This window comes from Centruroides sculpturatus, unplaced genomic scaffold (assembly GCF_000671375.1).
Source record: "Centruroides sculpturatus isolate CEXI.00-Female unplaced genomic scaffold, Cexi_2.0 scaffold8, whole genome shotgun sequence".
NCBI classification, from domain to species: domain Eukaryota; kingdom Metazoa; phylum Arthropoda; class Arachnida; order Scorpiones; family Buthidae; genus Centruroides; species Centruroides sculpturatus.
The window spans coordinates 703,447-775,535 of NW_019384535.1; the positions used below are offsets into that span (position 1 = coordinate 703,447).

At 33.6% G+C, this 72,089-nt stretch overlaps 3 protein-coding genes across 8 annotated transcripts; 1 reads left to right on the top strand and 2 right to left on the bottom strand.

Moving 5' to 3' along the window:
• Window positions 1-6,663: 6,663 nt before the first annotated feature.
• Window positions 6,664-7,625, bottom strand: LOC111623166 (alcohol dehydrogenase class-3 chain L-like). Its single transcript, XM_023365637.1, has 5 exons — window positions 7,561-7,625; window positions 7,354-7,480; window positions 7,065-7,281; window positions 6,875-7,005; window positions 6,664-6,801 (listed from the first exon to the last, which is right to left on the bottom strand). Exons 2-5 carry the CDS (start codon window positions 7,411-7,413, stop codon window positions 6,664-6,666), a joined length of 546 nt encoding a protein of 181 aa, XP_023221405.1. The 5' UTR covers window positions 7,414-7,480; window positions 7,561-7,625.
• A 19,866-nt stretch (window positions 7,626-27,491) lies between these two features.
• On the top strand, window positions 27,492-42,735 carry LOC111623194 (patched domain-containing protein 3-like). 4 transcript variants are annotated; one of them, XM_023365685.1, is made up of 5 exons: window positions 27,492-27,570; window positions 39,343-40,339; window positions 40,776-41,105; window positions 41,194-41,361; window positions 41,434-42,735. In XM_023365685.1, exons 2-5 carry the CDS (start codon window positions 39,349-39,351, stop codon window positions 42,588-42,590), a joined length of 2,646 nt encoding a protein of 881 aa, XP_023221453.1. In that variant the 5' UTR covers window positions 27,492-27,570; window positions 39,343-39,348; the 3' UTR covers window positions 42,591-42,735. The 4 variants fall into 4 exon arrangements, with proteins under 4 accessions (XP_023221453.1, XP_023221450.1, XP_023221451.1 ...); XM_023365682.1 differs by having other exon boundaries at window positions 41,194-42,735; XM_023365683.1 differs by lacking the exon at window positions 27,492-27,570 and adding an exon at window positions 33,409-36,013 and having other exon boundaries at window positions 41,194-42,735.
• Window positions 42,736-54,323: 11,588 nt separating this feature from the next.
• On the bottom strand, window positions 54,324-66,906 carry LOC111623195 (patched domain-containing protein 3-like). Of its 3 annotated transcripts, none has more exons than XM_023365688.1 (5): window positions 60,997-61,196; window positions 57,885-57,928; window positions 56,805-57,804; window positions 56,400-56,729; window positions 54,324-56,331 (listed from the first exon to the last, which is right to left on the bottom strand). In XM_023365688.1, exons 3-5 carry the CDS (start codon window positions 57,799-57,801, stop codon window positions 54,941-54,943), a joined length of 2,718 nt encoding a protein of 905 aa, XP_023221456.1. In that variant the 5' UTR covers window positions 57,802-57,804; window positions 57,885-57,928; window positions 60,997-61,196; the 3' UTR covers window positions 54,324-54,940. The 3 variants fall into 3 exon arrangements, with proteins under 3 accessions (XP_023221456.1, XP_023221455.1, XP_023221454.1); XM_023365687.1 differs by lacking the exon at window positions 60,997-61,196 and adding an exon at window positions 66,667-66,906 and having other exon boundaries at window positions 54,325-56,331; XM_023365686.1 differs by lacking the exon at window positions 60,997-61,196 and adding an exon at window positions 58,911-59,595 and having other exon boundaries at window positions 54,325-56,331.
• Window positions 66,907-72,089: the final 5,183 nt, after the last annotated feature.

Consider the following 72,089-nt stretch of genomic DNA (forward strand, 5'->3'; position numbering starts at 1 on the left):
CCATTCTCTTCCACACCCCTCCCTTCCCTCTTCCCTTCCACTCCTTCTCAGGCTTATGTCTTTCGGTGCGGCCTGGCTCTCTCAACTAACTACTTATAATGACTATAATTGCCGAGTTTCTTTAATGATTCCCGTAATAATAGATTGACGCCTATAACACCTCGGACATCCGACTGTCATCTTTCAATGGTAAGTTGTCTATGCGTAAATATTTTGCCCGAACATTCTCTTGATTATAGGATGGATGCGATCTTTTTGTTAATAAGGTGGTGCAATGGCCAGTTTTCTTTGCATGTTTTAACTTGGAAAAATATGCGAGGACAAGTTACGCCTGTACAGTACGTATGCTAGAAAGTATAAAGTGTTGAACACAGTCTAAGTTAGCAATGTAAACCTGAGGTTTCAGAGAAATTTTCTTGGTGGGATACTTCAGAATAGTAGTAGAGCCTGCAGTTTCCAAGAATTGAGAATTTTTTCTTGCAACTGTGGATTATGAAGTATGACAAAAAGATTACATTTGTCGGACGCTAACAAACGAAGGTTGTGATCTTGTAAAAAAATGTTAACAGTTCGTAAAAAATATGTAGGAAAGCACTGTGAACTATGTAAATTTTTGGAAATGTGCTTCTAAAACCTTTTGTTAGCCTGTTGATTGAAATCTTCCCTTGCCATCTTTTTTGAAAATATTCTCTGGGTTGACACGTAGGAACTTGGCATTTAATTGTACACTATAACCTCTTTTTCAATACAAACCTAAGTTGTCATAAGCGATATGCTCTATGAGAATACTTGTAACAAGCAAGCTTAAATAGAGAGGTTGCGGCCGAAGTTTTCATCTCTAAAACGTGAACGTCGAACATTGAGCGCCGCCATCTTGTAAGCCTAGAAGTTCGACAATGGCGTTTGAAACGTCATTAGAATCATGGTCGACGTTCCAAACGTCATTGTCTTGTAGTTCCGATACTAAAAGAAAACACGCAACAAAGACTTTATTTCCTAAGATATACGGCAGAATACGTGCGAATATCCACAATTATTGGTGAATACTACGAAAGTTTAAAAAATTTCGACTTCTGACATCCATTACGTCTTCTTGGTAAATGTCAACGATTGCTGTTTATTGTGGACATTCGCAGCATTACGAACTTTCACAGCATATCGTTGTACTGTACATTTAATAGTTCAATAAAGGACTAAAAGGTTTGTTGCTTGTCCTTCCATTAATTGCTGTGTAGCCATTACTGTTATTTCTAAAATTATATACTGTACTATAACATATACGACTTAATTTCCCAAGGATATCTACATTCAGAATCACTTCAAAACCAAAATATCGGATAGATGGCAACGTGGTTAGTTCAGTCTATGCCGTATGAACCTAAATTAGTATCTGTTCCATGTATATACATGACACCATTTACATTCTTCAGCTAGGCTGGTCTACTTATCACGAAGAAGACCCTCCATAATGAGCACTCTTCTCACCGATCATACAATGTGATGTGACTGGCATTGCCAAATAAGCTGAGGGATCCAGGCAACTTATACCCACCGTGAAGAATAGTCGAGAAAAACTCCACGACCCTGTGGCCATGTGACGTTTTTCCTGATGACTCTTCACAAATTCAACACCTAAATGGGGACCAGTTTCTGTAGACAGTCCTTCAGGGAGACATCCCCTTGGCATATCGTTGTCATATTCCAAGAAACCATAAAACCGAATCCATAAAGAGCAAATTTGTATTGATGATTGTATAGGCATGGGCATGTCTAGCCATGACAGAAATCTTGGTCTTCTTAGCTGTCTGAACTTCTTTCTCGTTATTGTTTCTGTCGTTTATTAGTCCAAGAATATTATAGTATTTAAAAATGGTATTTAATGTAGAGGTCTCAAAAGAACTTAAAATGGTTCCGATAACCAAAAAGATCCTCTCAATTCCCGCGGGGCATAATGATAAGTGAAAAAAATCATGTGACATTAATTATTGACATAGTATCCGTAAACAACTTCTGTTGTGTAACGATATGCATGTTAGAATAATAATGATTTTGTGGTTGAAAAAATAATGATAAAATCAAAATCATTAGTATTCTAATATGCAGAGGGAGAGAATACATGCTTAAATTTATTCAAAACTTGTGTAACAGGTAATAATTTTCCCTTGAACCAACCTACATAGTCAGACCGCATAAAAGCTGGATAAAACCTTTATTAAAATAGTTATAAAAGATTATAAATTATATAATTTTTAGAGCCAACTTCTCCCAGCTCTGTATATATTAAACAAAATATATAACTTAATCCCACTGTCGTACTCATTATTGACAGTTCAAAACAATTAATGTATTGACATACGTTTAAACACCACTTTAAAGGTTACATTCGTGTTTCTTTCTTTAAAATACTTCGGCATATCAGTGGCGTGCCGTGACATTTGATGATAGGGAAGCTGCGTTTCTATAAGAAGCCGACATCCAGGGGCAGTCAGTCAATTGCGCGTCAGTAATGGTCTAGGCAGTGTTTTTCAACCTGTGGGTCGCAAAGCCTTACACGGGGGGGTCGTGGTTAAAAGAAAAAGACAAGTGTTTGTAGGCCCTACACTACAATAAAGAAAAAAACCTACAATTTCAGTGAGAAGGCTATACCTGTTTATCTTACAGTATAATTGGTTTTTCGATCGATATTTAGGTCTCAACAGAAAGAAAATTAAATATGTAGTTTTTAAAATCACTGATATAGTTTTAATATGGCCCTGGGGGTCGCCAAAAGTTTTTAACTTGCAAAACGGTCGCGTATTCAAGAAGGTTGAAAAACATTGGTCTAGGGTCAATTCGTATCGTTTATTCGATAAGCCAGTAAAAAGTGTAGACTTCTCTAAATGCATTTTTAATATCACAATTATATTCCGAATCGCTAGCCACGATATAAGGGCTAAAATTAAAAATAAAATAATAAAAATTTACTCGGTGAAATAAAATATGTGATGGATGTACCGGTACATCCCCAGGGTGCCGATACCGGTCAATGTCAAATACCTGTTTTGTCGCATCACTAGTATATCTCAAAGGACGTGACAGGGCTGTTGTAGATTTTAAACGTTTCTCACCATAGCTTTAAAAAATCTAAATATGTTAAACTTAATTGTCATTTGTTTTCTAACTAATTCGTTTTAGGACCAGGTGTCCTGAGAAATTTCCAAAATTTACAACTTTTCGGTCTCACTCGTTGAACTGGAAAAATTTCTGTCTTTATTACATTAATAATACGAAGAAATCAGTCTCCACTGTATTCGGCTAGAGATGGTTCGGTTAAGCTTTTGTTTAACTTGTAAGTAAAATTTCGGCTCATCAGGATTTTGTTTATGTCCCCAATTTCCTAACCGCTTAATTATTTAACTATTTTAAAAATAGAAATAAGTCGAAACCGGTTACTTTGTACTCGAATATTTGTATTCTCGGTAAAAAAGTGGAAAGACAAATTTTAATGACAAACGGATACATAAATCGTAAATTTAAGGAAAATAAATTCTAGAGCTTTTTCTATACCTCGTGCATCTCTCTCATTCATTAAATTTAGTTGTAAATGATGCTACCAAAGTAACGGTTAATTTTTTAACATTGTACAAGTATTGTACATGTTTTTTTCTACATCTCCTTAAAGATGGGGCATACGAAATCGTAATATCATTGGTTTAACATTGAAATCCGTAAGTAATATAAGATTGAAGAACGGAATAAAAATATCAAATATTTTAATGGGTGTTTTTAAAACTCCTGTCAACTATACAGAACTATCATAAAAACATACCAGTAAATTCTTATCGTTTGGGTTAAGTTATAAATCTACTCGTGATTCACGTAATCGGGCGAGGGCGGCCAAATATCTAGCGGGCAGGCGGCTAACAGCCCAGAACCGGTCCTGGATAGAATTGGATGAGGTATACGTGTAGCATCCACCCGAGGTCCTAGGCTCTCACCAGCTAAACCGGGTGAGGTTGCTGCTCTGTAAAGCGCATGCGCGAATCTGGCTTTTTGGATGCTGACAATACGGCGCTTCCACTCCGCCACTAATATTAGAATATACAATAGCGATCTTATTTTTTTCACGTGTAGTATAGAAATTTGTAATAAGATACCATCATGCGGTTATAATAAAATATTGTGCGATTATTTTCATATAATTAAAATTAATATGTATTTATTTTTTAGAAAATACAAGGGAAGAGGCGCATCCACCGCTTCCAATGACAGCACGCGACTGCAGCATATAATAGAAGTCTTCATACTAAAAATGTGTCCTTAAAACAAAAAGAATTTTATTTCAGTTTTGTTTTCTAGAATACATCTGGGAAACAACCGAAAAGGGAATGTTCTAGGTGCCGAACAAAACACCGTTCGGCATGTAGAACACTACTCTACATTGCACTATTAGGTCAATTTAATATCATGCGTACCGTTTTCATAAGAGACAATTTGATGATGACGTAAAATTGTACACTATTTAGACAAAACTAATGCTCCTTTGTTGCTTCAATACTTCATTGCGTCATAATGCAGCACCGTTACAAAGTACAAAAATTAAATTTCATTAAAAAAATTTACATGGTTTGTGAGCACGTTTACAATGATCACAGTTAACCTTTTACGGATATATTTCCCCGTGAAATTAATTAAAGTCCTTAATTAATTAAATAAACCATCTTTATTCCGAATCTGAAATGACATCTCATACAATATAATCGATATATTCCACATTCATATATACTGGTAATATATCATTATATATCAATAAACCTGCTGTTTCTTTTAAATTAAATGTGCCAAACATAATTTAATCAACCTATCTGAGAAAGGTTTCAAGATCCGATCTGAAATCGAACCCAGATCTTCAGAACCGTAGACTGACGCCTTTATCGTTTCGGCCATCCATTCCATCCAATGATCTCTATCCTTACGTAGTTTCTATTTCTAATAATAATAATGGAAAATTATTTAAAATGATTGTATTTTGCTTTAGCTTGAGTATTTAATATTATGTTTTGTTTTCAAAAACTCATTTTTGTCATTAACAAAGCTCCATGCTGTTTCCTAGGCAAACTTACAATCGAAACGTTGCATCTCCTATACGCCAATTAGACAAGCTTTCTGAAATCACGTGACAACAAGATGGCGGCTTCCATTGCTAACGTTTCCTCCGTAGAAAAATAAAGTATGTACATTTATTTTCAAAAACTTTTTAACTGAAAAACTATAGAAATGTTAGTTTATGATGATCCAGTAGAGAGGAAGGAACATTTAAAACCGAAGAATCACTGCTGAGGACTGTTTTCTTTACCTGAGTTTTCAATAGAACTAATAAGTTGATGATGTAAATAATCTTTATTTTTCCTTGAATAGAAGTATATTTTCTCAAATTAGCTTTATGAGCCACTTGTTTATAATATTTCGTTTAAAAAATGCCACTTTCTATTGTTACTGCTGCAGCAAAACTTCTTAACTTCGCTTGTTTGGCCGAAACAACTTATCTCCAATTACATTAAAAAAAATACAAATTCTACTATAGAAAACATACATAAAAGTGAGTATAATAGTTATCACACAAATAAATTGATGTTTACTGGTGTTGCTTGGATTAATGGATAAAGCAATGCAACACGCCTGTCAAACGGGATTCCTCCTTTGACAGGCGTATGAGCTTTTTTATGGGAAACTGGCCCCTATTTAGGAGCTAGACACTTGAAAAAAACCCGGAAAAAGTTTACATGACCATCCCTTTGATCATTGTTTCGTGATTTAATCCACTCGGCCACTGGTGGATCCTGCTCATTATGGATTCCAACGAAACCATAATGGGAATGGCGGATCCAGAAATTTTTTAGGAGTACAGAAAGGAAACAATATGCCTCAAAAAATTTTTTACTACCCGAGGTAGCCGGCTTTAGTCAAGCGCTGAAGTCAAACTTCTGGGGAATTTTCCTTCGCCCAAAGCACCCCCAGATAATGGGATGAACAGGTGGTGCAGGGGCGGACTGGCCCTACAATTTTTGTGTGGAAAATTTATTACCAGCCAAGCCCACAAATAAAAAAATATATATATATTTTTCTATTTATATTTAAATATATTCTTTTTTTTTAAACTCTTTCCGCCCTGTGGGCACTAAGAGGGCCTCTTTTTCCAAGCCCATTATGGGTTCGGCAAGGCCCACAATGGGGCTGCCGGGTGATGAGGGATGGGGCCGAAATATCCGAACGGACTACCCCCGAAAAAATTCTGGGGATTTTTCGACCCGTTCGGATTCGAACCCGGGTCCTCCAGAGCGGTGGGTTGCCACCTTGACCGCTCGGCCATCCGGACGCTGACCTTTGACCTAGACAATAAGGTCAAAGGTACATCCGGTTGTGAAATATCCTGCTCTTTCCATTTCTGGAGTCAAAAATATGTGTTTCCATTGAAAAAAACAGACTTGACCTACAAATGACCTTGAACGTCAAGGTCAAGGTCACATATGAGGCCACCAATTGATTGGCCCCTCGATACCCTACAACTTTTGTCTAAACCTTTTTCCAAAATAATGAAATCCAATTAAGTTATTTTAATGTCTCAAGATATACACTGTATAAATAAAACTTTAAAAATTTTGAATATAATACCTGGTATATGCATTATTTACCTCCACAATATGTGCCGATTACAGTTCTTCCCATCAGTAATCCCATTGTAGGAAGACTCACTTCTTCCGGAACTAAACCGATGACAATTAGCTTTCCAGTACCCATTCGAGTAGCCATAAGGGCAGATTTCTAAAATGTATGATAAAAATTTTTAAATATATATTTCATTAGAGAAATTTTGAATCAATGAAAATTATCTCACAACAACAGCTTTATTTCCAACAGCTACGAATGCATAATCAAGTCCTCCATTTGTCATCTCCGTAAGTACAAGTTCGATTGGTTTATCAAAATCTTTTGGATTTATACATTTCGTGCATCCAAATTTCTTAGCTGAAATAAATTTTTTTAAAAAATATTTTAATATTCTTCAAGAAAAAAAATTATCTTACCTAGTTGAAATTTATCTGGATTAATATCTACTCCAATAATTTCTTTCGCTTCTTGATACAAGCATCCCATTATAACTGACATTCCGACTCCACCAAGGCCCCAAATTGCACACATAGATCCTTTTTTAACTTTAGCACAATGTACAGCTGATCCAAATCCGGTTGGTACACAACAACCAAATATAGGTATTTTATCTAAGGGTGCCTTAGAATTTATCTATAATTGAAATAAAAATGAATATTTAAACAAATACCTAATTAAGATTTAACTACTAAATCAAGTACTAACCTTCGTCAAATTCATTTCACGGAAAATACCGTATTCCGAAAATGTACCAAGATTTACCATTTGAGATAAAAGAACATCTTTACATTTTATTGATTTTGGGTCATTTGATAAATTTCCTTTTTCATTCCTAAAAAAATTTTTTTTTAATTACTGACAGATATATTGTATATATATTTATTTATTTAATGTAATTTTCACTAAGCATACACAATTTTGGCACAAACATTTGTATCCGGATTTTTACAAAAATTGCATTGTTGACATTGTGGTATGAACAGNATATATATATGAATTTTTAAAATTAAACTTAACCAAACGGTACATTATGTACATATTTAGAAAAAACGGCCCAAATTATATACGGCCCATGTGGAATTTTCCACATTTTCCACATGGCCAGTCCGCCCTTGGTGAAGAACAGGGTCCGAAACAATCGCTTTTAAGTTCAAAAATAAATTACCTTCAGATTTTCTTCGGAAACAACCATTAAATTATATTCAATAAGTTCATCATCAATTAAGGAATTGTTCTGTGGGTGGGTGGAAAAATTATTTACCTAATTACTTCGAAAAAACGTGATAAAAGTCCAGGCCAATTAAATTTCTTACGTCACAGAGGAAAAAAAAAGAAACAAAGTTATATAAAACTAATATCTAGTTATCATCAAGTATGATCTTCGCTCATTTTCTCACAACTGTGGCCTTCGTAAGTGTTTTTTGTCATTTGGCAATATATCAAAACCTCATTTGTAACTTATTTAGGAAACTATTTACAAAATTCCTTGCAATGTGATGAAATACGTTTGATTGATGAAGTTACAATATTTATTAATTAATTAATTTTATTTCCCGAGCAATTACGTGTAAATTCTATGGAATAATTGTAAAGTAGGCCTATGTATAACAGCTGGCAAACGAGCAAACATTGAAAAAATATACATAACTACAAGCTTTTTTTTTTTAAACAATATTCAAACTTTTTGTCAGTTGTAACCTGTTAAACAAGTGTAATTCGCTTTATGATTGTTAACAATATCGTATTTGTACAGTTTGTTTTTCGTACGTGTGGATGTTAGCGTGTGTCTGGGGGGGGCATGATTTTGCTCACCCAATTTGAAGCTTAATAACTTCAAATTGGGTGAGCAAATCGTGTCGCAAGAAGCCCCCATAGAAAGCCTCCGGGAAGCTTTCTATGGGGGCTTCTTGAGGGCCCTTTGCAGATGGCCCACGTGTTTCGTTGCCTTATCCCATCACACCAAACCGAAATCATAAAACAATGAGAATACTGTAATAATATAAGCTTGGTAAAAAAAAGAAATATATATATAATTAAATCTTTTCTCCCTGAGGTCACTAAGAGGGCCCTTTTATCCCCGTATCTATCGTGGATTCGTCTAAACCAGTGTTTCTCAACGGGGGCGATATCGCCCCCCATGTCGGCGTTTTTCCATGTTGAGGGGGCGATTTGTAACAATTTATATTTTTGGGGGCGAAAAACAATTTTCTGGGCGATATAGTAAAACATTATATTAAGATTAATTAGTTATTTTATTCGTTATATCGTACAATAATTAAACAAATAACATTATACTAGTCACTAGTCTATTCAATGCAGTACGAATTTGGCGTTAGCCCTGGCCCTCGGCATCGGAATTTTGAAGTGAAGGGGGCGATAACAGTTTTATTGAAGGGGGCGATACTACGTTGAAGAAGCAACGATTCATTAGAGGTTGAGAAACACTGGTCTAAACCCACAACGATGAGAGACGGGACCAAACATATCCGGGTCCACGAAAAATTTCTTGTGTTACTCTCCCGGATTACGGAAAATACAAGCATAAAAGTAATTGTTCACACATTAAAACAATATTATATAAGCTAGGAGCATTAAAACTAATGCTCCTGGCTTATAAAATATTGTTATATATTACACAGGGAAGCGTTTTTTTTCGCATTAAGTGCCCTCTTTGTTTGCGTAACAAATTATCTTTATTAAATAATTATAATAATATATAGTTATATAATAATTATAATTATTATGTAAATTCTTAGCGCATAAATTACAAAGTTTTGGTTAATTTTATTGCATATTTTTATTAATATGAAAGTGAAAGAAGTATTTTATATAACACAAGGAAAAATTACTTATTAAAATGATTATCTTTCTATCATTTTTTCGAGTTTGCAACATTAAATTGCATCATATATTGAAATAAATTAGTAATTTTTACATAACGAACTTAATTTATTCCAAATTTTAGTTATGCCATACGGTAAACAGGAAAGTAATGCGTTTACTTTTATACACAGTGAAACGATAAAGATGCAATCTCTTTCTAAGAACAATTTCTATTATTCTGTGCGTTAAATTCACAGATTTCGTGGACACAATAGTATATTTGGATACGCTTCGTAATTATGTAAAGAAGTTTTAGAAATTGGTCAGCTTGTATAACAGTTTTATAATTATATTTATATAATATAGCGCGCCTTTTTGTTCTCTATACACTTCTAAACCTTTCCATTGACACTAAATTTTTCATATTTACTTTCTAGGACCTGCAGGAAATGTAGCTTACCATAAAACCTTGACATCACCCAATTCCTTTGATGTCATCCCTTTCACACTACGAACGATAATAATAATAATAATAATAATAAATAGGAACAAACATTCTAACAATTAATTAAATAACCGAATTGAAAGTGAAACAATTTTTACCTTCAATGCGGTAATTTCAACTATCTTATGTACTTTTTTTTAGTGTTCTGGTTTGGTTTAATGGGATGTGACAACTCAAACACGTGGAAAATCTGCCAAGAAGGAAGCCACCCGGAAGGACTTTATACGGGAAACTGGCTCTTTTAATTATTAAAATCGCGAAGAAAATCCGTAAAACACGCGACCAACTCTTTGTCAAGACCTGAACCCGCGACCGATTGCCAAAATTCACTGGTTTTATCACTGGTGGGAACATAAACAATCATACGGAGAAAAGGGCAGTATTTTCGATCAGCAAAAAAACAAATAAATAAATTAATTAAAAATATATCTAAATAAACAATATTTTCTTTTATAATATTATAAATTTGTTATTTATTATTATTATTTTTTTAAATATGTACGGTAATCCGTAAGCCTGTAACAATACGAGTTGAGTTGATCAATCCACTCCAAATCACTCTTAAGGTCCTTCAGATAATAATAAAATTTAGGAATTAAGATCTTTTTTATTTTAAAATAGTTAATTTTATTAAGAAAAAAAAAACATTATAATATTGAAAGTAAATTCGTATAACTCAACACTGCTCGAGAGAAAATGAAGGAGAGTAACGACAATCAAGTTTAATTTAAATGACAATATCTTCATCTGCATCATCACGAAAGAATATTTATTAAGAATATTAGAATCCCGTTATAATTCATGAATACAAAATGGTATGTTTTCATCGTTTAACAGTACAAAAACCTAAAAAAATTATAGTAATTAATGATGTAACAACGTTTATTTAAATGGCTTGTAGCCAATTCGTTTCCTGCAACCGAAAAGCAATAGAATTTCATAATTCGGCAACTGCCTTTTGTTATAAAACTTATCTTTTCGCTATAAATTCGATTGGGGTGAACATACAAAACGATGTAATACAGAAAAAAGACGATTGTATCGATGTGAATATTTCAATGAGGTGAGTTTCCGTTGTACAGAGAGTCCGTTTTACAGAGAGTCCGTAAATGTAGACCCATTTAATCCAAGTATATCGGAGATATAAAAAAAAGCAAGCTTAACCACTTCCACCGATTTAAACAAAATCGGTGGAACAAGTCTATAGAATGTCTTCTGAGAAGAACCATGTTTTCATCGTTGTACTATGGATAACAAATAATTCTAAGAAAATAATATAGAAAACAAAACTTGTCTGATATTTAGGTTATAACGATTGAAATACAACAGGCGAACGATATTATATAAGTAGTGGTTTGCAACTTGAATCTCGTAGCCGATATGCAATTCCAGCAACGTCCTTTCTTCTTACGTAACGGAATTAACATTGAAGTAAGTTTCCACATATAAATTAATAGTCTGGGAGTAATCGTGTGACAATGATAATTCCACTGATTTTAATTGCATTTGCCGTGTGTTTTTTGAACAAGTGAAATATGTAAAATGTTTATTAATTAATTTATAGAAGTGGGAGCCACTACGAGCACCTAAATTCCTACGGGTCGGGAGGAAAATTCATTCACAGTTCACCCTCTCAACGGCTTTGCCTATCCTACAATTGAATTTATAATGAGTCGGTTTTGAATAGGTTTTACTTTAATTATATTGATAAATGGCTTAGAAGATTTCTCAACTGGCCATCTACTGAAGGGATGAAACACTAGTCGTGGGTCGTGGGTTCTTTGCGTTGTTTAATATGAATAATGTAAGCTACTGTGGCATCTTTTATGTAAATATTTCCTCCTCATTAAAGACAAATTATTGTGTTATCGTGAACAATTTAACTTTCTTGCTTGGTGTCATCAGACGAGAGATCATCCATATCGGACAGACCATCCCTGAAAAGTTTCTGGGCTTACTTCCGCTCAGATTCGATCCCGTGTCTTCAGGGCTAACGTCTTAAATTCCTCAGGTGTGAAGGTTAACGCGTACAAAATTGCTGAGTTTCGGTTTGCAACGTAGTGAAGTTATTTAAAACTGTTTTTATAATAATTAGAAGAGAAGTAATTCAATTTAGTCGTTTTATGGTCGTATAGCATTAAATTCTCCATCACATTAATAATATAACTGATTATTTATGGATGAAGAAGATTGGATCTTTGTTTATAATTCCAAATCCATGTTGGTTTCAGGCTGAACTTATTAAAAACTTAAAAAATGAAATGAAGTCCATAATAAAAATTAAAATTCTGTTTCCTTTTAATTCTTTCTGTCTAAAGGTGCACTTAAAGGCCTTTTTTCCACGCTAATCACGTATTCAGTTCCGATCACACGCTACTTGACGTGACAACGGACTCGACCGACATATCCGGATCAAGTCACACACAAAAATTTTCGAGGCCCTGACCGGGTCCGTGAGAAAAGTGGAATGACGCATTCTTTGATCACGTGGCATGTACTCCTTGAAGATCAATTAAAAAAAATCAAGAAAAATATTCGACGGCAACATTTTCCATATTCATAGTAAAATTAAAGCGTTTTTAAACGAGTATTATTTGGATTTTATGATGAATTTTGTGAATATGAAGTTATTGGTAATTAAAGTTAAAGTTTAGTATTTCCACGTGATTTGTTTGTCTGCTAAATTAAATCACTCGAAGTCGGATAAGAGAAAGTAGTTTTACTTGGTTTTTTAGAATTTACACCAAAAATTTTTATGAGTATTATTTACTTTTCAAACTGTCCACCAGTGACTGTACGGATAAAGCCACTGGTGGTTGGTCATGGGTTCGAGTCTCTTCAACGGGCTGGCCACGTGGAGTTTTCCGGATTTTTTCACGTGTCTAACATTCAAATAGTCACTAATTTCTATATAAAGTTCTTCCAGGAGGAGGCATTCTCCGTTTTCGTCCTGCGTTGCTTTCTTCCGTCAATCCGTTTCAATTTTTAAACTAATTGTTGTTATCATAAGATCTAAACAGTTTAAATTCGTAATTAACTCATGAAGTCAAAGTATTCACAGCTATTTTTACTTTACAAGAAAGAAAACTTGAAAAAATATTCACCTCTTAAAAACAAGTCAACCCTGGCATAGTCAATCGTACGGGCCAAGGCTAAATTTAAGCTAGATTTTGGAAAGACAAACGTTTATAATTGCATTAATGGGTGTCATGGATTACGTGATGTCATTCATGCTTCGTGATGATTTTTTTTCCTATCATTTCCTACGCGTGCTCAGCACGAGAGGCGTCGCATGAAGGAGCATAATCGTCGTCAACTTATCGCAAAGCCTTAATTTACATTACAAAAGCATATAAGATTAGCCCCACAAAAAGCCTTCAAGTTATTGCTGGGGAACCGCCAGTCGACACGACTGTAAGATTCTATGCCAGGAAGTGGGGAGGACGTCACAGTTGATATTAGTATACATTTTGAGAGGTATATATATACAGGTGTATACATTTTGAGAGGTAAACACATTTTTCTTTTACCATTAATCGTGAGCATTTCCATTCAAGAAGCAGCCATTAATGTTTTCACAGACGGATTTAGAATAGAGCACAATGCTAGTGTAGCTACATTGTGTTCTATCCGAAGAGCTGTAAATTTGTTTCCAGGTATACCATTACCGGACAGCACTGTCCTCAAACAGAGATACACACTCCGATTGTTCGTGAGATCAACATGGCCCTGTACTGTACATTTCTAGCAATATTTTTTCTTTAAATTCGATTAAGGCTCACGAGAGGAACGTTGAAACAAGCAGGTTTATGAGATTCATAAGAGGACTGCTCTCACCCCAGACTTCTCATTCTCCACTACAAGAAGCCTAGTAAGACGGGTATTATTGTCTTTGTGGAAGTGACTTTTGAACGAGTGGTAAGCAGAGGGAGACTCCACTCATGTCCATTACACACTCTTATGTTAGCTAATATTGTTAATATTAAGATGAGTCAGAGCTGATCGTTAAACGACGGTTGTTTCTTTAAATACCTCCACTATTTCAAACTTTGTGTCATCCACCTGGCAAATATATTCTGTATTGTGAATATATTTGGCAAGTTGTGCTCTGCGATAATGGGAACGTACAACTGCACGTACAGTAAAAGACAGAAGAATATGTACAGTAGATTAGAACTTCGATTATCCGAAATGATTCATTCTGCGGATAATTGGAATTAGTGGATTAACACGTAAAAAATGAAATTATAGGATAGCAATACAGTACAGTATTGTATAAGTACTGTATTTACTCATCAATGTGCGAGCAGGATCTTACTGATCAGCTGGATGTTACAGCAAATAAATCCTTATAATAAGTGACAAATACATTGTAGTGATTGATGAAATAAGCCAACGAAACACAAGGATCATCTGCCAAGATGGCCGATGTATTTTGTTGCCTTATTTCATGATGTATCGTCACGACTTTAAAAAATAACATCGTCAAATCTTAGGAAAATCATTTTATTTTTAAAGATTTTAAATTATTATTATTTTAATTTATAATGATCGAAAAGAGAAATTTTATGCACAGACGCAGGTGATATCCCCGAGACAGGAGCTCGTGTCAAGTCTTTAACTATTACTTTACTCTCCATATCCGTTTTACATAACGCTATTTCGAAGACGTGACAATTATATTAATACATGATATCAAGTATATTTTTCTATAGACTTTATATAATGTTTCGGTAAATATATACGACCTTCCATTTAATTTCTTATAATATCTTTCTGAAGGATAACTTATTCGAATATACATGGAAAGAATTACAAATGTGATTCGTGTTATGCTTGTGACCTACAGTCGCCGAGTGGATAAAATCATTGAAAGTTGATCGCGGATTCGCACCTAATTAACGGGATGACTACGCGGAGTTTTTCGAGTTTTCTTCACGTGTCTAACACCTAAATAGGGGCGAGTTTTCTGTAGAAAGTTCTTCCGGGTGTCATTCCCAATTTGGCAGATTGGACTGGATTGATGGAAAAAGGCAACCAACATGCAAGCCATCTGCTGAGGGGAGAAGCCTCCCAAGAGGACTTTCTATAGAAATACTGGCCCCTAAATAGGCATTAGACACCCAAAGAAAATCCAGAAAACTCCAAGTGATCGGCACATTGGTGAGGTACAAACCCGCGATCATTGTCCAATGATTTTATCAATTTGGCCAGCCCCGTGGACCCCAGATTAGAAGATTGCTGTTATGTTTCGTTACCTTATCTCATCAAATCAAACAAAACGAGCGGTTATTTGTTGTGACATGGTCATAATGCCAGGCTGAAATTTTTAGTAATATTTTAAATTTATTTAACTTAAAATATATGCTCTACACCTCAAATTAGTAGTGGTTTGCCCTGTACATCATACTTTTCCTTTAACAATAGAGTCGTGCTGATCATCTATCTAACTCCTTCGGGGAAAGTTTTGAATTGAAATAACGTGACTTCCGGTTTTCATGGAAAGTTCAAATATAGTTAATCGGGCCTCCTGCCTTTAAGCTTACCACATCTGGTCTCGGCTTTCATTTTTCTAACTCCATTCTTGAGATTAAGGAATGACAGACGTGTTTTTACCTGTCTAACACACAAATATGTCACAATTACACATAAAAAGTCTTCTCGGGAAGGCATTCCCCACCCTTGAAAGATCGCCCACGTGTTGTGTTGCCTTCTTGCATTAAACCAATTTGTGTTAATACAAAATCTAAACACTAACTTCATAATTAACTGATGAAGTCAAAGCATTGAAAGCCATTTTTACTTTGAAAATGGCTTTCAAAGTTGAAAAAAATATAAACTAGTTGACCCTGGCATAGTGAATCGTACAGGCCAAGGCTAAATTTCAGCTATATTTTGGTAAGATAATTGCATTAATGAGTTGCGTAATGTCATTATTGCCTTTTTTATAGACCTTTCCAGAATAAGTAATTATAAAAAGTTTGAGATGACGTCGTGTGAAGTTTTTCCCGTTTTATAATCTCGACTTCTTGCAAAAATTAGTAATTTTAAATAGATTACAACGGTTTAAACGTGTTATTTTCTAATACAGTCGAACCTCCATAAACGGCGGCCATTTTTTTTAGATATGTTCCTTTTTGAAATGCGTACGAAATAACCACCGAACAACGGTCTCTTATTACGTTCTCGTCAGTGGCCGTTGTTCAGAGATTAGGCTATATATGTTACCTGTATATACTGTATAGATTATACATATACAGTATACGCAGCGAACTATTCTCCTTGGCGTAACTTGCGTAAACTAATGAACATCCTCTCACTATATATTCTGGAAAGTCTACCCTTGAATATAAATACAAATTTTCTCGATAATTTTCAAGTTTTTCTGTAAAAAAAAATAAACCTGAAATATTACAACACGAAATGTAAAGTAACATGTAATTTTATATTTGTTCCAGATCTATCGTGTTATAAAATTAGATACTGTAAATATTTTTTTAGGTATTAAAATACGAATAAATTAACTTCCATAAATTCGACAGAACAACAAAGTAAATGCCCTAAATATCCTTATAATAATTAACAATTACTACATTGTTTGTTAGGGGGTTGATGAAATAAGGCAACAAAACATAAGGCCCATCTGCCTTTCTATGGGAAACTCTTCCCTATTTAAGTGAAGAAAACCCGGGAAACTCTTCAAGACCAGCACTTTGATCAGGTGCGAACCCACGACTAATGGTTTATTTTAAAAAAATGGTGTCATCAAAAGTGTTAAATTATTACTTTATAATATTAATAATTATTTTAAAAATCTAGTGGTTTTACAACTCATTCAGCTGTGTTTAATTACTAAATACATCAATTTTATTATCTTTTTAATATAAATTTTCTTGTTTAATAATGAAAAAAACAGCATAAAAAAGACAATTATTTTCTTATTACCTCTATTAATGAGTATACAAGTGTTTTATTTCCTTTATAAATGATAACGTTATTCGCACGTGTTGATACTTCTAATTTATATGATCTATATGTAAATTTGGCAGGTTAATTTTACGATTTACCAGTTCAATTATAAAATAATTTACTTCGTCACTATTCCGGCTGTTATATAGAACAGAGGGAAAGTATGGCGATTGAATAAAAAATGACCCCATCAAGATTGTTACATTTTTGGTCTTGGGGGACCTTGAAACATCGAGAAATGCATAAAAATTCGAGGGTAATTTCTGTTTATGGATATTAATGTGTGTGCTCGTGCGTGAGTGCGTGCGTGCGTGCGTGCTTGCATGAGTTTGTGGGTGGTACGATTTTGTTTACCAACTTTGAAGCTTAATAACTCCCGTGCGTTTTGTCGAAAATTTCTGAAATTTTGCAGGTAGGTTTCTGTGTTAGGGGTAAACTTTTCTAGAAATTTTCAGGAAAATCGGATTAATACTTCCGGAGATATGCCCTACCCATTTAATATTACTCGAACTGTAGACTTATAAAATTAATAATAACAATTATTAGGGATGAAAAAATAATAATAAAGAATGCCGGAAAAATCCAGAAAATGTTGCCAATTTTTATAGTTTAAAAATTTAAGTTTACAAACTCAAAATTCTAGAATAAAGATGAATATAAAATTGGATGTTAAGGAACTAAAAATATATAATTTTTAGCGAAATTACAAACTAAAAAACGCATTTTTTTTATAATTAATGTGATTATATTATAATTAATTCCAAGAAATTTATTATTGTTATTTTATAACATTTATAAATTCGATAACTAAATAGGTTATCCTTGAAACGATTCCAATATAAGACGTAAAATGTCTGCGGTTTAAAACTTATTAAAAAATCTATTTTAATTATTTTTATTTTTTAATGTAAAAATTAAATAATTCAGTGTAAATTTTATATCCTTATTTTAGTTTCACCGTGAAAAAGTTTATTTAAAGTTAATTATAAATTGTCAATAAGGATTTCATGGTCAATCGAAATACTTAATTACACCTACTATAACCTGAAGGCATATTCCTAACGACTATTGCCAAAATTGATAAGATAAATTATTCAAACTGGATAAAATATTATTTTAATTTCCTCTCGACGTGTTTATTTGAAAATATTCTCAATTTATTTTTTGTAACGAAGTAATTAGTTGAAAGTAAGATTTGGAAGTGATTCTCGAAGCAATGCAATCGGTAAGTTAACATTAAAATTTGAAATTAAATGAATTAAATGGCTCAAACTTCCATTCCATTCTCTCCTTTTTATATATTAATATTATTTATTTCTAACTTTTAAGGCAAATATTGAGCGTTTCCTTGCATCAACCCTTAATGATTGAGCATCTCTATACATCAGATGTTAATGGCAAATTCAGAAATTTTTAGTGGGTGTCATAAAGGAAACACTATACTTCATAAACCTTTTAGTACCTGAAGAATTCGACTTTACTCGGAAAAAATCCTCTCCTGTTAGACGTTACACTCTACGCTTGATTAGGATATAACGCCTTTACGTTATAGGATACTTTTCTATCCTCGCTTGGCATCAAAACTAATATTTTACAGATAAAATTTTCTACGCGGTCAAAAAAGGCTAGAAAAATGCAAAATTAAGCAATAAAAGTTGTCGATTTTGATAAAATTCCTTTGATATGTCTACTTGCAAATCGAGAATAACCAAAGATAATGCGATTTTTGAATAGTAATTCTGTAAATTACATCGGTATTTTCACGTTTATACATTTATTATAACCCCAGCAACGTGTCTAACACGTAAAGTGTGCCAATTTCCCGTAGAAAGTCCTCTCTCTTTCTCTTGTTTGATAAGGCAAGCGTTGATAAGTACTAATATTAATTATTCTAGAAACAAAAAGTTCCTTCCTTTGACAGTTTGCCTGTTTATACCATATACTATGCCTTATACCATCAGTGGCAATCTGCCAAGAGTGATGCCTCTAGGGAAGTCTTTTTGTGGGAAATTGGCTCCTATTTACACGTGGAGAAAACACGGGAAACTCCACGTGGTCAGTAAGTTGGTCAGGCGTAAACAGTAGATTTATCCACTGAAAAGCCACAATAAAATCGATTAGAGTAGCTAAATGACGACCAATGACACGTACCTTTATGGCTTTAAGCTAATAACTACCTCATAATTATGATTAAGATTACTCAAATAGTCTTTAAAGCTAGGATCTTCAATAGGATCGATGAACACTGTTAATAAGTCTGAAAACTCCTTGTTTAAAAATTGTAATAATTTGTGAGATAATTTTTCCCCCTTTAAAGAAAAACCCTGCCTAAATGATGCTTTAATGACAATTAAGTTATCTGCGAAGGATAGAAATGTNTGAACTCCATCACATGAATCGTCACTCTCTAAAATCACAGATCCAAATGGATTGCAAAAAAACAAACACCTATAAAAATCGCAAGATGTGTCATAGCGGTGGAAAGAGTCAAAATGGCCTACTTTACGTCATGCATTCTGAATGTTGTAATGAAATAGCTACTAGATAACGCTACTTACTACTTCTCAATGTATTATTTTTCAAATGACGAGCTTGTCCCGAAGTATAAGATGTCCCAAGATACAAGGTGAACTGGTAGAGGTCGAGGATACCGGGAGATTACCCCCAAAATTCCCGAACAAAAATGTTTGAAGTTGACACCGCACATGGGACCCCTAATTCAAATTCGCCTGGGTCCTCATGAATCTATAACGTGCCATTGATATATATAAAATATAGGGGAGATCCTTGTACCTTGGGACACCTTGTACTTCGGGACAAGCTCGTCATTTGAAAAATAATACATTGAGAAGTAATAAGTAGCGATATCTAGTAGCTATTTCAATTATTATCAAATACATTAAGGAAAATTACACTGAATACAGTTCACTCAACTAGTGACCTTGATTTCTGAAAACGTGTATAATGTGACCGCGAAGTTTTATACGTTAGAGCCGCGGTGCCCAACCTTTAGTCCATCTCGAGCAAATTAAGAATTTAAAGATTTTAGGCGAGCCACACCATAGTTAGGATGATGACCTTATTTTTGAAAAAAATCAGCAACAATATGTAAAAGAAACACAATAATATTACACTACTACCGTTTCTTACTACTAGTAATCTACTACAAATTAAATACAATACAGGACAAACAAAACTTATTGATAATCAATAGGAAGACTGACATTGCATGTTTTCGGCCGGTTTATTTTACTCTGATACACAAGGTATTGCAGTAACAGTCATATAATCACTTAGATGCTCATTTCTTATTCTGAATCTGAACTTTGATTTTAAAATTTTCATTGTCGATAAGTCACTTTCACAAAGTTAAGTTGATTCAAAGAAGGAGTTTATTCAGAAAGAGTTCTTTGTTTCCTCTGAAGTTCAGGACTGAGTTTATTCATTTTGGTTGTTATATCAATAAGAAAGGATAAATCTGACAACCAGTCATGGCCATTAATTCTTCGTAAGTTTCGTTTCTGGATTCTACAAACAGTTTTGTCTCTGGAAGAAGCTCTACAAAACGTTGTAGGACTTCTAAGCCATCTAAACCATCCCTTACTAAGCCATCTAACTTCAGAAAGTAACATTAAAGTTCCATACTCATCAAGTTCATCAGTCAGTATTTTAAACAATCTGCTCTGAAATGGTCTGGCTCGAATAGAATTTACAATTTTTAGAACTTTCGCCACATGTTCATAATGCAACACTTTTTGTACATTAATGCCTGTTGATAATCGATGCAGTGATAATGAAAAAATTTGGAAACTCAGCATCATTCTTACATAATGTGATGAAGCCAACACTAGAACTAATCGTGGCAGATGCTCCGTCGGTTGATATGGACACAAGTTTTTGAACTGCAGCTTAATTTCTTTAATGTAGTTTTTAATAACTTGGTATATGTTCTTTCCACGTGTATTTTCTTGTAGTGCCAAAACTGAGATTATATCTTTTTTTTTTTTTTTTTACCGAGAGATCGTTAAAGATAATCCTTATAAAAATATTTGTTTCGGCAATATTATAGATGTCTGTTGATTCATCACATCGTAAATTTAAAACAATGCATTTTTCTAAATCTTTTTTTCTTTGTAATTTGATATTTTTAGACATTGCTTCTATTCTACGAGTGATTGAATTTCTTAATAATTGAACATCTTCAATAGCTGAAATAATTTCCTTCTTATTTTTAAATTCTTAAACCAATGTTTCTGATGCAGCGAGCATTGTTTCTTTAATTATGTTGCCGTCGTCAAAGGGGTTTTCCCTTAAAATAAATCAAATATTTTTATAGCTGGTTTTTAAAATTTTAAAAACTATTTTATTTTTAATAAAAGTGATGAATCTCAATACGCGAGCCGCGACTCACATTAAAACGATACGCGAGCAACACGTTGCTCGCGAGCTACGGGTTGGGCACCGTGGCATTAGAGGTTAGACATGATTAAAACAAGTACAAACAATAAAAATGTCTTGTTTCTTAACACTACACATGCTTGCAACGTTCGGCATTTAATCGGGTACATTAAAAATACATTTTATCGCGTTAATGTCAAGTGTCCATTGCCAAACATCCAAACACTACTACATAATTACATATTGCTTCTGTAATTTAAAATTCTATCACGTGCTTTCTATTGTGTTTGCAGTGATTAAAAGCATTCCGTTGAAATTAATGGTCACTTTGTTATAATATTTACAGAGGGGGTCCGTAAGAATTTTTGATTTTTGATGGGCTCTCTGATGCCACAAATAAATGGCCGTACACAAGAACCGATCCAGAAATCTTTGAGGGAGTGAAGAACGGAAAGAAAGCTTTTAACTACCAGAAGGGAGTGCATTTCCCCCTAAATATGTCCTTGGCTGTAGATTTCACAATATATTTTACGTTTAAAGTTGACTTATAATCATCTTATAACTTTATCTTCATCTTTCTTCGCCTTTTTTCTCCCGTTAATCGACTTCGGTGACATTCGTGACAGGAAGGTTGGATGCAATAAACAGGCATTTTGAATAAAGAAATTTTAATAAATTATTCAGTTACTACGTATAGAATGGAGTGATTTTTGTAATGTTTCGTTACTACAGCACGGGGCATAAAGAAAGATTCTCAAGAATTAATTAATTAAAGCTAATTATATCATCCATTCAAATTCAGGGGTTACGTAAGTATCAACATAACGATTTATATGAAAAATTAAATATAAGAAATATTGTTTAAGCTTGAAAGGCCATAAAATGAGTCAGCATCTATAGAAAGGTAAATAAACATAAAAACAAAGATGAAACAGCGAATAAGCAGATACAAATGCACACACCGTAAAGTAGAAAGTATGTATTAGTGTATAATTATCTGTACAAAGGTATGTAAATCATAACAGTAACCTGTATATATCATTACTAGACGAGTCAGTAGCGTAACAAGAGAGGTCCTAGCTCCCTGGTTACGCTACTTACATACAATACAATACTATACTCTTCATCTACATATTATCTATATCAACACCGGTAGAAAGGTGAATGTAGATTTGCACGTTCTAATTCGTGTCCCCTAGTACAGTACCTATTGCAGTTACGCTACTGATATGGATCAATTGTTTAATGAAGGGTGAAACAAAAAAATACGGCAGAAAACTCAATCGTGCTTCGTATATACATAAATACACACGTAAAGATTACGCATACGAATAATTTGTCTGTGATTCTAAATAAAATTTCTGTATGGAAACTTTCTAAAATAAAATAATTGCCGGTTCAATTCTTATTGTTCTATACTTCCAACACATTTAACGGACGAAAAAATACGATAATAATAAGAATTTTCGTGAATTTTACTTTAAAAATGCTTCAAAATAATAATAATAAAAAATATATACAATAGTTAATCCAATAATTATAATAAAGAACAATACTTCGACAATTATCCCATTGTAATAATTACTTTTAAAAATTAGCATCAGCACTGGAAATCATTCTAATATATCATAAGATAAAAATATATATATAATTTTTAACAATGAGAGAACTGATAAATTACCATAAATTACGAGACAATAATAGTAATAAAAGTCCATCTGTCGCTTACTCCTCTCGTCAAGGAAACAATAGAACACATGATTATGTTTTATAGGTGCATGTTATATTTTCATAAAATTGATTTATGTATCTGTTGATAGATTTAAACCGTAAGCATGCCAGCAAGCTTAATACCTCACTAACTCACCTACTGTACTGTACATATTTTCCTCACTAATAGTGAGGAAAATATGCACGTGACAAGGAATTAATCACTTTTATAACCAGACTCGCGAGAGGGAATCTGGGAATTTTTTAGAGGATATTTAGGGACCCGTAGTGGTTCCTATCTAAGGGTTAAAGAGACCCGTATTACTTTCAGGCCCCCATACCAAATTTTAGACTGTCCTGCTTATGACTATTGTAAATGATCGTGTGTGAGAAATTAACCAATCAGGAAGGTAAGTGTTTACTTACTTGAAGCGTTTTAAATCTGTTTTAAGTTGTTAACAGAAAATAATTCACTTAAAATGTTCATTGTTCAATAGAATAATGTCTAATATATTCATTATATTCAGAAATTTTAATGAATTTTTCTTATTAATTTATTGTTTTTATTTATTAAAGCAAATACAACAGCTTCTGCATTTTCTTCGTGTAAATAATTTTTCTGATCTTGCATTTCGCATCCTGTATTTGCCCTTGTGTCTTGTTTTTATATCTTGCTCGTGCATATTCCTTTTGTATTTTTGCTCTAAGGTCTTACTCATAGTTTTCTCTTGTATCCTGTATCTTGCTCTTGTTCTTGCATCTTCTCAATGATCGACGTTAGATTTGAAAAATCATTTATTTATTTCATGATGATGCAATTTACATGATTGATTCGCCACGTTAAAATTTATTTTCGACCCTCGTCAGTTGTTTCTATGTTTATATCATCAAACATCGTTTACAGGGAAGAGGAGTCGTACTCCTCGTCCTTATTTAAGCAAGCAAACATCAAAATTACTGATTAAAATCATTAAATTAAGCGTTACATCAATAAGTTAAACGTTAGTTCCTTTTAACCTGCCTGTATTTTATTTTATAATGTTTAGTTTTGCATTATTTACTGGATGTAACGACAAAGTAATAGGAATATATTAAAAGAAACGTTTATAAGTGAATATTTTCTTGACTTTTTTCCCGATAAGTAATTATAGATTTAACGGGTAATTATATAATTTATCATGTTTCAAATTCAGGAAACCGAATTAAACTGTACATTAAGTATTAATGTAATGCCATTTAACAGTTATCCTACAAATTTATCATATTTATTAAGAAATTAACCGGTAGGAAAGTGTTCGTTGAAAAGTCGATTACCTTAAGAGAGGCTCATATCACCCCTTTTTATGAAGGATTAAACAGGAAAAAAATTAAATAGAAATAAAAATGGTTTGGGATAAATATATACAATTGAATATATAAGTTACTTAACATAAAAATAAGAAGCTAAGTAAGCAAACCAATGGCATAATCTGTTTCAAATGAAACGATGCCGCTAGTCTACTAAATTCACTCTCAAAGGATTTAGATATTAAGTCCTTCCGAGTGGCATCCCACTTGGAAGATCGCCCATAAGTTGCTTTATCTCATTACACAACCATCAAGCATTAACCATTTTATTAAAGGCTGATGCTTTCTTGAAAAATCCTCATGCAACATAAGGAACTGTGCAGATTTCATGGCACGGGTATGGAGTGTTTTAATTAAAATTTAAAACCGATTGAGTTTGTAACGCATTATAATTTTTCCTGTTTAAAATAATAATGGAAAGTATGCTCACGGTTAATGTTTTTATTCACGCTTGGATTTTAGGCACGGATAACTGAACAATAATATCATTGTTATCAATTAATATGACCATAAATCAAAGTACAAGGAAACAGCCACAGGCACTAGGAATATATATATATATATATATATATTCCANAAATTAAATAATTCAGTGTAAATTTTATATCCTTATTTTAGTTTCACCGTGAAAAAGTTTATTTAAAGTTAATTATAAATTGTCAATAAGGATTTCATGGTCAATCGAAATACTTAATTACACCTACTATAACCTGAAGGCATATTCCTAACGACTATTGCCAAAATTGATAAGATAAATTATTCAAACTGGATAAAATATTATTTTAATTTCCTCTCGACGTGTTTATTTGAAAATATTCTCAATTTATTTTTTGTAACGAAGTAATTAGTTGAAAGTAAGATTTGGAAGTGATTCTCGAAGCAATGCAATCGGTAAGTTAACATTAAAATTTGAAATTAAATGAATTAAATGGCTCAAACTTCCATTCCATTCTCTCCTTTTTATATATTAATATTATTTATTTCTAACTTTTAAGGCAAATATTGAGCGTTTCCTTGCATCAACCCTTAATGATTGAGCATCTCTATACATCAGATGTTAATGGCAAATTCAGAAATTTTTAGTGGGTGTCATAAAGGAAACACTATACTTCATAAACCTTTTAGTACCTGAAGAATTCGACTTTACTCGGAAAAAATCCTCTCCTGTTAGACGTTACACTCTACGCTTGATTAGGATATAACGCCTTTACGTTATAGGATACTTTTCTATCCTCGCTTGGCATCAAAACTAATATTTTACAGATAAAATTTTCTACGCGGTCAAAAAAGGCTAGAAAAATGCAAAATTAAGCAATAAAAGTTGTCGATTTTGATAAAATTCCTTTGATATGTCTACTTGCAAATCGAGAATAACCAAAGATAATGCGATTTTTGAATAGTAATTCTGTAAATTACATCGGTATTTACACGTTTATACATTTATTATAACCCCAGCAACGTGTCTAACACGTAAAGTGTGCCAATTTCCCGTAGAAAGTCCTCTCTCTTTCTCTTGTTTGATAAGGCAAGCGTTGATAAGTACTAATATTAATTATTCTAGAAACAAAAAGTTCCTTCCTTTGGCAGTTTGCCTGTTTATACCATATACTATGCCTTATACCATCAGTGGCAATCTGCCAAGAGTGATGCCTCTAGGGAAGTCTTTTTGTGGGAAATTGGCTCCTATTTACACGTGGAGAAAACACGGGAAACTCCACGTGGTCAGTAAGTTGGTCAGGCGTAAACAGTAGATTTATCCACTGAAAAGCCACAATAAAACCGATTAGAGTAGCTAAATGACGACCAATGACACGTACCTTTATGGCTTTAAGCTAATAACTACCTCATAATTATGATTAAGATTACTCAAATAGTCTTTAAAGCTAGGATCTTCAATAGGATCGATGAACACTGTTAATAAGTCTGAAAACTCCTTGTTTAAAAATTGTAATAATTTGTGAGATAATTTTTCCCCCTTTAAAGAAAAACCCTGCCTAAATGATGCTTTAATGACAATTAAGTTATCTGCGAAGGATAGAAATGTATTAAATTAAAACCTGTGTAAACAACAATTTTTTTTTTTTTCGATTTGGCAGGTTTTTATGTTATATGAGTTCCGCTTTAGACAGTTTTTACTGTATTTCGGGCACTAAGAGACCTTTTAATTGTTTCCATGGAGGATTTGTAAGATCCACAACGAGAGAGCGGGGTGATGAAAGATGGGGTAACATTTCACTCATTAGAAATGAACATTTCGACCCCATTTTTGACTTGGAGAGCTTCTATTAACTGAAATTATTTAAGACATGATATATTAAAATATTACCAAATTTCAATATTTTCTTATTGTAAATTCACTTAAATCGTGCTGCCGACAAGAATTTTACACGGAAAAATTCAGCATATCACATACAGCCAAATGGTATTGGTACGTTCTAACACCAACAGAAAATATAAATTAAAAAATAAAAATTTGCAACGAATTGCGTAACTTTCCCGACCAAAAAATTTAAAATTCTGGTGGCGCTATCTGTTATGATAATTTATTTTAAAACTTTTTATGTTATTAATTATTATAAAATACCAAAAAGCTTAATTTCGAGGGTAGAGGTGAGTTTTATAACAAATTGTAAATGCTAATAACAAGTAAAATCTTTATTAATTCCGTCCCCACTCGAGATACGACAGAAGATCCCCTCTATCACCGCACTCCCCCCACCTGAAACCACCAAAATTTAATAACATCAATGTCACTAATACACAAACCTCCCTGCAAAATTTCAGGAAATTTCGACAAAAGGCACATGAGTTATTAAGCTTCAAAGAGGATGGATCCCCCTACACATTACATATACAGGGGAAAAAAACCCAAATTTTTGTATTTCTGGACGTTTCAAGATCCTCTGAAGTCGAAAAATGTAAAAAATCGTTTTCGGGGAAACCGATCGCCATAATTCCCTCTATTATAAACTTGAAGTGAACAAATACATAATGAATTATTCATAAAAAATCAGCAGATAAACGGAAAATTTTTAAATCAACAAGTAGTCTCGAATTGATTGGCTGCCTCACTAACCAATACGAAGTAGGCAGACAATTACTTATCTGAGAATATTCCACAGCAAGACCCAATAATTTATAACGTTTCCAGATGAAGTAAAGTTCAACAGGTACGATTTAAGCACTTTTTTTAAATTCATAATTTAGTAATTTAAGTAACCGTTTCATAAGAGCACGTAAACTATTAGCAACGGTTGAAAATATAAATTTAAATTGTGTAACGCCTTCCTATTGGTTACTTTCAAAGCCTTTTTAAATGAATATGTAAATTACTTCGCGTTAAAACAAAGCGGCATGCGTTTAGTAATAAAAAATGTCACGTAGGATAGTCAGTCTCGTAGCTGTGTATTTCAAGTTTACAGGAATCTCAAGGAGACTGCAGGAAAAAAAAATAACGCAATGTTACGTAGTTTTCTGATTCATTTTCTGCTCTATAATAAATATATTTTCATCATAAACTATAATTAATGCTGATTCGTGGCAGTTGTTACACCAGTGTCACGCAAGTTGGCTTCTCTGAATTGATCGGATGCCAAGAAGTTAGAAACGTTAATAATGTTAAATCATAGAAAGAAACGTTTTTTTTTTTTTAATCTATGGATAGATTGAAACTTTTTTCTAATTTATTTTGCCATATTTATGGTAAGTTTCGGCGTAACCGGAGAGTTGCAATTCTTTTTTATAAACTTTAATTTGCCTTGTGGTTACTAAGAGGGGGGTTTATTAATATTCATTATATATTATGTGGTATGGGCCTGTATGACTGGTAGTATAGGCTTGAATGGCGTAGGGTCTCGATGACTGGGTGGTGTAGGCCTGGATAATAGAGTGATGAAAGACGGCGTTTAAATCCATATCAAATCATCCACGAAAATTTCTGAAGATCCGATTAAGTTATTTTCGATTGTTCCAATTCTAATCAAAGACAACTTAATAAATACATGAAACATAATTATTATTCAAATTTGAATAATAATTATGTTTCATTAAAGGTATTTTATGCGAATTTTTCTCTGTTGAAAGAACTCTTTTTTAGTTGGTGTCAATTAAGTTAAGTAATTAATAAAAAATAATATGAAAATTAGAGATACTACGAAAAAACAATACGAAAATAACAATACAGGTTTTATAATTTATTCACCGTAGAGCTTATATAAATTCTCTATCATAATATATTTTCATGGAGATGTTTAAGAGTTTCTAACATAATAGAATGTTTAGAATCTGTACATTATACTCCAATTATATGCATTATCTGTACACTATACCCGAATAATGTTCATTAAATACAGACTTTTCTGATACTTTCATTACCTGTTCTTCTACTAAAACCTTGAGATTGTTTATGTATAAAACAAATCACATTTATATAATTTCTTATCTGTAATTTAAGGAAAATTATAATTAGCTTATATCACGCAAGCTAAACTACAATACCTTTTATTTACAGAATGCCATAAATGATAAAAAAAATGTTTTAAAAAAATAGTTTGAAGTTGAAAAAATATCGTAATAAAGCAATTTAAATCATCGTGTTGGTGTAGAATTCAAAAAAAAAAAAAAAAAAAAAAAAAAAAAAAAAAAAATACAATATCGGGTGTCTTTAATACAAGTTATGGCGAGTAACAATGGATTTAATGAATCAATGGAAGAAAAATTTGTTGAATTATGCATGATTTCGATGACAAAGAATTATATAATCCTCATAAATTCTTAGAAAAACAGGTTTCTTTATCCTGTTTCTAATTACATATGTGGTACAATACTGGGTATGTACTGTACAGTACGTATATACAGTACAGTATTATAGATACATTTCCATGTATTGTGCATACCTAAATACCCATATACAGGGTCGGTCCAAGCGTTTTTGCCGCTCCTTAGTGACTGTATAGCTCTGGCCATGGGCGTATATGGTACGGTACAGTACATAGCTAGAGCCACGTACAGTACCATATAGGCAATTCCATGTATACTGACAGACCACGTGCATACGCAGGTATACACGTGCATTTCCATGTATGCACGTGTAGACACGCTCACACCGTCTATATAACTGATTGGATAATTTGCAGTACAGCTGTGTCATTATGACGTCATTATTTTAGTTTACAATGAGATATTCTAAAGAATGACGTCAAATTCACATAAAAATGTGTACTACCAAACCAATCTTATGATAACCTTATGATTCGTGCCGAATACTTTAACATCAAATTTATATTCACGAAATAATAGATCGATTATGACTCGTCCCGTTATAACATTTAATTAAAACTTAGGCCTATGAATAACAATAACAAGACCACTACACTTTGTTGCAGTGGTGATGCTGTATAATGTCGTGAACAAGATATAATCTATTTTATTTTCATTTTGTTTAATTATAGGTTATAAGAGTGGGAAAAATTATATGCGAAACAGCAGCTCGTGCCAAGTCTTTAACCATTAGTATAAGGTCCATATCCTCTTTATATAACGCTATTGCAAAGACGTGAGAGTTTGCGTGTAACCTTTATTTTTCTATACAGTTTATATAATGCTTCAGTATTATACTCGACCTTTCATTTAACTTCTTATAATGACCTTTCTGAAGGATAATTAATTCAAATATAATGCTACAACAAGACAAGAATTGTAATTCATGTTGGGCTTGTGCCATCCTCCAATTATCGATTTGATAAAAACACTGATCACGGGTTCGCACCTACAACGGGACGTGGAGTTTTTCGGGTTTTATCCACTTGTCTAACACCTAAATACGGGCAAGTTTTTTTAATAGAAAGTTTACCCCCGGGAGACACCACGTTTGGCAGATTGCACATGTGAATCAGCAGGATAGCCACGTGGAGTTTTCGTGTTTTTTTCACGTGTACAACACCTAAATAGGGACAGTTTTCCATAGAAAGTTTCTCCCGAGAGCCACTCCCTTAGCAGATGACCATGTGTTGCATTACCGTATCTATTTAAACGATACTAAAACCAAACCACGTTACACTTCATTTAGAATTAATTACATAAAAAAAGACATCTTATAACAATAAATAACCATAACATTTATCAACAATTAACTTGAACACGTCGTAATTCATAATGTAGCGAAGCCATTGCACGAAATCTTACACAATGGCTTCGCTAAATAATGAATTGCGCAAATCAAAATATATATATACCTATATATTTTTTCGATTTGCGCAATTATATATAATATATATATATAAAACCATAAATTTGGCCAATTTATAAATTAATAACTGTACAGTACATATTATAGGCCTATTTAATAACTTTAAAATAACAGAGAAAGACGAGAAAGAGATGCTAGACCTTGAAAAATTCTTGAAGAATCCTGTTCCATTAAACTAAAGGAAAATTAATTATAATCTAAAAATATAAATCATTAACAGAATATTAAACTGAAGATCGTTCCTTTGTTCTACGTCACACGCAAAATGAGAATTTTAACCTTCATATTTTCTGGAAATTCCTACAAAGTGGGCGAGTGTTTTGAAAGTATTACACGACTTATCAGTTATTCTTGATTCGTTAACTCGTAATAACAACATCAAATTCAAGTAAGTAAGATCATCTTCCATAGTACAAAGATACATTCGTTATATCGAGTGGATTGGACTTAGCTCTTAGGATGTTTTTTTTTTTAAAGGAGTTTGGAGGATTTCTGGTAAATTATTTTTGCAAGTTTTATTTTTAATTAATTCCCAATTTAGTAAGGAAATCTATAATTGCCTCCATTTACAGGTGGCCGTTATTAGAAGTTCGACTTTATTAAATTCAAATCGCTTTCACCTACTCTTTCTTCACAATATGCCAAAGTTAGTGGTTAGAAAGTTGTTAATTACAGAAAATTTGAATAATATTAGTAATAAATGCTCGATTTTCATCCATCTAACTCTGTTCTCGAGATTAACGAAGGACAGACACACAGACGGACGACAGTAGGGTTGCAATTTGCAAAAATTCAAGAGAAGAGCGCAACATCCCCCATAAGCAGTCATAAGCAATGAGTAATTAACTTGCAATTCGGCATGGCTAGATGACTTGTTTAATGAAGACATTAATTTATATGTATTGTATTTATATTTTAAAACGTATAGGGGAAATCCTTGTATCTTCGGACACTTTTCTTTAAACCTTTATAATTTAAGTTCAAATTGATCTTTATTTATGACTATTGAATATTTCTATTAGTAATTGATAACATCACTGTATATGGTGCAACACATGACCCTAAGCTATTTTATTTAAGAGAAAATATCAAATAATTATTCACAGATATTTGTCCCGAGGTACAATCATGGATTGTACTGTATAGTACCTTGGGACACGAATCAATTTTAACGTTTTTGTAAATCTTAACTTCCGTCAGATAAAAAAGATAGTTTATCCAAGTCTTTTCCTTTATAACAATATTAGCTCTATCAGTTAACAAAAATGTTTCATATGCTGGAAATGCAGGTAAGTATAAAGCTTAAATGTTCTGTAGAAGGCATTTAAATGATTGAAAACCAAAGATAATCTCATTTTTGTATTAAGAAAAACAATAGTCATTACAAATATAGGTCACATACATTACTACTAATTTTTTTTAGAATTAATACCGCATTTCTGACAGTAATTTTCAAAAAAAGGTGCAATCTTCGTGCAACCAGAATCGACAGGTAACGCATTGAATCCAGTCTTCTGTGCTCGAAGTAGTAAAATAATTTTCACCGCACCCCACACAATTATTTTCCTCTTGAACTCCATCACATGAATCGTCACTCTCTAAAATCACAGATCCAAATGGATTGCAAAAAAACAAACACCTATAAAAATCGCAAGATGTGTCATAGCGGTGGAAAGAGTCAAAATGGCCTACTTTACGTCATGCATTCTGAATGTTGTAATGAAATAGCTACTAGATAACGCTACTTACTACTTCTCAATGTATTATTTTTCAAATGACGAGCTTGTCCCGAAGTATAAGATGTCCCAAGATACAAGGTGAACTGGTAGAGGTCGAGGATACCGGGAGATTACCCCCAAAATTCCCGAACAAAAATGTTTGAAGTTGACACCGCACATGGGACCCCTAATTCAAATTCGCCTGGGTCCTCATGAATCTATAACGTGCCATTGATATATATAAAATATAGGGGAGATCCTTGTACCTTGGGACACCTTGTACTTCGGGACAAGCTCGTCATTTGAAAAATAATACATTGAGAAGTAATAAGTAGCGATATCTAGTAGCTATTTCAATTATTATCAAATACATTAAGGAAAATTACACTGAATACAGTTCACTCAACTAGTGACCTTGATTTCTGAAAACGTGTATAATGTGACCGCGAAGTTTTATACGTTAGAGCCGCGGTGCCCAACCTTTAGTCCATCTCGAGCAAATTAAGAATTTAAAGATTTTAGGCGAGCCACACCATAGTTAGGATGATGACCTTATTTTTGAAAAAAATCAGCAACAATATGTAAAAGAAAACACAATAATATTACACTACTACCGTTTATTACTACTAGTAATCTACTACAAATTAAATACAATACAGGACAAACAAAACTTATTGATAATCAATAGGAAGACTGACATTGCATGTTTTCGGCCGGTTTATTGTACTCTGATACACAAGGTATTGCAGTAACAGTCATATAATCACTTAGATGCTCATTTCTTATTCTGAATCTGAACTTTGATTTTAAAATTTTCATTGTCGATAAGTCACTTTCACAAAGTTAAGTTGATCCAAAGCAGGAGTTTATTCAAAAAGAGTTCTTTGTTTTCTCTGAAGTTCAAGACTGAGTTTATTCATTTTGATTGTTATATCAATAAGAAAGGATAAATCTGACAACCAGTCATGGCCATTAAGTTCTTCGTATATTTCGTTTCTGGATTCTACAAACAGTTTTGTCTCTGGAAGAAGCTATACAAAACGTTGTAGGACTTCTAAGCCATCTAAACCATCCCTTACTAAGCCATCTAACTTCAGAAAGTAACATTAAAGTTCCATACTCATCAAGTTCATCAGTCAGTATTTTAAACAATCTGCTCTGAAATGGTCTGGCTCGAATAGAATTTACAATTTTTAGAACTTTCGCCACATGTTCATAATGCAACACTTTTTGTACATTAATGCCTGTTGATAATCGATGCAGTGATAATGAAAAAATTTGGAAACTCAGCATCATTCTTACATAATGTGATGAAGCCAACACTAGAACTAATCGTGGCAGATGCTCCGTCGGTTGATATGGACACAAGTTTTTGAACTGCAGCTTAATTTCTTTAATGTAGTTTTTAATAACTTGGTATATGTTCTTTCCACGTGTATTTTCTTGTAGTGCCAAAACTGAGATTATATCTTTTTTTTTTTTTTTTTACCGAGAGATCGTTAAAGATAATCCTTATAAAAATATTTGTTTCGGCAATATTATAGATGTCTGTTGATTCATCACATCGTAAATTTAAAACAATGCATTTTTCTAAATCTTTTTTTCTTTGTAATTTGATATTTTTAGACATTGCTTCTATTCTACGAGTGATTGAATTTCTTAATAATTGAACATCTTCAATAGCTGAAATAATTTCCTTCTTATTTTTAAATTCTTAAACCAATGTTTCTGATGCAGCGAGCATTGTTTCTTTAATTATGTTGCCGTCGTCAAAGGGGTTTTCCCTTAAAATAAATCAAATATTTTTATAGCTGGTTTTTAAAATTTTAAAAACTATTTTATTTTTAATAAAAGTGATGAATCTCAATACGCGAGCCGCGACTCACATTAAAACGATACGCGAGCAACACGTTGCTCGCGAGCTACGGGTTGGGCACCGTGGCATTAGAGGTTAGACATGATTAAAACAAGTACAAACAATAAAAATGTCTTGTTTCTTAACACTACACATGCTTGCAACGTTCGGCATTTAATCGGGTACATTAAAAATACATTTTATCGCGTTAATGTCAAGTGTCCATTGCCAAACATCCAAACACTACTACATAATTACATATTGCTTCTGTAATTTAAAATTCTATCACGTGCTTTCTATTGTGTTTGCAGTGATTAAAAGCATTCCGTTGAAATTAATGGTCACTTTGTTATAATATTTACAGAGGGGGTCCGTAAGAATTTTTGATTTTTGATGGGCTCTCTGATGCCACAAATAAATGGCCGTACACAAGAACCGATCCAGAAATCTTTGAGGGAGTGAAGAACGGAAAGAAAGCTTTTAACTACCAGAAGGGAGTGCATTTCCCCCTAAATATGTCCTTGGCTGTAGATTTCACAATATATTTTACGTTTAAAGTTGACTTATAATCATCTTATAACTTTATCTTCATCTTTCTTCGCCTTTTTTCTCCCGTTAATCGACTTCGGTGACATTCGTGACAGGAAGGTTGGATGCAATAAACAGGCATTTTGAATAAAGAAATTTTAATAAATTATTCAGTTACTACGTATAGAATGGAGTGATTTTTGTAATGTTTCGTTACTACAGCACGGGGCATAAAGAAAGATTCTCAAGAATTAATTAATTAAAGCTAATTATATCATCCATTCAAATTCAGGGGTTACGTAAGTATCAACATAACGATTTATATGAAAAATTAAATATAAGAAATATTGTTTAAGCTTGAAAGGCCATAAAATGAGTCAGCATCTATAGAAAGGTAAATAAACATAAAAACAAAGATGAAACAGCGAATAAGCAGATACAAATGCACACACCGTAAAGTAGAAAGTATGTATTAGTGTATAATTATCTGTACAAAGGTATGTAAATCATAACAGTAACCTGTATATATCATTACTAGACGAGTCAGTAGCGTAACAAGAGAGGTCCTAGCTCCCTGGTTACGCTACTTACATACAATACAATACTATACTCTTCATCTACATATTATCTATATCAACACCGGTAGAAAGGTGAATGTAGATTTGCACGTTCTAATTCGTGTCCCCTAGTACAGTACCTATTGCAGTTACGCTACTGATATGGATCAATTGTTTAATGAAGGGTGAAACAAAAAAATACGGCAGAAAACTCAATCGTGCTTCGTATATACATAAATACACACGTAAAGATTACGCATACGAATAATTTGTCTGTGATTCTAAATAAAATTTCTGTATGGAAACTTTCTAAAATAAAATAATTGCCGGTTCAATTCTTATTGTTCTATACTTCCAACACATTTAACGGACGAAAAAATACGATAATAATAAGAATTTTCGTGAATTTTACTTTAAAAATGCTTCAAAATAATAATAATAAAAAAATATATACAATAGTTAATCCAATAATTATAATAAAGAACAATACTTCGACAATTATCCCATTGTAATAATTACTTTTAAAAATTAGCATCAGCACTGGAAATCATTCTAATATATCATAAGATAAAAATATATATATAATTTTTAACAATGAGAGAACTGATAAATTACCATAAATTACGAGACAATAATAGTAATAAAAGTCCATCTGTCGCTTACTCCTCTCGTCAAGGAAACAATAGAACACATGATTATGTTTTATAGGTGCATGTTATATTTTCATAAAATTGATTTATGTATCTGTTGATAGATTTAAACCGTAAGCATGCCAGCAAGCTTAATACCTCACTAACTCACCTACTGTACTGTACATATTTTCCTCACTAATAGTGAGGAAAATATGCACGTGACAAGGAATTAATCACTTTTATAACCAGACTCGCGAGAGGGAATCTGGGAATTTTTTAGAGGATATTTAGGGACCCGTAGTGGTTCCTATCTAAGGGTTAAAGAGACCCGTATTACTTTCAGGCCCCCATACCAAATTTTAGACTGTCCTGCTTATGACTATTGTAAATGATCGTGTGTGAGAAATTAACCAATCAGGAAGGTAAGTGTTTACTTACTTGAAGCGTTTTAAATCTGTTTTAAGTTGTTAACAGAAAATAATTCACTTAAAATGTTCATTGTTCAATAGAATAATGTCTAATATATTCATTATATTCAGAAATTTTAATGAATTTTTCTTATTAATTTATTGTTTTTATTTATTAAAGCAAATACAACAGCTTCTGCATTTTCTTCGTATAAATAATTTTTCTGATCTTGCATTTCGCATCCTGTATTTGCCCTTGTGTCTTGTTTTTATATCTTGCTCGTGCATATTCCTTTTGTATTTTTGCTCTAAGGTCTTACTCATAGTTTTCTCTTGTATCCTGTATCTTGCTCTTGTTCTTGCATCTTCTCAATGATCGACGTTAGATTTGAAAAATCATTTATTTATTTCATGATGATGCAATTTACATGATTGATTCGCCACGTTAAAATTTATTTTCGACCCTCGTCAGTTGTTTCTATGTTTATATCATCAAACATCGTTTACAGGGAAGAGGAGTCGTACTCCTCGTCCTTATTTAAGCAAGCAAACATCAAAATTACTGATTAAAATCATTAAATTAAGCGTTAGATCAATAAGTTAAACGTTAGGTCCTTTTAACCTGCCTGTATTTTATTTTATAATGTTTAGTTTTGCATTATTTACTGGATGTAACGACAAAGTAATAGGAATATATTAAAAGAAACGTTTATAAGTGAATATTTTCTTGACTTTTTTCCCGATAAGTAATTATAGATTTAACGGGTAATTATATAATTTATCATGTTTCAAATTCAGGAAACCGAATTAAACTGTACATTAAGTATTAATGTAATGCCATTTAACAGTTATCCTACAAATTTATCATATTTATTAAGAAATTAACCGGTAGGAAAGTGTTCGTTGAAAAGTCGATTACCTTAAGAGAGGCTTATATCACCCCTTTTTATGAAGGATTAAACAGGAAAAAAATTAAATAGAAATAAAAATGGTTTGGGATAAATATATACAATTGAATATATAAGTTACTTAACATAAAAATAAGAAGCTAAGTAAGCAAACCAATGGCATAATCTGTTTCAAATGAAACGATGCCGCTAGTCTACTAAATTCACTCTCAAAGGATTTAGATATTAAGTCCTTCCGAGTGGCATCCCACTTGGAAGATCGCCCATAAGTTGCTTTATCTCATTACACAACCATCAAGCATTAACCATTTTATTAAAGGCTGATGCTTTCTTGAAAAATCCTCATGCAACATAAGGAACTGTGCAGATTTCATGGCACGGGTATGGAGTGTTTTAATTAAAATTTAAAACCGATTGAGTTTGTAACGCATTATAATTTTTCCTGTTTAAAATAATAATGGAAAGTATGCTCACGGTTAATGTTTTTATTCACGCTTGGATTTTAGGCACGGATAACTGAACAATAATATCATTGTTATCAATTAATATGACCATAAATCAAAGTACAAGGAAACAGCCACAGGCACTAGGAATATATATATATATATATATATATAAATGTATTACACTTGACCCCCTTTGAGTCGGTTCATTCAACACACAATAAATTACCTCCCTCTTCAGTCAATTCATTAGTAAAATGTAAACATATTGTTTGCATTTGATATACGAGGTATATTCATCTCATACATCATACTTTTAATTTATGTTTTTGTATATTAATGTAACATAAAATTTGTTATAATGAAATTTATTTTAATTGAATTAATTGCATAAATATATATTTTTTAAATCCAGCAACGAGTTGCGTAACTTTCTCGGTAAAAAACATTTAAAAGTTTGATGGCGCCATCTGTTACGAGATTTTATTTAAAAAACTCTTTATGTTATTAATTGTTATGAAATGGTAAAAAGCTTAATTTTGAAGATAGAGATGAATTTTATTTAAAAAATAAATTATAAATGCTGATAAAAAGTAATATTTTCATTAAGTCTGACTCCATCCAGATATGATATATGATCCCCTGTATCTCCCTAACCCCTCGACCTTAAACCACAAAAACTTAATAGCATCAATCTCCCTAATACAGAAACCACCCTGCAAAATTTCAGAAAATTTGGATTAAAGGCACAAAAGTTATTAAGCTTCACACTGAGTGAAGAAAATCTAGCTCCCCATACATACACACACTAACATCCATACATACAGAAAAAAATCCATATTTTTTGCATCTCTGGGCGTTTCAATGTGCCCTAAGTCCGAAAAATGAGTCTTGGGGTGGTCATTTTTTGACCGATTACCATACATTTCCTCTGTTATATATAATGGACGAAAAAATAATTTTCGTGATCGAAATTATGCAGTCTGGAAATTTTTGTGTTCCAAAATATCCTCGTTTCTAGGCTCATATTCTTCAAGAGAGTCAGATATTTTCATAATGGGAAAGAGATTACAATAACAACTAAACTTACTGCGCATAATATGACCAACTATCAAACATAGAACAAATAAAAGACATACCTCTTTATACAACGCAATGTATACTGCGTTACCGTCACATGACCTTAATTGACAGAACGATCACGTAACACAACACAGCTGTAGTTATTAACCGACAAACTAGCGCCGTCTTGAGTGATAAAACCGTAACATTCTTGGAATATGGTCGTTCTTCCACTCATCCAATAGTCAATCTTTAGAAGGAGTGCGGAATTGAAGCATACCAAAATTTTTACCTGAGATACCCGGCTTTAGTCCGGAGAAAACCTCAGAAGGAAATACAGTTGCGTCCTCTGCATCCTCTAAATCCGTCCCTGCGCTCATTCATTCATTCATTAATTCGCCATTAGTTAGTGTTACTTTTGGAAGCTCATCACGCATTTGTCCAAGCTCACAATGGGACACACGAATGATAAAGGGCAGGGACCAACATATGCTATCAAATCATCCATGAAAACTGCTGAGGATTGGGCCTTAACTTGACCTAATATTCATTAATAATTCTCATCCCCCATTTTTTTCTTTGTAGATAAAAATGAACTGTAACTTCGTGAACGACTTCCTTTCGAAATCTTACAAGAAACTTGGAACCTATATCGCTCGAAATCCAAAAATATTTATCATCGTTCCATTAATAGCCAGTGCCTTAATGACTTCGGGTTTCTATCGAGTCTGGTACGAGCAAGACTTTAAATACTTGTACAACCCCATCAAGAGCGAATCTCTGATTGCCAAAGATCTGATCAACGAAAAATTTCGCATGAACTACAGCATGGATTTCGACTTGGGTAGAATGCCAGACTTCAATAACCTCGTGGTAGTTATCATGACAGCAAACGACGGAGGTTCCGTCCTACGCGAGTATTATTACGACAAAGTCATGACAATGGACAGAATTATTCGAGACATAAAATTAGTGAAGGGTAACGAAACGTGGACCTTCAAAGACCTGTGCGCCAAGTATGGCAAGTCCTGCTTCCGAAACGAGATCCTAGTCCATGGCGATCATATAGTGAAGATCCACGAAGGTTACAGGATAATCAAATACCCCATTTCGTCATCTAAATACACAATCATCCCGTACGTCGTTAATCTGGGCGGTGTGATTGTGGACGAATACGATTATGTCACTTCCGCCGAAGCGGTTCGCTTGCTTTACGTCATGGATTCCACGGACACGAAGAAGAGACAATTAAGTATGGAATGGGAAGATTTGTTCTTAAAAGCAATGGAAAATTTGAGTTTCGATAACGTGACCATTTATAAATTTTCTTCCAAAGCGGTTAAACAAGAATTTACGAACACAGTCATGGCTGCCATACCGTTATACATAATGCTGATTATTGTTATGCTAGTGTTTTCTTTTGTCACCTGCTGCACTTTTGATTGGGTGGTGAGCAAGCCTTGGATGGGATTTGTGGGAATAATATCTGTTGTTTTGGCTCTCGGAAGTGGCTTTGGCTTTGTTATATTTTGTGGAGTACCATTCATCGATATCTCTCTCACGGTGCCATTTATGTTGTTGGGTAAGTTGACTTTTCTCTTAATTAATATAAACATACCTACGGTCAAACCTGTAAATAATGACCACGAGGGGGGTAGAATAAAAATGGTCGCTGTATAGAAGTTATTTTATATGAATTTTTCTGTAAAAAGAAATTTCGAAAAAAGGCCACTGTTTAGACATATCCGTTGTTGAGAGGTGGCCGTTATTAAAGATTCTAAATGGCTTAAAAATTTTAATTTTGCAATTAAGATATGAAACTAAATTTTAATAATTTATAAAGAGTTGTTTACAAATTTATAAACATAAAACTGTAAACAATTGATAAGCATACTTCATCTTATTGGCCATTCAAAATAATTAGAGGTACAGGAAGGCATACCATAAATATGATGAATGCGGCATTGTTACTCCACTTTCTTATTATATACTTAAATATATTATTGTTTCATAAACAGGGATAGGTATAGACGATACATTTGTCATGTTATCAGCATGGAGGCATACCGAATCCAAGAAGAGTGTCGAAGAAAGATTAGGAGAAGCTTACGCTGAATCTGCAGTTTCCATAACCGTTACGTCATTAACGAACTTCATTTGCGTTTGCATAGGAATGGTAACACCATTCCCAGCCATACGGATATTTTGTATGTTTGCTGCAGCATCGATTTTATTATCGTACATATATCAGTTGACATTTTTTGGTAGTTGGCTCGCATTATATGGTTACGCCGAGAAGAATAATCGCCACGGATTGTTCTTCTTCAAAATTAAACAAAACTTTGAAGGTAAGATGATGCCTCTAATGGAGGTAAGAGGATGTTTCTAAATTGTCTTCACCCATTTCATATGTATATTACCTTTTCCTATTTCTAGAAAGGCCAAGATCTATCATCAAGAAGTATCTGTGCTACGGTGGTCAGTCGTCATCTTCAAACTCCACTTCACCGTTCGTATACTTCTTCACAGTTTTGGGAAGACTCATGGAGCATACCAGTGTAAAAATCTTCATCATCATCATTTTTAGTGTTTACTTAGCGGTCGGTATGTATTTTAGCACGAAATTAGAAGAGGGTGTCAACTTTCAAATGTTCTTCCCCTTCGATTCTTTCATAGCGAAATTTTTCGAAGCCGACACTAAGTACTTCAGCAAATATAAGAGTAGAGTACAGGTAATTGTCAACACGCCACTGAACTATGCTGACGTCGAAGTGCAGAACAGAATAGAAGGCATGTTAAGGGAGATAGAATCTACTCCCTTCATCACTAGTAATATCTACACGGAGAGCTGGCTTCGAGAATTTAAAAAGTATCAAAGCGATTTTACTGCATCGTACTTTTTACGTGCATACAATTTAAGTTCAGAAAATGATTTCAACAGAGCTCTTCGGGAAGTTTTCTTCCAGATTCCTGAATGCAGAAAATTAAAAAGCGACGTCGTTTTCAATGAAAACGGGACGAAGATCGTTGCTTCCAGATATTTGATACAGAGCAACATAACAAGCACCATCGAAGAAGAAAAACAAATGCTTCTAGATCTCAGAAGAATTGGGGAAAAGCACCCATACGAAGTTCACTTTTTGCAATATATGTTCATGTTCTTGGATCAGTTCCTTCTGGTCGGTAGCGTAACATTCCAAGCCATAACCATAACAGCAGTAACAATGATTATAATATTCGCTTTGTTCATACCAAACATCACGTGTGTTATTTTAGCCGCATTTATAATAGCCACAGTAGAAATTACCGTTATTGGTTACATGACACTTTGGAATGTTAAAATGGATACGGTGGCCATGTTAAATTTAATCATTTGCATTGGATTTTCCGTAGATTACACGGCTCACCTATCCTACACCTACGTACTTTGTAAAAAGAAGAATAGAAAAAATTTAATTAAGTTAACTTTGAAACATATAGGAATGCCCATTTTCCAAGGGAGCGCATCCACCATTTTAAGTGTCGTCCCTCTGATTTTTGCTCCGGCTTATATATTTCATTGTTTTTTCAAAATAGTATTTATGATCATCATGTTTGCAACATTAAATTCCCTCTTTTTGTTACCAGTATTATTATCTTTCGCAGAAAAATTGGCAGGAATGATAAAGAAGAGGGAAAAGACTAGGACAGAATCCAGAAGGAGAATGCTTTCTTCTTTCAGATCGTCGATCAAACAGGCAAACGACGACGACGACAATGGTGATAATCATCAAAGCAGCCATAGAATAGTGTTCAAAGATAACTCTATCTCCCCAGGCGGAAAGGCTCTTTAATTATATCACAGAGCCTTTTGTCTTCTAGTTGAAATGTGAATATAACGTAAATTAATAACGTAATTACACAACGGTTCATCTAACAATGGTTTCATTTATCTTATAAATGTCTCAATAATTTAAAAATAAAAAAATATATTATAAATTATTGTATTATATTTTACATGATAACAATATTTTTACGCAATTCTGATACTGACAAGTGAGTTCTTTTTTGATACTGATTTATTAACGTAGTACCCTCATTGCCCGAAGGAATTGTTATCAATAAAAGTACTCAAATATAACGTTGTTGCCTGGCATTGCTCGAGAAAAAAATAACAACAGCAAAGATTAAGATTATTACATTATTTCGTACTTCTAACTCTTCCATTATATTATATTATAGTATTTAATTTATATTTTCAAAAGTTATCTTACGTGAGGGCTTATCACAGCAAGTGCCCAATCTAACACATTTTAAAAATTCTTTAAATTGAGCACAGTAAAGGAATAAAGAATTTTTTAAATGCGTTAGATTGGTCACTCGGTGCGATAAAACCGCACGTAAGATAACCTTTGTAGCTATATTAATTAAATACTATATTATAACAAACATTAAAACGCTAGAATAATTCCTTTTAAGTGTTAATTTTGTATAAATGTTTTCTTCTCTTGTAACTCTCACGTATATTGAGAAAATGATATATTTTACTCATCACTCCACACTACAAATTCAGAGTAATACGCTACCTGATAAAGCACCTTTAATACAGATAGGTAAGCAAATAGAAGCATTTTTTGAGCAAAACTAGGCATTAGTTTGCATAAAACCTCTATCCATCTGTAGTAAACAATAACATTGTCAATATAATTGTTAACGGAATAAGGCAACGCAACACGTGGGTAATTCCACATGAACATTTTATGGGAAATTGCCGCTAGTTTCCCATAAAATACCCCCCGACACTTTTTAGGTCCTTTCCATAACTTTATATGAAAATTTAAATATTAGACATGTGAAAACAACTCGGAGAACTCTACGTGGTCGCGGGTTCAAACCTCACTAATGGGCTGACCATTGGTGAGGCCCGAACCTGCGACCGTTCAGTGGTTATTTGTTAATGAATTTTAATAAGGATTTCCATAATAAGGGCGATCTTTTTTTTCATACGTCACGGTCAAGATCCTCAAAGAATAATCTAATCATTAAATAGTACGAGAGATAAGTTTTTCTAGGTGTTTTATTATCTGTATTAAAATAAGAATTCAACAAATTATAATCTGCCGAATAAATAACTATCAATAACCTGTATCAATATTCTTTTATCGGTGAAATCCATTCATAAAATTTTATCTAATGCAAACAATGCCATTTATCGGGTCATACGTATTTTATATTACGTCACTTATGAGTGATTATAAAATTGTTCGATCAAAATTCAATATAATCCATTATTATAATGAATTAATTTACTACACCGATCATTTTAATGACGTTAAATAAGACAATTCCCTCTTTCATAAGCGTGGACTTTTATGTAAATTAAGCTACGAACTTTTGAATGTCAAATATATCATTGTGACGTAGACCATAGAAAAGTTCATATTTTATCACGCTGCATCTTTTTGCCTCATAAAATCCCAATATTTTCGAAAAATTTACGGAATTTTGATCGTCTTTTCACAAGAAAAAACCTTTTTAAATACAGCATTTTATCTGTACAATAATATAATAAAAATACAGTGAAACCTGTGTAAACCGGTCTCGTACGGTACCGAATATTTTTACGATTTCATAGCTTCGATATTTTCTTCTTAAACACAAAAAATCGTTGCACTCCTAAGAAATTTTTCCCGTTTAAGTAGGTTTCCGTTTTGCACAGGTTTTACCGTATACAAAAAAAATATTATAATACAGTAGAGCGTCGATTTTCCGAAAGTCAATCATCCGAAACGTCAATCATCCGAAACGTCAATCATCCGAAAGAATTCCAGTCGGCAAATTTAAATTTTCGCCAGTGCTGTGGCGCTTCAATCTTTGGCTATGTCTTGGGCTACTCAAATATTTTACGTTTTTGATACTAAATTAACATCTAAAGTATAATTTTTTATTGTTTTTATATTTTTCAATATATTTATTTTGTTTGTACAAAATAAAAAATAATTTTTAACGATACAATAGTCTTTGTTAGACTTAACATCGACGAAAATTCAACGCGAAGCGACACGCAACGGATAAAAATTTTAACATCGGATACGTTAAACTATTTTTTCGTACATAAATCGGTTATCCGAAATATCAGTTATACGAACAACCACAGTCCTCAATTGATTCGGAAAATCGAAGCTCTACTGTAATTACAAAAACTACCACCAGATGGCTAAGGACAAAATCGTTCGTATAACGGGAAAAGTACGATTGCAAAATCAATTATTATTGTGAAAAAATTAACAATTTAATAATATAAAATGTAAATTAATTACTTATCATCTCTCTATTTATTATTTATTTTTATTTTAAATAATTTATAATAGACTAATATGTGTTTATATGGTGGAGTGACAGGATAAAGCAATGGAAAATATGGACTATCTGTCGAGAAAGTAGTGCCTTCCGAGAAGACTATAGAAAGTACCAAGGGAGTAGTCCATTTGAGGGGAATTTCTATTGAAACTTGACCCCTATTAATCCACTTAAATACCGGTAAGCCAAAGGCTCACCAGTGTCCGAGTGGATAAAACCACTGAACGCTGATAGTTGATCGTCAGTTCGTGCCTGGTCAACGTGGAGTTTTATGGGTTTTCTTCACGTTTGTAACATCTAAATAGGGGCCAATTTCCCATAAAAGTCCTCCCGAAGAGCATTCATCCTTGGCAGATCGCCCACGTATCGCGTTGCCGTAACCAAATAAACTGAACCAAACGTGAAGCCAAAGGAAGAGAGGACTTTCTACGGGAAACTGATCCCTATTAAGGTGTTAGATACGTAAACCCAGAAAACTCCACGTAGCCATCCTGTTGGCGAGGCGCTAACTTATGATCAACTACCACCGTTCGGTGGCTTTTTTATCCACTCGGCCATATGTGGGCACTCTTAGAAAGCAATAAATACAAATTTACAATACAAAAGTCCACGTTATTGATATGGCGAAAATGGTAAAGGAATCACCCTTTGGGAGCCTGGGTTCGACCCTAATTCGGGACACTAGAAATTGATTCGGGTACGAATGGTTAAATCTTTGCTCATTCAGAGGTCCATATTGTAGGTCTTGTTGAACTGATGACACCGTAAAGAAGAAAAATTCCAGTAGAATTGGGAGTTAAAAATCACCCAGTGGTTTCCTGCTGAGCCCATAACGGGCTTGTACGATGAAGAGTTATAAACCATCAGTGACCCACATTGTTAATCATAAGCGTAATGGGCAGAACTAATTCCCAATGCAGAAATAGCCCGAGCCCAGTGGCGTAGCGTGGGTGTCAGCCACCCGAGGCGGAGGAAAATTTCGCCGCCCCCTTATTTAGGTTTCTGAATTTAAAAGACTAAAATTCAGTTTCGTCACAGAATAAGTGATGAAAAATTCCGTGCTAGTGTTGCCACCTTTTTTAAAATCGCCGACCCTGACGGCAGGTGAGGTTTGTTCGAACAGAAGTTCCTGACGCATGCGTATATCATTTTGCAATGAAGAATAATTTGCAGTGCATGCTGGTTCTAAATCAGTTACAGTTAGTGACTAGAGAGACTTGGGTAGGAGTAACGTAAGTAATCTACATGACTTAGCCCCATTGGAGGTGTATATGAGTACGAACGAATCGTACGAGCAAAGAAGAAAAAAAAAGGCCGACAGGTCGCGCACGATATCCCCGGACGGCGAGTTGGATAATAACACTATTCCCACTATTCCGTGCTCATTTCAATCGGTCCGAATCGTAGGTGGACGAAAATATGAAATAAAATGGTTCAAATTCTTACAAGATATTATTATTATTTATTGTCAAATTTTGCCCCCCCCAAAACGAAATTTTGCCGCCCCCCTACGATACGCTACTGCCCGAGCCATGGGCGTCTGCAGAAAATTTTTCAGGGGTGGGAGGCAGAGCTTTGAGGCAAATAATTACGCAAATAAATTTTTATTTAATTTTTTTGATATTGAAATTAAGACAGACAAAATTTTAAGACAGACAAAGCGTCCCATGGTCGAGGATTTAAGGTTACGTATCTCAATCAGTTATACGATTGTAATTTGTAGAATTTTTCACTCGATCCCAAAGTGCCCCTTCCTGGGATCCAAAGGGACCCTTCCTGGGATTCGAGGGAAAGCAAACGGGACAAATGCCCCGTTTGCTTCCTCCTCGAGCATGGAAAAAGTGTCTTCAGGATGGAAAAGATCATTAATTAAAAGAATAACATTTTATAAAAGATAATGTTAATTGACACTTCAATTTCTATGTCAAGAAAAATAATACCGAATTATTGAATGACATTATATAATAAATTCTCAGTTTAGATAACACTTAATCAACACTGATAAAGTGTGTTAAAGGAGATAAAGGAATTATTGTAATTTCAATTCTCTGAAGTCACCTTAAAACTTCTACTTCTTAGTCTATTCTTTCAGAACAATTATCTTAACAATTTTAGAACAGTCATTGTTAAATATGCTGTATTACTGAAAACTTTATAATTGTTTTACGTAAAAAAATGTAAGTAAAATTAACAAAGATTACAAACAGAAGTTAAAGATAAACTTCAATTGACTATAAAGTATATAAAATTATTATAATTATACAAACAATTGGCTTGTAACTATCACAAAGTGACAACAGTATTTGAGACAATGATTTATGTTTCCGTCTTTGTTTCGTGATCAACTTGTGTGACCAATAGGAAATTCTATTATGAGTTTAACTTTGTTTTCACATATATATTTAATTCTTTACTTTATAAAAGTAGTTTTATTCTATATACTTTGTATTATTTATTATGTTGAATATCTGCTGGCGTGTTTATGGGTGTGAAGTAGGTATTTTTCTTCATTCCTACTGTACTTTATACGTCACCCTCCCAGAATAAAATCTGAGTTACATACCGTCTGCTAAATATTTAAAACTGGATATCTGTGCAATAAACTGACAGGATCATAACAGTAACATTTGTATAACCGGGTCAGATGTATTAGTAACATTATTTAACACAGTTTACAATACAATATCTGGTATGCTGAATTTTGATTAGAAGTTAATTTTCGATCAAAGTATGTCTTATTAAGTGATATCGATTAGATTTCGCTGTGCTAAGCAAGTTGTTACCGTGTTTAACGATTAGATACGGCGAAATTAATCAGTAAATTACTGATAAATCTGATTAATACACCTTGCACAGTTTTCGATTTCAGTGTGTATCGATATAATCAAAAGCCAAAGTTATTGCAGCATGGTCTAGCAATATTTTTCTTAGAACCGTGAGCATATGGGAACAGGAAGGGCAAACGAAGCAGTTGCTCCCTCCTGGAAGCGCGTAAGAAATTCCACAAATTATAATCGTAAAAGTTATTGAGATATGTAACCTTACACCCACGAGCATAGTCTGACTTTTTACTTTCTCCACTGTTATATATGACAGAAGGAAAGTATGGCGATCGGTCAATAAATGACATCCCAAGATTTTTACATTTTTCGACTCGGTGCCTTGAAACTTCTAGAAATGCAAAAATAACTCGGGGGGTAATTTCTGTATGTATGGATGTTAGTGGGCGTGTGTATGGGGCACGATTTTCTTCCCTCTTTGAGGCTTAACGCGTCTGCTTTTTTGTCGAAAATTTCTGAAATTTTGTAAGGAGATTTGTTTATTAGGGAGGTCGATGCTGTTAAATTTTGGCGATTAAAAGTGGTGTGGGTGGGGAGATATGGGAGTCGTGTTATCGCCAGTGGGTGGAACTTAATTAATGACAACTTTACTCATTATTAGCACTTACATTTTTTTTATAAAACCCATCCCTACCTTCATAATTAACCTTTTTGCTATTTTATAATAGTTAAAAATATAAAAAAAATTAAAAATATGATAACAGATGGCGCCACCAAATGTTGCCGCGTAAGTTAAGTAACTCGTTGCTGGATTTTTTTTTTATTTTGCCATCGTTGATATTTCGCAACTTACGCAAGGCTGATGGCACATATTCGCTTTGTCAATGGCTTTCATTGAAGTCAACCGTGGTAACTTAATATCCTGCCTGACCTTCGAAATTCGTTAGAACTTGAATATGCCACCAGTTTGTTTTTTATCCTGTTACTTAATTACCATCTACTATATCCTATATTTTATACGGAAACCGGGACTTAACCAAACATATATTTTCCTACCCCTTTATCAGGACGGCAGGACGGCAGGACGGCCGAATGGCCGAGCGGTCAAGTGGCAGCCCACCGCTCTGGGGGACCCGGGATCGTATCCGGACGGGTCAAAGAATCCCCAGGAATTTTTCGGGGGTGGTCCGTTCGGATATGTCGGGCCCCACTCCTCACCACCTGGTCGCCCCATTGTGGGCCTGGCCGAACCCATAATGGGCCTGCCTTAAGAGGCCCTCTTAGTGCCCACTGGGCGGAAAGAGTATTAAAAAAAAAAACCTTTATCAGATATTTAAATATGGTGAGCCTCATAATCTATACATAAAAGCCAAAATCTGTATGTAGGTATCATGTTTATCAGATAGAGCTCTATACTGTTCAATGTGTCCGCACCAAATTTGGCACGAATATTCTTCGACACCCTAGAAAAAAATTCCAGTAACGAGTTGCTTAACTTTCCCGACAACATTTGATGGCGCCATCTGTTATCATATTTTATTAAAAAGCTTTTTATATTTTTAACTACAGTATTATAAAATGTCAAAAAGCTTAATTTTCAGGATAGGGATGGGTTTTATTAAAAAAAATTGTAAATGCTAATAACGAATAAAATCGTTATTAATTAAACCCAATTTTACTGGAGATACACACCACTTTATCTTACCACCCCTTAGACCTTTAATCACCAAAATTTAATAGCGTCGACCTCCCTAATACACCAATCTTCCTGCAAAATTTCAGAAATTTTCGACAAAAAGGACGGGAGTTATTAAGCTTCAAAGATGATGAACAAAATTGTGCCACCTCCATACATACAGAAAAAAAATCCGAACATTTTTTAATTTCTCGAAGTTTCAAGGTGTCCTGAGCCCAAAAGTGTAAAAATCTTCGGTTGTCATTTATTGACCGATTGCCATACTTTCCCTCTGTGATATATAAAAGCCGGAAAAGTAAAATATGCTATGAAGTTCTCTACTTCCTCTTCACCCCAAACAAGCGTTAACATAACAATGTAAATTCATTATACTCAAGTCAATAAATGCGGATTTTAATAACCAAGACCATTGTTTTTATCCCTTTCTCCCAACGGGATCTCACCAATTCCTCCTTAAAGCCCGAGCAACGCCAGGCACACGCAGCTATTAGAGGAATAACAAAAAAAGAACAAAAAAAAACATATATTGCAGCAAAACTCCACGAACAGCCGAGAAATTCAAAAATACAAATAAAGCCCCGAGGGCTGACCCTGATCCTGATAATCCCAGATTATAAAGACCTAAATATTTCCAAGTTTAATATAGCCTAATGGCTGCACACCCAACGTGATAGAAATTCGATGTCCCCAAGGGCACTTTAACAAAGAAATAATAATTTAAAACATTGTTTCCGAATTCCGAAAGTGTTCACGTAAATAAAAAAAGAGTACACGAAGTACACTCGACTGAAATGTGTTCTTGATGTATCTTTTACTCGCACGAACACTTTCACAGTTGTACATGATAAAATTTACATGCTAAAAGGGTATGAGATAAACATCAGATTTACAGTAGCTTAAGGACAACAGCTGTTAACCAAAAAAATGGTAACCTGCTGCATTCAGATGAGGTCATGAGCAGTAATAGCAAGTTTCAAGGTTTAGTAAACTCCCATCTTTCATATCGTGAAAGCTTTAACACAATGAATTCCTATGGCATTAAGTGCTTGTGTTAGTGATGTTTCTTACGCACGCATGAAGACGAAAGGGAAAGTAATGAATGTCACGCAATGACCCATAAATCATACATGAAATGTACAATTGTTATTGTTGATGTTATGTTGATTATAAAATTTACTATATATAGGACAAAAAAGTGTAGTCAACTTCACGGATAATACGAATTCATATATTATGTTTTTCTTTAAAATATTTTTAATTAATATACAGTAAAAACCTGTGTAAACCGGAATCGCACGGTATCGAATATTGCTTTTCCGGTTTGGCTGGTTTCCGTTATAAACAGGTTTTTTTAAACATAGAAAATCATTCCAATCCGGAGAACTTTTCCCGTTTTGGATAGGTTTACTGTATTTAGGTCAGCACTATTATAGTAAAATCCATTCAAAATGGAACCCACATAAAACGGAAACCTGCCTAAACGGAAGAGTAAACTCAAATATTATCAGTGGCGCGTTATCATATAAGCATTAAGGACAGTTGCCCGAGGCACACACCAACAGGGGGCCGAAAATTAATCTTTTATAAGACAATATTTTCCCCCAAAAGTTTGCTCGAAGAAAAAGTCTGGGGTCAGTACTGTACATGGAGCCCCCTAATTCAAATTTGCCTAGATGACCATGAATCTATAACGCGCCACTGGGTACAGGGTACTACTGGGTACTATTACATTCAGATCTTTTCCTGTACTTATTTCTTTTATTTTATTTAAAAAATGAGGCCCGGGTCCCCTGCCTCTCCCCGGTTACGCTAATGAGTGGGATGATGGAAATCAGACATGAACTTTCTATAAAATTCGAGGATCCGCATGCAACATCCTTTACTATTATCCATTCAGAAGAGTTAACAGGATGATCAAGAGCTGAATTTCCGGATTCGAACTCGATATAGTGAATCTCATGATTTTTCCAACCCTCTGCCATTTGAACCATTCTTCATGCCCACATGGAAACAGCGAGTGTATGAGGATGACGATAGAAGGACCTAATAATCCGCTTCCACTCAGCTCTGAAAATTCATTAACCGGGATCTGAAACCTTGATTCAAAAATCGAAAATTTCGAATCAGGTTTCATAGAGAATCATGGTTTAAACTAGGCCCAGATATATTCGAATAATATTCGGGGCTAGTTTAAACCATGATTCCCCACGCACAGCAAGACTCTATCGCGTGGGAAATCAGGATTTAAACTGGGCTCGATTATTATTCGAATCGTCATTGCCCATGGGCAATGACGTACCCTATCCGTCACGCATATTGAATGACCCATTGCGAGTAATAGGTGCAACTGTGAGCAACTATACGGCATATAAAGTTCAATATTTCATTATAATTAATCAGTCTTTCAGACGTTTCTGTATCCTTGGAGTCATGTATTATTGGCTCTCATACAAGAATTCATCATTAGAATTTCAACTGCGGCAAGAAATATTGAATACAATGAGTAATTCCTATTAACAGAAAGAATTGCGCGTCCTGTTTGACAAGTTCTTAGATTTTTAGATGAACTTTCGAATTTCCAAGAACAATCAATTTCGAACGAACTGTGACGTTTGGTAGCGTAATTTACATAAACCAAAAACTGAACAAACATAAATAATTAGAATGATTTCTCGACACTTCGCAAGATGTGTCCTTGCTTCTTAAATATAATTTGCATAAAGCTGGTACACTTGCACATTTTAGATACATAAAATTGATAAGTTTAATACATGTAAAGAGATAATAATTGAGTGATTAAATGCGTGTTTTTAAGCAGAAAAAGTTTTCGGTAACGTATTTTCAAAAATGATTACAGCTTCTAAGCTTGGTGATCTGTCATAGATATGTCGGGCCCACTCCTCCCCACCCTACTCCCGATTGTGGGCCTGCAACCGAACTTACGATGGGCTTACATCTTAGTTCCCATAAAGCGAGAAAATTTAAAAGAAAACCCACCTTGGCTCTCAATTGGAGAGTTGCGAACTTCTCTTAGAGATGCCACAAAACTTGTGTACAGACATTTATCACTCCAACGCAATTAAATTTGGTATGGTAGACGACACGCGAAGGACACTTTTGTAAAAAGTCTTAGTAATAAAGCTCTTGGTGCTGCAAGCAACAAAATCTTATTTGTTGCTTGCAGCACCAAGACGTTAGCGACAAGCGTACTACTCAATGGGGTCTCCATTCTGAAGTGTCTTTGACAGCCAACTGTAATTGTTTCTCTATGATGTCATCTTTCAAGGTTGGCGAATTTGCAACATGCCATCAATAAACCACAATTTTTAAATATGCTCCAACCAAAATTCACACGGATTAAGTTCTAAAAGGAATATCTTCTGAAATGCCACCATACCAAATTTAAGCTGCATTTGATAAATATTGCTCTAGACAGCGATGACTAGGAATGGTCACCCAGTATGAGATCATTTTCGATGCGACCCTGACATGTCGCGCGCTACTAGCTCAAAAATGTTGAGAATCACTGTTCTACATTAAAATACAAGCAAATTATAACGATATATATATATAACGGTTAAAGTGTTAGTATGTGCTCTTGAGGATCCGGCCGGGTCGAAAAACCTCATATTTACATATGATGATGCGGAAATTGAAGATGTTCGCTGCATCATGCGATGACCTCATCATGATATATACAATGGCCTCGAGGATGGAGATTCGATTATACTAGAGGAGTGCCGAACCGGATCCCACGTAACAATGGAAGAATAATCCGACCAATCAAATCAAGCTGGAAATTCTAAGCACTAGTTTCCATTTGTCATAATGATAGAAATTAAATTTCTGGTTTCTTAAACTGCCAATGGCGCCTTTCCTCCAGCAATAAATTTCCAACGCGTGGCAAGGGCGCCGTCCTATTTCCTGTTGTTCAATATAATGAATTTAATGTTCTTTCGGGGCATTTTAGTGGAATCTCCAAAAGCCTCAAGGACAATTATTTGTTTCTGCGAGAAGAATACAAAAAGCGAAAAAATCACATTCATCTATCATCAACACAGTAGTGACAGATTCTTCTGAAGTCCATTCCAATGCTCTTCACGTCCAATGTCATTTGTTAGCCTTAGAAAACTTGAAATGACCTTTATCTACTGAATTTGAATAACCTCTTTTTTTACACTAAACTTTATTTATTTATTTTTTTAAAAGTAAATTTCATTAATCCAAATACATTTTCGCAAATACATCTATACCTCGTGTTAATGCGCTTTTAAACGTTCAAGGAGTAAATTATGGACAAAAATGATTAAATTGAGCCAGATGATTTCTAAGTTACTTTTCTTCAAATAATGCCCATTTTTTCATGGCAAAGTTCATTCAACTAGAGTGAAGTACGACGACAAAAGGAGAGAGAACTGATACCGGCAAGTTCAATGCCACGGTGTCAATGTCTTTGTAACCGTTCAACTTGTTTTAAGCTCAAATCAGGAATTTAATACTTTTAAATATTGATACTTTAACACTATTCGCAAAGTAATTACAATCTTTAAAAAACTCCATTTTCTGGGGTATAAACTATACACGTTTTCAAGGTTAGATACTGTATTTGTCTAATATTTAAACAGACCTTCGACTAAAAAATAAACAAGGCTACTCCAATTGGCAAGAATTCGAATAATAAGCATTCCTGACAGAATATAGTCCTCATTACATAGTTTTGTCCTATTTACATTTAAATAACCACCCTCCCCAAAATAATTATGTATGCTCGAACCCCCAACAACGGCGCCATCTTTTTATGTTCTCGTCGTTGGCCGTTGTTTACAGGTTTGTGTTACAACGGCCATTAATAAACAACAAAAATATAGATTTAGATGAGATATTTACTCCAGTATAATTTTTTTTTATACTTAATTTTTTAAATACATTGGTGGTATATTTATTACAACAACAACAAAAATACAATAGATCAGATAAAGAAACATCAGGTCCAGTAAAATACAACACGAAAATATAGTGTCAAGGAATCATCATTTTTAGAAACTTGTTTAATTAAAATTATTCTATTTTATTTTATTATTTTTTCAACTAAGCATTTTTATACTCAATAATTATAAATAAATGTGACCTGGATCTTTTTATCCTGTGGCATATTAAAAATTCTACTTTCATTACACACAAAACACAGGGGGAAACACGAATATTTAATAACTGTTTAATAAATTTAACAACCGTATTTATGGTGAATATCACAAAATGTTTAACACTGAATACCTCATTCACCCTCGGTGGTCCTGCCACCGTTTTTGTTTTAAAAAACTATGGTACAGACTAGATATATACAAGAAAATAAGTGTCACCCTAGAAGCTACACCGTTGTTAAATTGGCATCACTAAGTTTAACGACGTTACCGTTGGCTTCTAGTTTTTTATTCAGCAATTCTTCCGCTTCCGGTAACGTTAGCGCGTGCTCTTTGGTGGCTGATATTGTGGCGAGGTCGCTTTCGTCACCGTAAGGACCCCTCTTCCTCCTCCTCCAACAGTCGTGCGAGACCGAAAGTAGAACGGGCAAGAGGAACAAGCTATGCAACATGGCAAGGATTATAACTAGAAATACCACCTTGAAAAAGGTGAAGAACACGTAGGAAGGTGAAATAATCAGTACTGAGATTCCTAGAATGGTGGACACGCCACACTGTATAACAGGGAAACCGACAGCGTACAGGGCATCACGCATTTTCCCGTCACCTGTCAATTTCGGCGAAGTGATGAAACAATAAGAAACGTGAGCCGCGTAATCTACAGAGAATCCAATACACATAATGAGACTTATCATAGAAATAGTGTCGAGATTCACGTTCCACAAAGTCATATAACCGATGACACCGATTTCTATGGAGATAATGGTGAAGGCGGTCCAGATGGAGCAGCTGATACTTGGAATGAAGAAGAGGAAGACCACCATCATGACGGCTGCTGCCACGCTGATAGACTGGAACGTGGTCTTCCCCACCATGAGAAACTGATCGATGAATATGAACATGTAGTGCTGTACGAATGTTTTAAATGGCAGATCGGAGGCCAGTTTCCTCAATTCTAAAAGCATGTTGATCTCGTCGTTGGGGTGCGCAGTGTAATTGGTCTGGATGAAGAACCGACTGGCCAAAATTTCGGTCCCGTTCTCGTTGAAGAGTACGTCTGATTTAAATCGTTCCGTGGCGGGTATCCTCAAAAATACGTCTTTTAAGCCTTTTATGAAGCCCTCCTTAGTTTTGACATCGTAATCTTTCACCAGGAACGATGCCTCGTTGAGGAATTTCAGGTACCACCTCAACCAAGATTCGGATAGGCTCGAGTCTGATATGTAACGATTTCTTTCGAACTTCTGCAAAGCGTTTTCTAACTGATACTGTATCTCCGGATCCGAATAGTCGAGAGGTTGGTCGACGATCACTTGAATCCTTTCTTTGTAATAGCTAAAATGCTTGTTGTACATGGTGAAGAAGGTTATGGCATACGAGTCTAGAGGAAAAAGTCTTATAAATTCGATTCCCTCCTCCAACTGAGTACAACCCCAGAAAGATATACCAAGATTACCAACAAATAGCAGCACCACAAAAATTTTAACGGAGGTGTAGCTTAGCAATTTCCCAAATCGATCGCGAAAGAACACCATTATCATGTGTTCGTGCTTACTTTCGACGGTGTCTTTGTCGCTGTTCGAATTACACAAGATTTTCGTCAAACAATTTTTTCCTTCTAAAATAAAATAAAATTATAAAACAATTTTCAAAACTTAAATATAAAACTGCGAATTATATGCTGACCTGTTTTAAAGTTTCCTAGAGGGATGCATATGGCAGCGTGCAGTTGTTTCTCTTCGGCAAACCCACTTATGGCCATTGTTCCACCAAAGAAAGTAATTTGGTAAAGGTACGTAAAGAAAACACATACGGCCGCATATGAGCAAAATATGCGTACAGAAGGAAAAGGGGTGCTTATCCCAATTAGAAAAGAAAGGAAATTAGTCAAGGAGGTTACAGTGATAGAAACTCCAGCTTCTGAATAGGCATCTGCAAGTCGTTCCTCCACACTCTTGTTTCGATCCGTCCTCCTCCACGATGCAAGCATAACAAAAGTGTCGTCCATTCCTATACCTGTTGCATAAAAAAAGGGACAATTTTACGTCTTCGTCATAACTTTATGCATAATACACACGAAAATAAACTCACCTGCCATAAGAAACGGCACAGCAACATTGATGTCGATGCAAGATACGCCACAGTACATCATCAGGCCGAAACCACTAATCACTCCTATTGCAGTGGATATTAATCCTAATATCCCAGACCAAGGTTTGCTTCGTACCCAATCTGTAGTAGCGCAGGTGACAGCAGAAAACACTACCAAAATCACTACAACCGTCAGGTACATTGGCAAGAGAGATAGAACTGTTCGGTTCAATTCCTGTTCTAAAGATAACGAGACGTATCTTCCTATCTTGATTTCTTCGTAATATGCAGTTTCTAATTTGTCCAAAAATGCATTTTCCCACAATAATGCCTTCTTTTCTTTTATTGGATCGCTGTAATCTAAAAAGTACATCAACCTAATTGACCTGGCCGTCGTAACGTAGCCGTTTTGGTCTAGTGTAACACCGCCCAAATTGGCAGCATAAAAAGTAAAGTTATACGTCTTAGAGTTAAATTCGATAGGGTATCGGAGCTTCCTCGTGCCCTTCTCCAGTGCCTTCATCCTTTTCCCTACCACCAAAATGTCATTCCTGAAACAATCACCGTGATTCCTAGCGCACAGATTTCGGTACTTTAACAATTTACCTTCCCATTCTATCGTTATATTTTGAATTGTTCGATGAACCTGAAACACCTGGCGAAGGATGGATTTTCGGAACATGGTTCCACCGTCTTTGGCTTCGATCACCACCCATCCTATTCTACCAATCCTGGTAGTTCTTCCGGGATCGAAAGATGAGGTAGTGTTAAGTGGAAAAAGTTTCTCCACTCTGTTGCGTGCATCCCACGCTTCTCCTGCTATGGGAGTGTATAGATACTCGGGATCTTGTTCGTAATGAAACCTCTTAATACCGGTAGACAAAAGGCCGGATAATAGGAAAGGAATAAGTATAAAATATCCGGGATGCCTAGCTATCAGCACTCCCATCTTTGAATAAAAGTTGGCCATTAACTGCCCCGTGCACCCGAACTTCATGATCTAACAAACACAAAAAAAAGGCATAAAAACGTGTATAAATATTCAAATTCTAATGAAATTATAATGAAAATTTAAAATACCTTTCTGGCAATTTAATCGATATTCGGCTGATAAATTAAGGCACCTGCAAGAACACCAGAAATTGCATTCAGATAACATTTAAGAGAGCGAGTACTTAGTAAATACAATACGAGTACTTAGTAAATACAATACGCGCTTCTCATGCCAATTACACTTTTATATTTGATTTCACTCGTAATTAATAAATATTATCCAATGAGCAAATTCTCATGCAATATTATGATTCTGGTCACATGAATATGACTCATTTTCGACACTGGAAAATCCCAAACATGATCCTTCTTGGCTCCAAGCCAACAGAACGAATATGCCTAAGAAACATGAATTCATTCATCGTGTAACTCGTTAGCAGCTCAATTATTTTAACAAGTGTAACTTATACACGTATAAAAAATAGTTTACGACATAAATAAATACTAATAATGCTTTTAATAGACAATTCAGACGAGGAAAACGTGAAGGAATACAATTCGATTTATAATTACACCCGTAACTTCAATTTACACTCAACCTTACACTTTAATTTATAATTATAAGCATCTAAATTAGCATTCGGTTAATTTCTATCGATGTGCAATTTACTTCCTTAAATTATCATCGTTAATTCAGTCAAGTGAAGAGAAAAATCTCGGTAATTAGTAACGCTAACACCGCATTTGACTAGTATTAACTTTCACTAAAAAAATGCAATTTTAATTGTTTTCGTACGCCAAAAAATGCATTCTGCACAGCTTATTTAGTAAGTAAACTAGGTCGGCAGAACTCCGTTAGTATTTTTTTCCGCGTTTAAAGTTCGCTACGTGATCGCACTCGGGCTCAAAGTTCACACGAAAGAAATCTGAAGTAACACAGGATCCGAGCGTTACATCACACCAGAAGCCAAGCTGGCTCGGTGCCAAACGAATCAGAAAAGGAACCCGAAATAATGTAATTAAACTTATAACCCGAGATTAAATAATATTTAAGTTATCTAACTTTACAACGTCACAACAAAGAGTCCAAACTTCACAATTAGAAATCCTTACCTCGACTGTTTTCACATCGGCGTGTTGCGAGTGAGTGTCTGTGATTATTGCCGATCCAGTTGTTATATGGTCTAGCAGCGAGTACCTGTCATTAACGAAGGTCGTGGGACATAGAGTCTCGTGATACTGACTCACAAAGGAGACACGCATCGAAAGTTACCGGTTCCACCCCGAACGAGACCTTATCCCGACATCAGAAAAGTAAAGAAAGAGAAAAAATGCAACATCCTAACCGTTTAAAGACAACTATACATTAGCCGAATGCAGCGTGTCACATATATACACAGCTTAATTTTCGATACAGCCAATCAGATTGCTGATACGCGATATTCGAAGGAGAAAATAAATATATATATATTTTTGAATCGAGATCGGTTTACGTTCACTTGGATTTGTAATAACATCCTGACCTTATTTGATATCATTTATTCATCGACGAAGATTCTAATAATAAAGTATCGATAAAATTGCATGGTGCAGTTTTAAAGTTTGTGCCCAAACTTCACAACACAACACATGCACATACATACACACAAAAAAATTACACCTGACAATATAGTAACATGTAGAAAAAAAACTTTTGCAAGTTTTTTTTTTGTTTAAACCGATTATGTTCCTGTTTTGAATCATTTAAAATTATGCAATATCGATTTTCCGATTGTTTATTTTGTCCTTTCTAAACAATGCATAATATAAATTTCATAAATAATTCATCATTTTATTTATTTATTATTGTTTAAATTTCTAACATTTTAGAAAACTTATTTATTGATTTCTCAGGTGATCTGCCCGATTTAACATTTAAACAGCGTATTACACATTTCTTTCTTCACATTGTACTGCGCGTGTTGTATTATATTATGTTGCGCGTGTTGTTTTATGTTGTGTAGTAAGTGTATTATGCTGCGTTGTGTGTATATAGACAGGCAGATTAAAATCTACGTAATCTTTAAACTTTTAAAACATGTCAAAAACTTAAAATATTATGTTAACTTAAACACGTGAAAAACGACACTTCTAATTCTTTAATCATAAAATAAAACTAATTGGTAATTTCTGTCATATGACACAACAAAAAAAGGGTAATAAAAACCGAAGAAATCATTTATTCATTAACATTTTATTCTTAAATATTTTTTTCCTAACCTTTTATAGACTTAAAACAATTTCCAAATCTGTTTCGAAAACCATTTGTAAACAAGGTTTAGATTTAAAACAAAAATTGTAAATAAAACCCATTTTAATTTATTTATAATTTATTAAGGTTAAAAACCCGTTCCCGTATTTACCGCCCATCTCTAATTTTTACAATATTTGAGTGAAGTTATTACAGTTAATTTCGTTTCTTGGTTTTACAAAAGAAAAATCTTTCGAATCTTCATATTCCCAGTCTATAAAAATTACAGAAACAAAACAAATAAAATAATAATTAAGAACTGAGTTGAGTCATTTCCAGTTTCTACTTTCTAAACCTGTATTTAATTCTACAATTCGTTTCTAAATTTCCAAGAAAATTGTCGACACGTTGGTAACTCTGAAACAAAGGAAAAAAAGAATCCTAAAAATATGACGAAATGATCAGATTAATGCCTAATTAATTAAGTAAGGTGCTCTGTTTCTTCTCTGTCAAGTCATTTGTTTTCGTATTTAAGTCATTACAAATCTCGTTCGTGACCTCGCCTTTGTTCTCTCAATCAACGGCGGGGGGCTTTTTCTTAGTGTCTTAAACATTACGAGACACGCAAAGATAACTTCAATTGTCTTAACAGTTTAGAATGGCCATTAAACCGTTTTCACTTATTAATTATTCTAATTTCTGTACAATATTTTACTTGTTTCTAACACTAAAAGTTCTTAAATCACTACTAAACAACGCTTTGTTCTCTCACAACTGACAAAAATACGTTTAGCTCGCCATTTTCGGGCGAATTCCGCGTACGAGCCTTATTAATAAACATCCGATTCGTTCTATAAATTAACACAAACAACCGTAACATACTGGTGATTAAACCGTCACAGGACAAAAAATATCACGTGAATACACACACTACAATTAAAGACACTATATAGAAACAATACGACTTACACTTAAGAGCTCCGCATAGGAAGAGAATATATTAAACAGATTCAAGCTCGGTACTTCCAGACGTTGAAAAAAAGTGCGTCACTTCCGGTCGGGAAGTGAGTGACGTCATAGAATCCAATGACAGCTACGAAGTACACGTGCCATTTATATTTTTATCGCTTCGATTTAATATTATAAATAAATTATATAATTTATTCTTTTCTTTAACGTACCCAAATGGCCCGATTATTATTATTATTATTATTATTATGTTTTTTTTTTTTTACAAAGAACAGACGTATGTCAGTGTAACAGGATATATTTTAAAAATTAGGACAATACAACGTTTTCAATCTTCGACCTCGTTAAATGCGAGAAGACTTAAAGGTCGCTTTAATCACGTTTTGTAAGAAATTCAAGTCGGAATTTTCAAAATATGGGGCTATCACGTGTTCCATATGCCATTTTCATAAACACGTGATCAGAATTAAAGCTCAGTTTTCCAGTTTTGGTGTTAATGTGCACAACCCTTCACTACCCGTTATTAAAGGGATCCCTTCCTCGATTATATTCTAACGTCTCAACCTTTCGTGGGCATCTTTCCCGCAATTATCGTAAAGTTCAAATACGTCAAGAGATTTATCTCTTGACGTATTTACCAAAAACTATCCTTAATTCACCGAACGATAATAAAAATAAAAAGTAATCAGAGATGCTTTCACTATCGTTCGATAAGGAAAAATCTTACGTAAAAACGTAATAAAATCGATGCCTTTTGGGCAGATTTGGCCAAAATACACCCACGAATCTTATAATGTATTGAGGTAGCGAGGTGTTAAGTATCCGTCAACTTGCGTAAATAGACGAAACACGAGTTTGTAACCAAAAAGGTTAGTGCACTTGACCAAAATACGGAGCAACACACTATCAGTTTCTATTGTTGTGGTCAGTAGTAACAAGTACAGGGGAGAGAAATGAGGTCTCGCGCACGCAAAAGAAGACGTCAGACTTGGATAAGATGGCGGAATGATTTATTCCTGATGCTCTTTTGACTAATTAAAAAAAAAAGGTGTTGTTTCATTCAACCTTCTCTGAAGGTCCCCATACAAAGGCGATGGTAACAACTGGCTGTTTACAATACAGAAGAAACCAGTTCGGTCACGAGATTTAATAGCAGAAATAATAGTTTTCATGTGATGTCCGGTCTGCAACTTAAAAACGTTACCTTGAAAAATATTAAATGAATCACATGCCTAGAAAATCACATGATTCTGTCGAAAAATGCCACGTGTAAACAATGGTTTAGAGGTGCTAATTTTACAGCAAGGTACACAAAATATTAAAAAAGAAATCACGGATAAAAGCAACTAATTTAAGAATCTATGATATAAAATCCCAAGATCCGAGGAATTCAGAAAAAAGGGGCCAAGGAATTCTGCATATTAACACTCGCTGGACACTGCTAAACACAATATTAACACTTTAATTCGCCTTCACACTAGTTAATGCTAATATTTAATTAACGTTAATTAATGTGGAGCCGAATTAAAGTGTTAATCTTGTGTTTAAGCAGCATAAAGTGTTAATCTTGTAAGTTTAAACCTAAGAAATTAACGTTGATACTTAATTACCATTAACTAGTGTAGTGTGATCTTCACCATAAACTATTAGAAATAAAAAGGAGTTTATTCTGATTTACGATGTATTTAAATTTAAAAATATAGATAAAAACTTTTCAGGAAGTCTACCTTTATCTCGATTTTACATTTTTATAAATGGCCTGAAGGGAGTAATAAATAACTAATAAATATACAATTTATAAAGGCACTAGATAATGATATTTCTTCATTTTTCTCGTAATTTTAAATATAACTAATACAGATCCTTAACTGTAATAAATCGGCTTGTTTCAATACCTTGATGCAGCTGACATAATGATTGAAAAATCATTAAGTTGCACCAATGCATCTTAACTCAAGATAAATTGCATTATCATCGATTTAACTCAATAAAACATTCATTTTATGAATTATTCGCTTTACAATTGAATATTACACAACATAAGTGAACATTAAACAATGGAACTGTCTTGCGATTTCGCGAGAAACTTAAAACATCGCATGCGACGTCGCGAGATCCTGATAGCGAGAGGAAAAAACAAATTTAGTTTCATAATACCTAAAATCGTGGTGAAATGAAATATTCATCTTGTACGCAAACTATTGAAGTTGTGAGTATTAAAAAATGTACAGAATTTAAACGCGATTTTTTATTTTGCGACGGAGAGATGAGACAGTTTAAGCATCTAAAAATACATTTGTCCTTTGTTAATTATATACTTAGCAAAGTCTATAATTGCAAAACAATGCATGAGTAGCTCAAATAAATACCGAGATGCCATTAAAAGTGAGTATGTAATATAATAACATAATAAAACAACTATAAAAGGCATTATAGCCCAGAGAATTTAAGTATCGCGTGGCGATTTCGGACATTTTTTTTTACTTATTAAATTATAATTACAGTAATAAACCGCTATAATAATTATATATAGATCTTAGAAGAATATCCAACGATGTTTAAGTTAATTTGAGATATTAATTAATAAATACAAGCGTAAAAAAGTATTAGAAACGAATCGCGACTTTCAAGGTGAAGCGACGCGCGTTATCGCATGAGTTTATATAATAGCGTACTTCGTGAAAATTACAAAGTAATTATCTACAAATATTTATATAACTGTAAACTATGATATATTTATAAGTTATATTTTGCTGAAATATTCCCGAATACAATTTAAAATTGGATAAATTGTCTCGCGACATGCTGCCAAGCGATTCTTTCTACGCTAGTGAATGGGACGTTAGTAGCAATTTATTCAATCAAGTGTCGTACAGGAAGTAAAGCGAGATGAGATGCAAGTAAGAGAATGAAAGTTCCACGCATCGCTTGACCTTAACTAGTTATAAAATGTTACATTTTTCTATAATTCGACCTTCTTTGGTGCAATTTAACTCAAGAATTAGCTCTCAATAAGCCATGAAGTCATGCAATATGACCTCATGAAGTTCAGTGAAGCTCTAAGAAGTAAATTCTCCAGCAGAATTTTGGTGAAATCAGTAAATATTTTCAGGAATAAATTCGTTATTAATGCTTAGAAAACGACTGTAAACTTCCAAGAAATTCTAATAATTTGTGAGTTTTTCTGTGATGTAAATTCTTGAAACATGTCCAAAAATATACAATTTCAAGGATAACACTTATTACTATTCAGTTTTCAATCAGGATGCACTTTAAATTGATGATACTTTTTGAAATTAAGGAGACAAAACTGAATATTTTTGCTTATATCTAAATCAAGTATAAAATTATTAAAAGAAACTGCTTAAAAATATATATATTTATACTTAAAATCACAAACATTTTTATATATTTTAATAAAATAAATTGCCATAAACAATCAAAAGTTTGTAGAAATTACATGTAACTTATCTCCTGTACACTAACTAAATTTACATCACCTTACATAATACTCCAAACTGATATTTTTAGCATTAAAATTAGTCTAGATACTTACACATTTTTACTATTTATTACTATAACTTATTGTGACATGCTTATCTTGAAGGCATAATCATTTGATAAGAGAGTTGATACTGAAAATTTATTATAAAATAAATTTATAAATGGATTAAATTAAATTAAAGTTGATAATTTACTTCTACATAGTAATTCTTAAAATTTATTTATGTAAAAAATTTTTTAATTTAAGCTTTAAAAATAGAACAGTCTTGCATATTTTTTTTTTTTTATTATTCTTAGATTAACAATAGATTTAGCCATTTAATAAGCATTTATTATGTTGCAGCTGGGTTAATGAATATTTTGTAAAGTTAATTATACATCCTGTCGTTTTCTTTTGTCTCCTTTGTTTTCAGAACACATATAAGACTTTTATTTGTTTAGTTGATCTGGTTATTACTGATGGACCCATCAAATAATTGCATGATAATCCGATATTGTGAGACCGATACAATCGACATTTATTAAGTAGCTAAACAATGCTTTTCTTAGAATGATAATTACAACTGTTGCTCCGTTCATAGGAACACTGAGCCCATTAATACAAGGATACAGTATCAGTCATTATTATTATGAAGTGTGCTGAAGCAAATAAGAGTGAGTTTATGTGTATATAAATTTGCTGTACATTACAGACATGTATATAATGTTTATTAATATGTTTTAAGTGATGTGTGTAGGGCAGTGTGAGCCTCAGCCTTATCTAAGCTTTGTACAAAGAAGTTCCAGAGTACCTTGAGCTTGCTAATCAATGTATAAATAGTGTAAATTTTGCACTCATTTTCTCTTGGTACCCTGTGCAGCTGCATAGGATGCCAAGAGAAAATGGCCTTATACTAGTGATCAATGAGAAATTCTTTATACTAGTGTTAGCTCTGGTACCTAGAGCCAGCACTAGTATAAGGCAATTAGTTTCTGACAAAAATTCTAAAATAATTTTATTAATTGTTTAATTAGTACTATTTTTAGTTTAATATTAAATTAATTAACTGTATTTTTACACATGTAAAAATCAACTTATTACTTTAACTTTTGAATTTTAATTTTAATTTGTCTTCAATTCTAAAATACAATCTTTAGAAAAAATTAAACTAAAATGTTTACTATTAAGGAATTTAATGTAAGACATTAACAAAATTAAAAATATCTGTAACAATAAATTTTAAATATAATAATATTAATAGATATTTTATACATAAGATAATAAAATGAGAGAACAATTTCCAATTTTTTTGTAGTCCCTCTTTCATTTTTAAATTTTCTATCAACAATTGTCAAAATTAAACAAATAAAGTGTAGGTTTTATATATAATTATGAATAATAAATGCTATCAAATCCATTGTCATCCATTGTGTCATTTCAAGGTGAAATATACATGCATTATATCCATATTAATTAATTTAAGAAACATGTATTTATCAATTTATTTGTGTCAATATATAGTAGATACATGGATGCTTGCCAAAAATTTTAAGACAACGCCTTAGACATTTCAAAAAATCGGACAGCTCGACTCTTAACCTTTGAGAACTTAAAATAACAAGAAAATATGCAGACAAGCGAGGCTATTTGCATTTCTTAGCCAAAAAAATCTGCCCTTATGTCTTATTTTATACAACTGTAACAATTACATTAAATGACATCTTATCAGCCATAAATATAAACAGTCAGATATAAACAATATTGACAGAGCTAATAAATAAGCACAGTCAATATAATTTAAGCATAAATTACAAATTTATTTTGCTCTTGTCTCATTTCAATCATTGCTAGATTATAAATTTCCAAATTATTTTGCCATTTTGAATCTGATTACTGAAAGTGTCATTAGATTTGATTAAGTATAACTTGATAATTAAATGTACCACGTGATTACTTAGTAATCTGAGTTTATAAAAGTGATTTTTCTTTTTTTTTTATTAAAATTTCACGATAAGAAAGAGAGAAAATGCTGATAATTTGGCAAGGTTTATCTTTCAATAGTTTTTTTTTTCTTTCTAATTTATATTTGTATAGGGATTGTTAAAGGGATTGATAGGAATATTCACCTTTCAATTATATCTAAACTGAAACAGGTTTCTTTAGAGATCAAGGTTGAGTATGTTTACCTTTCCTCTTAAGAATCCAGACGAACGAAGCGCATGACTTCCTCCTTATGTTTCCTTTGCCTTCATCTCTTTTACGCTTATAAATTCGCTCTGTTATGACTGTTACACGTGAAAAATATCAATTTAATCCTCATAATTTAGTACAGTTACTCGATTACGAAGGCATTTTTCCTTCGGACTGTTAAAATCAAAACAAAACACCAGAAAAAAATAATACGAACATTCGTCTGTTTACAAAAAGTAGCGCCCTCTGGCTAAGGAAGTTAAGTTACGGTTTAAATGTAAATGACATATAATCAAACGAGTATTTTATTGTTTTAATTTATTTTAATAAAGTAATATATTAATGATTTGAATAAGATTAGTAATATTTTTATGTTTTTAATTATAACATTTTATAACATTAATAATGATTCGGATTCCGGCGTTAACGTTAGCGTTGACGCTATTGATTTTCTCAAATAACTAATGAGATTTGACGCGTTATAATAATCTGATACGGGATTGGTCAATCCGAAAATACTCTAAACTAATCTCGATCGTTAACGGTCGACCGAAAACGCTTTACGTTATATCGCCGCAACATTTTAAAACCATGGCGATTGGTTAAAATGATTCTATTTGTAGAAATTACAACCAATTAAAAGTGTAAACAGATACAATAAATTACGAATCTTACCTATTTCGTTTGAATTAGTAGAAGAGCGTAAACAAAGGCCCTCGATCCTTTCTTCTTCAATGTTAGAATGCGTTTAAGAAAAAAAAAAGAGCAGAAAACCGTCTATACTAGTTTTAATAAATTAAATCCGGTTCTGTCATTCTATGAATTATTGTCAGGTCATAAGTCTATAAGTTCTTGTGCCGCAGTTGAGGTCATTAACTTGGTAACTTATTTATACTTGGTAGTGTATATAAATGCATTGACTTCAAGAAGACGAAGAACAGTAGCACGGCGAGGATGCAATTAAAATTAATTATCGGTGTTGTTAGAACAAAACTGAAACACAAATTATGTTATATATGCTACTATATATGATTAGTTAATAGTAATCGAGTATAGTATATAAATACATGAATCACCGAGCAAATCACACACAGGAATTATTGAGGGACGGGCCCGACGTATCCAGATCAATAAATTTATACTTATGTGGCGACTTGGCTTTAGTTTTTACACATTAATTCTTAAAAGAAAAAGAAAATATGGATGTTAGTAGTAGGGGTGCAATTGTTTCCTTGTAATTCCCTGGCTTCGCCACTGATAGAGACTAATCGAATTTTTGAGCATTAAACTTACGTTCTTGTAAAGATAAAAATTTTGATAATATTGCATTGACGTGCATTCTATTTAACTTTATCTACCTTTATCGATATTATTTTTGAATTTATACGCTGAACTTCGCATAATACAAAAATAATTTTCGTGTCAAAATTGGATATTGTCCCCTTTACGGAAAGATTAAAATGAACGTTTATCTTGTCGATATAATTTAAGTGTTAGGTTCCTATGATATGTTTTCTATCAGGAAAACACATATATTGTTGAAAATCCAATAATATATATAAATAAGGCGGGAGACCCGGAATTGAATCCGAGCGACCAACCTCAGAGATTTTTTAGTAATGGCCCTTTCCCTCACTACCCGTCTGTTCCCATTGTGGCCTGTTCGAACTCACGATGTGTATGATTACTTATCAATTTTATTCGTATACGGCAACGCGACACATCTTCCGGGATAACTTTCTATTGGAACTGGTTCCTATTTAGGTGTTACTAACGTGATTAAAATCCTTAGGCCAGATGGCCGAGCGGTCAGGGTGGCAACCAACTGCTTTGGGAAACCCGGGAGCGAAGCCGAACAGGGTCGAAAAATCCCAAGGAATTTTTCGGGGGTGGTCGGATCGGATATATCGGGCCCCGACCCTCATCGCCCCGATTGTGGACCTCGCCGAACCCATAATGGGCTTGCTTAAAGAAGCCATCTTAGTGTCCACATGGAGGAAAGAGTTAATGGTTTTATCCACTCGGCTACTGGTGGACGTCGGTTAAAAAGTCATTCTTTACTAGCCAGAGAAAGCAAAATGAAGAAAGTATGTATCTGACGTCAAAACAATACAATATACCCATGATCGAAAGTGTGACAGTGAATCTAATTGGTCGATGTATTAGGATGTTAGTCAGGCGCAAATCCACTGTTCAGTGATTTTTGTGTATCCTGGGCCTAACAGTGGCCCAGAATCACAATGGGAAAGGACGAATAGTAAAGGTTAGAGTTCAGGTCAAGCAATCCACAAAACTTATTCGACTCGAAATTAAACTCAAATCCAGTAGAGGCAGTTCAATGCCTAACCATCTCAGCCCATCGGTCTGAGAAAACACATTTCAAATTTATTAGAAAGTGTTCATAATATTACTTCAAACATATTTTTGAGACATTTTATAACCTACAAAATTAGCGAAAATAAAAGTTAAACATCAAACTTCGAATCGTCCTTCTGCTCTTTAATAATACAACAATGGACGCTTGCCTAGTAAAGTAACTTTAACACAGCTGGAGAAACAAAGCATAATCTATTTCAAATGAAACGGGCTATATTATTGGCTTGCTTATTCAGCTGTATTAAATAAAAGGAAATAAAACAACGAATACAAACCAAAAATACTGTAATATCTATCTTCTAGTGGCGGTATTTATAAATATTCTTCGATATTCTTCTTTGTACAGTGCAACATTACAAGTAATAATTTCATTAGTAAATTTCATAATTCTTATTTAACGTAGGAGTTAGAAATATTCATTATGTAAATTTTATTCAGAGAATATACTTTGAGTTCTTTTTCACCTGCCATTGACTACTTATAACACCTGTTCGGAAACAAAGCCAGGGTTTATCAAGCCACATACTTCATTATAACTTAGTATAAACGCTTACTTTCATTATATATAATATAGTATTAAACTCGTCTTAAATAATTAATTATTTTCGAAATATTCCGAGAAAACCGGCAATTTAGTCACAAGATCGACATTGGCCATGAAAAATCAAGTTTTTTTTTTTTTTTATTAATCTCATGGATCACGAGAAACTTTAATAAATTTGGATTAAAATAAATGCCAACGACGAATGCACGCGAAGGCATTCGCGCAATGAATTTCACTAAAGGCAAATTAGTAATTTTATGTATTCATTAACGTGTATTACGTCACACACACGAATTGTCTACACTTTGTATAAAACCAGAACGTCCACGGGAATCTACAAGAGGGCACCGATTCATTGTTTTGTTTCCATGTTCGACATTTATTGTAGAATACGCCACACGATATTTACAAACAGAAAGATAAATACATAAATCACGTATTTCGAAACACGTAATTTATTGTAAACCTATACAAACGGATGCGGATTAATAAATGATTGATATTTGTATTGTTTCTTCAACAAAAGAGAAATCAGAAATTTTTAATCTTTTCTTTTTTAGAATTGACATTTAATTTTCTCATTTAGAATTGACATTTAATTTTCTCATTTAGAATTGACATTTAATTTTACAAAAAAAGAAGAAAAAGAAATGGAGTTCTAAGAACGAAAACCATCAACTGAATTCTCGTAATGGATGCTTCTTTAGACAATTAATTTATCAAAATTTCCGGTTTTTCTAAGAACACTTCTGTTTTAAAACTCGTGTTATAGAGTTTACACGAGAAGTTGACTGTAACCTCTTCGGTTATGCACGCGATCTCCAGTAGATGGCGTTAAAATATAATGCTTTTTCTATAGAAAGATTCTTTTCCAAATTTTCTCGAAACCGGAAATAGGTAAGACCAAACAGTTTTCTGTGTTAGAACCCCCCTATAATTCTTTTACTAATGTACGGTTCAGAATTTCGAAAATAGATTTCGTTAATTTTCTACGACTTTAAAAATTCACAGAAAATTAACGAATTCGATTTTCGAAATTCTACTGCAAAAAAAAACTGTTTTTTTTCTATCTACTTCCGGTTTCGAAAAATTGTAGAAAGCATTTTTCCTATAGAAAAAAGCATTAAATTTCTAACGCCATTTATTGCATATCGCGTGCATAATGGAGGGAATTACAACCAGCACGTTTTAAAAATTCGTCCTTTCACTAAATTTCAAAGGAAATGCCTTCATTTTAAATTATAATATGGTCATTAGTATGAATGTTTGCAAAGTTTTGAATTATGTTTACATGAAATTTCTACTGTCAAATTCAAGCTGCTTACAGATAAAGCTTAGTACATGTCAAATTTTTTAAAATATATGTTTTTAAGTATTTAAAATTTTCATACATAAACATTTAAGTTAGAATTTATGTCGTTTGTAAATAATTTATTTATTTTTATATACTACTTCACTCTGATCAATTCGAGGCCTTTCGTTTCCATAAACGAATCCCCCAGCTTTTGGATGTCATCTTGCCTCATCTTTACTTAGACCCTCCCAACTTCATCTTACTCACTGGCCTGACCCCTAGGCTTTCAGGCGTTTTCTAGCCTCCTTCAATACTTCAATCTTTTACCCCAGTACAGCCTACAGTCCTAGTCTGTTATTGTACATGCAGATTGCTACAGTTCATACAGAGGCGTGCAAACAAAGTTGCATCACCCTAACATCTTTTAACATCTGATACAATTGCTCAATAACTTGGCTTTACATCACCTGCAATATTAAGAGTAACTACAACGTCATTTTTGGTGATACAAAAGCGCCGTGAAATGATTAAGGCCAGAGAGTCCCACTAAATATTAGTGACAGCGAATGTTATTACCGCATAATTTTCATTCTTGGTTCACATTTGTTGTTAACGCCTTCTTTAGTTTACGATAGACACAGCAATGGACATGTTTATACCTACACAGAACACATTTAATTCATTAAAGGTGTTCTGTGTAGGGATAAATTAGGAGATTACACCCAAATAAAACAGCTCTTTTCAGCATTGCGCGAGAGTAAAGCACACACCTTCCAGCGCTAAAATCACCGAAATTTACAGTATGCACGTAAATTTATATGTTGCACCATTCTAACGGTTGTTCAGCATCTTTTGTACGTTGTACAGTACTAGTTGCAGACAGTAATGGAATGAGTGCATGTTATGGTGACATATTTGTGTCCGTTGCATTCCACAACCTAGCCTAACCTATGGTGGAAATATCTTCTGTTTCATTTAAACGAACACTCTATATACGTGGGCCTATATTTGGTATATATTCCCGGAGAAAAATTTGTTGCTAGTCCGATGCTGCTTTCATCTACAAATTGTCAAGCCTATCACGAACACATTGCGCACTTTACTAGGTAATGCATCCATTGAGATTTTATCTGGCATTTCGAATAATATATACTTTATAAATGTAAGTTAAATACAGTAGGTTAGGCTGTGATTAACGCGTATGT

Excerpts from the sequence above, each read along its gene's own strand:
- LOC111623195 (XM_023365688.1), bottom strand. The coding sequence starts at position 57,801 with ATGAAGTTCGGGTGCACGGGGCAGTTAATGGCCAACTTTTATTCAAAG. Across the intron at positions 56,730-56,804 it reads TGTGCCGTTTCTTATGGCAG|GTATAGGAATGGACGACACT; the intron begins GTGAGTTTATTT and ends TTTATGCAACAG. Across the intron at positions 56,332-56,399 it reads TCTAGGAAACTTTAAAACAG|AAGGAAAAAATTGTTTGACG; the intron begins GTCAGCATATAA and ends ATTTTATTTTAG.
- LOC111623194 (XM_023365682.1), top strand. The coding sequence starts at position 39,349 with ATGAACTGTAACTTCGTGAACGACTTCCTTTCGAAATCTTACAAGAAA. Across the intron at positions 40,340-40,775 it reads GGTGCCATTTATGTTGTTGG|GGATAGGTATAGACGATACA; the intron begins GTAAGTTGACTT and ends TTTCATAAACAG. Across the intron at positions 41,106-41,193 it reads AATTAAACAAAACTTTGAAG|AAAGGCCAAGATCTATCATC; the intron begins GTAAGATGATGC and ends TCCTATTTCTAG.
- LOC111623166 (XM_023365637.1), bottom strand. The coding sequence starts at position 7,413 with ATGGTAAATCTTGGTACATTTTCGGAATACGGTATTTTCCGTGAAATG. Across the intron at positions 7,282-7,353 it reads GTGAAATGAATTTGACGAAG|ATAAATTCTAAGGCACCCTT; the intron begins GTTAGTACTTGA and ends TTTCAATTATAG. Across the intron at positions 7,006-7,064 it reads TCCAGATAAATTTCAACTAG|CTAAGAAATTTGGATGCACG; the intron begins GTAAGATAATTT and ends AATTTATTTCAG.